The sequence below is a fragment of the Eschrichtius robustus genome, chromosome 20 (genome assembly GCF_028021215.1).
Source record: "Eschrichtius robustus isolate mEscRob2 chromosome 20, mEscRob2.pri, whole genome shotgun sequence".
In the NCBI taxonomy this organism is placed as follows: Eukaryota; Metazoa; Chordata; class Mammalia; order Artiodactyla; family Eschrichtiidae; genus Eschrichtius; species Eschrichtius robustus.
This window is the reverse complement of record NC_090843.1, coordinates 20,243,456-20,314,236: the sequence shown is the minus strand read 5'-3', so window position 1 is coordinate 20,314,236 and position 70,781 is coordinate 20,243,456. Positions and strand designations below refer to the sequence as shown.

The 70,781-nt window shown below is 49.6% G+C and overlaps 1 protein-coding gene and 1 pseudogene across 1 annotated transcript; both read left to right on the top strand.

Annotated features, from left to right (window-relative positions):
- The first annotated feature begins 21,959 nt into the window (after window positions 1-21,959).
- On the top strand, window positions 21,960-26,274 carry KRT14 (keratin 14). Its single transcript, XM_068529470.1, has 8 exons — window positions 21,960-22,525; window positions 23,778-23,860; window positions 24,459-24,615; window positions 24,772-24,933; window positions 25,017-25,142; window positions 25,240-25,460; window positions 25,555-25,601; window positions 26,148-26,274. Exons 1-8 carry the CDS (start codon window positions 22,001-22,003, stop codon window positions 26,243-26,245), a joined length of 1,419 nt encoding a protein of 472 aa, XP_068385571.1. The 5' UTR covers window positions 21,960-22,000; the 3' UTR covers window positions 26,246-26,274.
- Window positions 26,275-36,405: 10,131 nt separating this feature from the next.
- LOC137755535 (keratin, type I cytoskeletal 9-like) lies at window positions 36,406-60,656 on the top strand (annotated as a pseudogene).
- The last annotated feature ends 10,125 nt before the right edge of the window (window positions 60,657-70,781 follow it).

Below are 70,781 nucleotides of genomic sequence, written 5' to 3'. Positions count from 1 at the left end.
CTGCAATCAAATCTCGCTAGCCTTCAAAGTCTGATTCTCTAGGAATTCCTCCTCCTGTTGCCGGACCCCCAGGTTGGGAAGCCTGACACGGGGCTCAGAACCTTCACTCCAGTGGGCGGACTTCTGTGGTATAAGTGTTCTCCAGTTTGTGAGTCATGCACCCAGCAGTTATGGGATTTGATTTTATTGTGATTGTTCCCCTCCTACCGTCTCACTGTGGCTTCTCCTTTGTCTTTGGATGTGGGGTATCTTTTTTGGTGAGTTCCAGTGTCTTCCTGTCGATGACTGTTCAGCAGTTAGTTGTGATTCCAGTGCTCTCACAAGAGGGAGTGAGAGCACGTCCTTCTACTCTGCCATCTTGAACCAATTGATCTCCTTATTTCTAAATAACAGGCTATGCTATAATTTCTTGATTTTTTTTTCAGTTTTAGTTTGTTTTTTTAAAATTGAGATATAGTTGATTTACAATGTTAGTTTCTGGTGTACAGCAAAGTGATTCAGATATATGTATATATATATATATATATATATATACATATATACACACACACACACACACACACACATATATATATATGTATATATATATACTCTTTTTCATATTCTTTTCCATTATGGTTTATTATAAGATTTTGAATATAGTTCCCTGTGCTATACAGTAGGACCTGGTTGTTTATGTAGTTTATACATAGTAGTTTGTATCTGCTAATCCCAGACTCCTAATTTATCCCTTCCCACCTTTCCCCTTTGGTAACCATAAGTTTGTTTTCTATGTCTGTGAGCCTGTTTCTGTTTTGTAAATAAGTTCATTTGTATCATATTTTAGATTCCACATATAAGTGGTATCATATGATATTTGTCTTTCTCTGTCTGACTACTTCACTTAGTATGATAATCTTGAGGTCCATTCATCTTGCTGCAAATGGCACTATTTCATTCTTTTTTTATGGCTGAGTAGTATTCCATTGTATATATATGTATATATCACATCTTCTTTATCCATTCATCTGTTGATGGACACTTTGGTTGTTTCCATGTCTTGACTATTATAAATAGTGCTGCTATGAACATTGGGGTGCATGTATCTTTTCGAATTAGAGTTTTCATCATTTCTAGCTCTATGCCCAGGAGTAGGATTGTTGGGTCATGTGGTAACTCTGTTTTTAGTTTTTTAAGGAACATCCATACTGTTTTCCATAGTGGCTGTACCAAATTACATTCCCACCAACATTGTAGCAGGGTTCCCTTTTCTCCATACCTTCTCCAGCGTTTATTATTTGTAGACTTTTTGATGATGGCCATTCTGACTGTGTGAGGTGATACTTCACTGTAGTTTTGATTTGCATTTCTCTAGTAATTAGTGATGTTGAGCATCTTTTCATGTGCCTATTGACCATCTGTATGTCTTCTTTGGAGAAATGTCTGTGTAGGTTTTCTGCCCAGTTTTTGATTTTTGTTTTTATTATTGAGTTGTATGAGCTGTATGTATATTTTGGAAATTAAGCCCTTGTATGTCGCATCATTTGCAAATATTTTCTCCCATTCCATAGGTTGTCTTTTCGTTCTGTTTATAGTTTCCTTTGCTGTGCAAAAGCTTATAAGTTTGATTCGGTCCCATTTGTTTGTTTTTGCTTTTATTTCTATTGCCTTGGGAGACTGACCTAAGAAAACATTGCTACGATTTATGTCAGAGAATGTTTTGCCTATGTTCTCTTCTAGGAGTTTCATGGTGTCGTGTCTTATATTTAAATCTTTTTTTAAAAGTATTTATCGATTTATTTATTTTTGGCCACATCCTGTCTTAGTTGCGGCATGTGGGATCTTTCACTGTGATGCACGGGCTCTTTGTTGTGGCACACGGGCTTCTCAGGCTTCTCTCTAGTTGTGGTGTGGGGGCTCCAGAGTGCATGGGCTCTGTAGTTGTGGTGCGCAGGCTCCAGAGCAAGTGGGCTCTGTAGTTGTGGCATGTGGACTCTCTAGTTGTGGCCTGCGGGCTCAGTAGTTGCAGTGTGTGGGCTTAGTTGCCCTGCGGCATGTGGGATCTTAGTTTCCTGACCAGAGATTGAACCCGCATCCCCTGCATTGGAAGGTGGATTCTTAACCACTGGACAACCAGGGAAGTACTGTCTTTAAGTCTTTTTGAGTTTATTTTTGTGTATGGTGTGAGGGAGTGTTCTAACTTTATTGATTTAAAATGCAGCTGTCCAACTTTCCCAACACCACTTGCTGAAGAGACTGTCTTTTTCCAATTGTATATTCTTCCCTCCTTTGCTGAAGATTAATTGACTGTAGGTGTGCGGGTTTATTTCTGGACGCTCTATTCTGTTCCATTGATCCATATGTCTGTTTTTGTATCAATACCATGCTGTTTTGATTACTGTAGCTTTGTAGTATTGTCTGAAGTCTGGGAGGGTTATGCCTCCAGTTTTGTTCTTTTTCCTCAGGATTGCTTTGGAAATTCTGGGTCTCTCATGCCTCCATACAAATTTTAGGATTATTTGCTCCAGTTATGTGAAAAATGCTCTTTGGTAATTTGATAGGGGTCACATTAAATCTGTAGATTGCTTTGGGTAGTATGGCCATTTTTCAGGTTTAGTTTTTAATCACTGCTGTATAGGAAGAGAATTTAGCTCTCTATGCTCATTTTCCCTATCCACTTTTTCCTACCCTCTCAATAAATTTTCATTAGGTAAATGTTTAATGTTTACATTTTTATGACTATTTAAATATTATTCACAACCAAATCATGTTTTACACTATATTAAATTTCCTCAGAATAAATATCTGTTTTTCAGTTTGTGTAAGTTTTCTTTGTACCTATCACTAATTCATTGCCAGATGTATACATCTCCTCTTAATGTGTTAAACACTGCCTATTCCATCAATTTCATCTTCTTGAAGATGTCCTTCCTGGAGCCCTCTGTCCTCCTGCTCCAGTCTGTTCTGGGTGCTCTCTGGGCCTGCTGTCACCCAGGCATCTCCCTTCGCCATCGTCTTGGACATCTCTTCTCTCTCTGTTGCACCCCGTGTTTTCTGGATCCCATGTCTCCCTTTTTTCCCTCTCCCTCCCTTTATTTGAGTGAAACATACTCTTATGAAAAGTTTTATAGAGGTTAAATTTTTGAGACCTTTCATTTCTGAAAATATTGTTAGTCTCTTGACTGGTAGTTTGGCTGGGTATGGAATTCTAGGTTGGAAATAATTTTTCCTCAGCATTTTGGAGGTATTGTTTCTTCACTGTTTCCTGGCTTCTGGTATTACACTTGAGAAGTCTAATTCTATTTTGATTCTAGATCCTTCATACTATCCCATTCCCACGCTTCCCCCAGAAGGTTTTAGGTTCTTCTCTTTCTCTCCAGTGGCTGAAATATCACATATTCTGCCTTGATGTGGCTGTGTCTTCATCTGTTGGATTAGGCACTTAGCAGAATCTTTCAGTGTGGGAACTCATGTTCTTCACTGATAACATTTTGGTGAGTTTCTTTCATATATATATACATACACAAACATAACTACAATCACACCAAGTACAATTTAATGCTGTTTCCACTTTTTTTGGTTGCCATTTAAAATAATGCAACAATGGAACATCTTTCTGCATAAAGCTTTGCTTTCATATATTTTTTGCAGTATTTCTTTAGGCTAGATTCCCAGAAGTATAATTACTAGGTGAGAAGACAATGAATATTTTAAGGGTCTTAATTTGTATTGCCAAATTGATTTAAAGAGAAGTTGTACCAATTTACATATTTTTCCCTCAGGGAATGGGAGTGCCTATTTCAAAACATGCTCACCAACTTTGAGTATTATCTTTAAAAAATATCTTTTGTGAATTGATTCATCTGTCGCTTTTAAAGCTGATGTTATGCGAGAACTCTGACACAGACATATAGTCCTGGCCTGGGTTGTTAAAAACTCCTGAGCACATGCTCATGAGTTGTTCAGTAACGAGATGTCAGAACAGAGTGTGCAGAACACACTTTACCTGGGTGTGGGGAGCGATTTTAACAAAACTGTTTGTGCCTGTGTCTTCAGAATGAATACCACCCATCGGTGGACCCTCGGGAAGCTCCATGAGAAAGTCTTCGATTTGACAGATGGGGAAACTGAGATTTCAACTAATCAAGGAAAAAAAATTTTCTTTGGATCTCTCAGCTAGTTAGAAAAACGGCCTAAGAGCAGGAACCACGTGTCTCCTGTTCATTGCTGTGTCCAGTGTAAACAAAACATGAGCCCCTTTTATTTTTTAATATTTTTATTTTATTGAGGTATAGTGGATTTTCAACATTATATTAGTTTCAGGTGTACAACATGGTGGCTAAATATTTTTATAGCTTATACTCCATTTAAAGTTATTATAAAATATTGGCTATATTCCTTGTGCTGTACAATATGTCCTTGTAGCCTATTTATTTTATGCATAGTAGTTCGTACCTATTAATCCTCTACCCCTGTCTTGCCCCTCCTCCCTTCCCTCTCCCTGCTGGTAACCACTAGTTTGTGCTCTATATCTCTGAGTCTATTTCTGTTTTGTCATATTCATCATGAGTCCCCTTTACAGAAAGACATTATCAAAGCAGAAATGTAAATTTCACCTTCAGTAAAGGAAGCAGGTTTTCCACCTGGAAATGCTTGGATTTCTCAAGCTAAGATTCAAGTCCAAATCAAACTGCATTTTAAATTTTTTAAAATTTTACTGAAGTATAGTTGATTTACAATGTTGTGTTAATTTCTGTTGTACAGCAAAGCAACTCAGTTATGCATATATATATTCTTTTTCATATTCTTTTCCATTATGGTTTATCACATTGATATTGAACATAGTTCCCTGTGCTATATAGTCCTTATTGTTTATCCATCCTATATATACTAGTTTGCTTCTGCTAATCCCAAACTCCCAATCCATCCCTTCCCCATGTCCCCTCCCCCTTGGCAACCACAAGTCTGTTCTCTATGTCAAATCAGACTGCATTTTGCTCTTGGCTGGTCTTTCCTGCTTCCTAAGATCCTGGCACCTGAGATGAGGAGGTTGAGTGCTCTTGAATGTTCCTCGTAACTTGTCTATTTTGAACACACCCTCAGATTCTTAATGCTTGAGTTAAGTGTCAAAGTTGGTAAAATATTGTTTTAGATAATTGCATAAAGTGCTAAACAATGGCTGAAGTGAGAATTAATGATAGCCCATAAAGTGTATCTGCTGATGTCAATGGCTTAGTGGTAAGCTCCTAAAGGTTTTGCATTCTTTGGGCCCATTGTTTCCGAGAGCTATTAAAAGCACTGTGTCACTCCTGATATCTGAGATAAGTGATTTCTTCTGTTTGCCTTCCCATTGCTGTAGCTTGTAGTTTAAGATCTTCTGATGGCTTCCTGAAACATAACACACATGAAGCTTTTGGTTTTGCCTGTCCTCAACAAACTTAGACAGCACCTAGCATGTAAGGGATACTCAAGATTTGTGGATTAGAGCCATGGGTTTGGTGTAGAAGACTCTGCTCTCTCTGGTCTCCATGGAACGTTCTCAGGAGGAAGATTCTTGGGGACAGACTTCTCTAGATTCCACATGACTTTCATCACATTGCTCCAAGGTTGCCGCAGAAGAGAAAGCAAGTATATTTTTGAGCTATGGAGGGATGGAGTCGGGGCTGTGAGAGCTGAGGCAGTGAGCAAGTGCAGCTCTTTATCTGGCCTCCCTCGGATGTGCTGCCCCTTCCTCTGATGTGCTGTGTGGTCACTGCCATGGGCAGACATAGCTCTGTGTCCCTGCTTCCCCATCTGTCCAGGACGCCAGAAGGGCTTTGAGCAGATCAAGGGGTGTTAAAGCATAAAAGGTTATTTGGAAGGAGAGTCCATTTCTGGCTCGGTTCCCTGTTAACCCACTGATGGGGTCCAAATGTTCCTTCCTTTCCTACAATTATAGGATTATTACACCTAAAACAGATATGTTTTGTTCCTTCCAATTGTAACCAAGCAGGACCCTGTGGAGTCTTCCCGGGACAGACCCCTCCTTCATATCCTCTGTTGTAGCTCCTCTCTGAAGTACCCAGAAGTATCTCATGCGTACTTCCTGAGTTTTTCTTTAAAAATGCTTGGCTGAAACCCTTCGGAGAGTTTGGGGTTTTTTTTGGGCACGAGCCACCCATTCTGCCTGCATGACCCTGCAAAAATCTTTCTCTGCTCCAAAATCCGATGTTTTGGTTTGTTTGGCCTCACTGCGCATAGGGCACATGAACTTGCGTTCAGTAACACAGTTTTTATCTGCCATATGAATAGTGTGACAACATAAACAGAAAAATAAAAAACCAAAACATTCATCTATTGTTCTGTCCCCAAGATTTTTATTCTCCTAGGCTCCTTTCTGGCCTCCTTATATGTGAGTACATGGCAAAGGTGATTTTCAAATACTTAAAGGGCTTCATTATTAAATGAATAAGTTAATAGAAATAAAAGACCAGTATAAAAGGACATATGTACAAGGATATTTATTGCTGCATTATCTATAGTGGCTGAAAATGGAAAACCAAGTGACAACCGTTGGTAGTGTATAGTAAAGGGGATAGTGCCATAACCAAGCAGGACCCTATGGGGCCTTCCTGGGACAGACCCTTCCCCCATATCCTCTGCTTTAGCTCCTCTCTGAAGTACCTAGATAATAGTATCTGATGCACATTTCCTGAGTTGTTTTACAGATGCTAAAACCCCCACCAAATGGAAGAAATTAACTACTTGATGACCATGAGCATGTAGCCCCCAGACCTACTGGAGCCTAAGGACTGATAATTTTAACAGAGTGATACCACTCTGTTACCTCACCATCAACCAATCAGAGAATTGTGCATGAGCTGATCATATACCCTGGGACTCCCTTCCCTCACCTGGCCTTTAAAAATGTTTTGCTGATGATAGTCAACATTTATTGTTTGTAGACTTTTTGATGGTCATCATCAAAAAGTCTACAAACAATAAATGTTGGAGAGGGTGTGGAGAAAAGGGAACCCTCCTACACTGTTGGTGGGAATGTAAATTGGTACAGCCACTATGGAGAAAAGTATGGAGGTTCTTTAAAAAACTAAAAATAGAGCTACCATATAATCCAGCGATCCCACTCCTGGACATATATCCAGAGAAAACCATGGTTCGAGAGGATACGTGCACCCCAATGTTCATTGCACACTATTCACAATAGCCAAGACATGGAAGCAATTTGTAGCAACATGGATAGACCTGGAGGTTATCATACTAGGTAAAGTGAGTCAGACAGAGAAAGACAAATATCATATGATATTCTGCTTGTATGTGGAATCTAAAAAAAGTGATACAAATGAATTTATTTACAAAACAGAAACAGACTCACAGACTTAGGAAACAAACTTATGGTTACCAAAGGGGAAAGGTGGGGGGGGGGGTGAGGGATAAATTGGGAGTTTGGGATTGACATACACATACTACTATATTTAATATAGATAACCAGCAAGAACCTACTGTATAACGCAGGGAACTCTGCTCAATATTCTGTAATAACCTAAATGGGAAAAGAACTTGAAAAAGAATAGATACAAGGATATGTATAACTGAATCACTTTGCTGTACACCTGTAACTAACACAACATTGTTAATCAACTCTATACCCATATAAAATAAAAATTAAAAAAAAATGTTTTGCTGAAACCCATCGAGGAGTTCAGGCTTTTTGAGCATTAGCTGTCCCAGACTCCTTGTTTGGTGTCCTGCAATAAACGCTGCACTTTCCTTCACCACAACCCGGTGTCAGTAGATTGGCTTTACTGTGTGCAGGCAAGTGGACCCAGGTTTGGTTCAGTAACAGTGCCCCATTCATACTATGGAATATTCAACAGCTGTCATGATCAATAAATTGGAGCTATGTCAGATGGCAAGAGAGATTCCTTAAATGTAGAAAAGCACTTGTAGGATATTGATCTCACTTGTGTGAATAAATAAAAGCCAGTCCCCCATTTATATAAATGCATGTGTGTGTGTGTGTACAGTTATGAGCACCAAAAATATAAATGGGAACATATGCTGTGATTAGCACGGATTACCTTGGTGGTAGGGTGGGAGACTGATGTGGTGGAGGGGGAGAGTAGAAGAGAAAAGGGGATCCAAAAAAACAGGAAAGGAAAAAAAGTGCACACACTTTTATATATATACATAAAATTGTGTATGTGTGTCTATGAACAAAGAAAATAAACAAAAAAATTAAAAACCAAAGAATCAGTTCACTTAATTTGTTGAATACCACATCAAATTCCTAGTTAAAAACAGATTGCACACACTAATATCCTGGACTGTCAATTTTTTTTTTTTTTTAAGGTTTAAATCATTGTGTTTGTTTTTTTTTTTAACGTCTTTATTGGAGTATAATTGCTTTATAATGGCGTGTTAGTTTCTGCTTTATAACAAAGTGAATCAGCTATACATATACATATATCCCCATATCTCCTCCCTCTGCGTCTCCCTCCCATCCTCCCTATCCCACCCCTTTAGGTGGTCACAAAGCACAGAGCTGATCTCCCTGTGCTATGCGGTTGCTTCCCACTAGCTATCTATTTTACATTTGGCAGTGTATATATGTCCATGCCACTCTCTCACTTCGTCCCAGCTTACCCCTTCCCCCTCCCTGTTGGACTGTCAATTTTATATTGCTATATGAAAGTTTTTTTGTTATTTTATTGAAGTATAGTTGATTTACAATTTTAGGTTAATTTCTGCTGTACAGCAAAGTGATTCATTTATACATATATATAAGCATTCTTTTTCATATTCTTTCCCATTATGGTTTATGACAGGATATTGACTATATTTCCCTGTGCTATATAGTGGGACCTTGTTGTTTATCCATTCTATATATAACAGTTTGCATCTGCTAATCCCAAACTCCCAATCCATCCCTCTCCCTCACCCCCTCCACCTTGGCAACAGCAATCTGTTCTCTATATTTGTGAGTCTGTTTCTGTTTCATAGATAGGTTCATTTGTGTCATATTTTAGATTCCACACACAAGTGATATCATATGGTATTTGTCTTTCTCTTTCTGAATTACTTCACTTAGTATGATAATCTCTAGGTCCATCCATGTTCCTGCAAATGGCATTATTTCATTCTTTTTTATGGCTGAGTAGTATTCCATTGTATATATGTACCACATCTTCTTTATCCATTCATCTGTTGATGGACATTTAGGTTGTTTCCAAGTCTGTGCTATTGTGAATAGTGCTGCTATGAACATAGGGGTGCATGTAGCTGTATGATAGATTATTAAAACCATCTTAAAGTTTAAGTGTAGAGTTCAGTAGTGTGAAATATATTCACCTTGTTGTGCAAGAGATCTCTAGAACTTCATCTTGCAACGTTGAAACTCTATACCCACCCAAACACTAATTCTCTCCTCCCTCCTCCCAGCTCTTGGTAGCCAGCTTTCTACTTTCTGTTTCTATGATTCTGACTACTATAGGTACTTCCTACGAGTGGAATCACACAGTATTTGTCCTTTCTGTGTCTGGCTTATTTCGCTTAGTGTGATGTCCTCCAGGTTCATCCATGTTGTGGCATGTGACACCATATAATAGATTTTTAAATTCACTTTGTACTTAGATAATAATATGGCTATACAAATCAAAAGTGACAACCAAAAAGAAAAAATAAAACAAGCTTAAAGTAAGATCGTAGTCCCTTGCAGAAGGTAGTGTGGAATAGTGGAAGGAGGCAAGAGGACCACATGGGTTGAACTTGGAGCGTGACCTTGAGCTGATCTCTTCATCTCTCCGAGTCTCGGTTTCCTCTTCTGTAAATTTAGGGTGTTGGCATCTACCTGAAGGGGTTCATGAAAGAATGAAAGGAGACAAAAGGTGGACAAAGCACACAGTAGGCCCCCAATAAATGTTTGCTTGCTTCTTCCCTCTCTCTCGGACAGTTTTCAAAGCCGCCCGACCTGTTGTTACCTCCTTTGGTTCTTGCAGCAAGGCTGGGGGCAGGCTCTGTGTGCTGCCTGTTAAGGCTGTGCTGAAGCGAACGCCTCCTCCCTGCCCGCTCTCTGCCAGGACTCCTTGCTATCTCCCCGTACCGCACTTGTCCCATTTCACAGGTGAGGAAATTGAGGCTCAAGGAGGCTGAGCCACTTGCTGAAGGGCACGTGACTGGTAGGTGGGGTGTTAGAACGGTGTCCCCCCCACCCATCCCGCTTTAGGGTAGATCTTCCAGATGAGCAGACCGCTGGTCTCGTTTGACTTGATCAGGTTTGCAGAGAAGGCGAGTTCTCGCAGGAGTCCAGTGAACTCAGCCCATGTCCACTTAGAGGCTGCTCTGGGCCAGGTGTGCTGGGCTCAGGGTGGGCACAGAGTGGGGGCTATGGTGATCAATCAGGAGCAGCCCTGGCCTTAAAGGAGATGCTGATTTACGGCTACTACGCGGGGAAGGGCACTCTTTGCCTTTCTCCTAGAGGTGCCGCTGGTGTGTGCAGTGTGGTTCTGCAACCCGCCCCCCCCACCCCCGTGGCCAAGCGCCCCTGGGCAGCCCGGTCTTGGCTGCTGCCTCCCCTCCCCCTCCTCCTCCTCTAGGTAAGGCAGTGGGGCATTAACACCATGGAAATGGCCCATGCTACAAATCAGGGCTTGATCTGTTGTGTCTTAGTGATTGTCCAGACTTAAGAAAGTCTAGGCTTTAACATTTCAAGAAGAAAAATGTTAAAAAAATGCAGATTAATCTGAAAAGTGTGTCATGTCTGTAGCCATTGCCCTCTGAATAGCAAAAAATACAAAAAAATATCGTTTCAGTATTTGGAATCCGATATTTGACTTAGCAAAGAGTCACTTACATCATTGGTAAATGACTGAAGTTAGGGCCTAGGCCTTTGCTGTTTCAGTTTTATATTATCCCTTGATGTAAACACAAACTTTAGCCAGCATTCATGTCAGAACAACACTTTATTATCAGCGGCAACCAGAGATTGCAAGAGTTTGGCAAAATCAGTGAAAGCATCCTATGGGAATCATTTGACTCTATGGACCTACAATTAAAGAGTACGTCTTATTATTTGTAAATTGCTGCTAGACATCGCTTATATTAGTAAAATTTATAGATTATATATTTATATTTATAAAATTTATAAATATGATTATAAATATATCATTTATACATATACTAATTATAAATTTATAGAATTTATATTATATATAATATATTATTTATGACTATTACATATTTATAATATACAATTATATAATATCATGAATATATTAATATAATATGTAATTAATATAATAATAAATAATGATACATTAGAATATATGATATATAGCTATATAATATATTATGTGCAATATATAGTTATACATTATAAAATTACATATTTATTATAATTTGTAACATATTCTGTATTATTATATAATACATATACAGTATATTGTAAAATTAGATAATTATATATTAGTCTATATATGTACAATATACTATAAAATTATCTAATTATATATTAGTAAATTATATATTATATATTATTTGTGTATAATGTATATATTTCCCCTCTCCCTGGATATCTGGTGGGTGAACATTTACCAGCATACCACTGGCACATATAGTTAAAACCCAAAAGCTCAGGTGCCTCAGTTTGGGTTTTAGAAGCAGATCCTTAGACAAAAATTTCAAGTGCAAGAAGTGTTTTGGGTGATGTCTCATGAAACACCATTAGGAAGTGGGAAGTGAGACAGGGAGGGGAAGGAAGCTAATAAGGGCTGTGTTATCAAGCAAGTGAACACTGTGGACAACTGGAGCTTAATCCCACCAGGGAACTCCCACCTCAGCGTTCTTTCTAAAGGACGAGGGAGCTGGGGTATTTATCCTCCCATTCCATCAGTCTCAGGCAGGGGGAGTGGCATTAACCACCGCCCGCGCCCCCCCCCCCCAACCCCCCGAGCACTCTGGCCTGTCCTGTACATTGGCAGAATGGGCTTTTGTGGCCAGAGAAGGTCCTCAGGCAAAAGTCTCTGCTGCTGAAAAATCTGGCCAGTAAGCGCCTAGAAGAAGTGGCCAGAGCTCGGTGGTAACAGGAGGCTGTGATGCTGCCAGGGGTTGGCTTTATGGAGCATCCTGGCAGCTTTGGGACAGCTGCACATTCAGTGGCAGCTGGGAGGGGCTCAGCTCTTGGGGACTGAGGCCCAGGGAGCTTCCTTGCCTTTACCTCTCCAAGTCTATAACATGGACACTGTAACACCTTCCCCAAGAGGCTTAGGATTAAGTGAGAATATCGGTGGTAGTGCCTAGCCCAGGGCTCAGGAAATGAAAGCTCTAAGTGTCCTTCAGAGTCTATGAAGACAGATCCTTCTCAGACCTCAGACCTTAGAAGATATTTATCTCTCTTGACAGTCAGATGTGCCTCCTTTTCAGCTAGTGAGAGTTTTAGATTTCATCATGTTTCCTTTTTTGCCTTGGCTGCCGGGAAACCCAGAGCTAGATGTCAGGTCTAGCAGCCTCCTCCCTATAGTTACCACCACCTCCCTTTTGCAGCAGACACAAATTGGGGTGGCTGCTTAGATCATAGAGGTTGGCGCCAAATCTGTGCCCCTCGCTTTTTCTGATACTGGACCTTTACTCCTTGGTTGGGGCTTGGGGCTGTGGGGCAAGTATGCCTGCTGGGTTGGTCATATAGGATTCTGGCTACTGGCCACATCAGGCCACGCAGGTGGCCTTCCCTGGGTTTTTTTCAAATTCGAGTTGATCCTCTCTAGCCAAGAGGCTGAAGGATGAGTTTAGGACTGCCTTCAGCCATGGTTCCAGCCTTGTGTGTGTGTGTGTGTGTGTGTGCGCGCATTGGAGAGAGAGAGAGAGAGAGAGAGAGAGAGAGAGAGAATGATGAATCAATGAATTGCCTCTTTTTGAAACTAATTCAATTTGGGTTTCTGTCTTTTGCAACCAAAACATGTTCATCAATATACTCTATTATCTAATTCTTGATTTATTTTTCTTTAATGGATATTTTTAGTTTTATTATACATGAGGTAAGTTTTATGTTATAAATTTTTTCCTTTTTTTAAATTGAACTATAGTTGATTTACAATATTTACGTATACAGCAAAGTAGATTCAGTTATACATGTGTATATATATATATATATATATATATATATATATATATATATATATACACATATATTCTTTTTCAGCTTCTTTTCCATTATAGGATATTACAAGATATTGACTATAGTTCCCTGTGCTGTACAGTAAATCCTTGTTGCTTATCTATTTTATATATAGTAGTATATATCTGTTAATCTCATACTCCTAATTTATCCCTCCCCCTCCTCCTTCCCCTTTGGTAACCATAAGTTTGTTTTCTATGTCTGTGAGTCTGTTTCTGTTTTGTAAATAGGTTCATTTGTATCATATTTTAGATCCCACATATAAATGATATCATATAATATTTGTCTTTCTCTGCCTGACTTACTTCACTTAGTGTGATAATCTCTAGGTCCATCTATGTTGCTGCAAATGGCGTTACTTCATTCTTTTTATAGCTGAGTAATAGTCCATTGTATGTATACCACATCTTCTTTATCCATTCATCTGCTGATGGACACTTAGGTTGCTACCATGTCTTGGCTATTGTAAATACTGCTGCTATGAACATTGGGGTGCATGTATCCTTTCGAAACAGAGTTTTCATTTTTTCCAGATACATGCCCAGGAGTGGGATTGCTGGATCATATGGGTAACTCTATTTTTAGTTTTTTAAGGAACCTCCATACTGTTTTCCATAGTGGCTGCATCAATTTTCAATCCCACCAACGTTGTAGGAGGGTTCCCTTCCACACCCTCTCCAGCATTAATTATTTGTAGACTTTTTGATGATGCCCATTTTTTGATGGCGTTGTTTGATTTTTGATATTGAGCTGTATGAACTATCTGTATACTTTGGAAATTAACCCCTTGTCAGCTGCATCGTTTGCAAATGTTTTCTCCCAGCCTGTGTGCTTTTTCTTTTGTTTATGGTTTCCTTTGCTGTGCTGTACATGTGTCTTTTCTCATAAGCTGCCCAGTCCCCTCATTTGGAAGTGAGTGACATAGAAATGGGTATGTGTGTGTGTCTGAGGACAGATGTTGCCCCCGTTGCACCGACAGCCAGGGCTGCTTGGAGAACCAGGTAATGCCGAGTGACTGGTGGGACTTCCCTGGTCTCGGGGTCTCACTGGAATCCCTGAGCTGCTGCTTCCCCGCCTCCCTCACTCCCAGGCCTGGGGCGGTGGGGGGCGGGAGGTGCAGGGGGACGGTGCTGGACCTCCAACCTCAGGATGTGGGCCCCTGCCTCTTCCCCTCACACCCAAGCCGTCCTGCTGACTCTTCCTTGGCAGGGCTTCTGCATCTACCGGTTCCCAGAGACTCCGCCCTGGCCAGGCCCTCGCAGACTCACCAGTTCATCACCGTGGCCTGCTGGCCTCAGCAGCTCTCCCGAGGTCTCCCTCCTCCTGTCAAACCAATGCCCCAGCGCTCTCCTGGACTCCTCTTTGTTCTTTGCCTCTGCCTTTGCTTGAATTTTGATACCTGTTTTCCATTTGTGCTCACCCCCTGCCCGCCCTTGACCTCTAGGGCTTCGTTTAAGATAAGTTTTTAGCTAAAAATTTCCTCTGTGCCAAGCACCGTGCTGGCTACTTGCCGTGAATTGTCTACTCCTCTCAATAATCCTGCGAGGGAGGAACTATAATTTTGCCCATTTGATAGGAAACAGGCTCAGAGGGCTGCAGTGACTTGTCCAAAGTCACACAGCTGGTCAGTGGGGGAGCCCAGGCTGGAACCCCAAGTGTGACGGACCTGGGAGGCCCTGCTCCCTCCCCGGCTCCTCCGTGTCTCAGCCTGGGGGGAGGGGTGGGCTGCACGGCCTTGAACCTGGTCCCCCACCTTTGACTGGTGGAAACTGCTCCTTTCTTTCTACCCTTCAGGTTGGAACTGACTTTCCTTCCGGCTGGGAAGCCTTGCCTTTCTTGCGGGGTCTCCCGTACCCTCTCCCAGGGCCTGTCGCTCAAGGCTCCTGACACAGCTCCTGTGATTCCCAGGTGCTGACCTTGCTGGCGCTGGAGTTCTCACAGCCACGCCCCTGTCTGGGAATGCCGGCTCCCACTCCACCCATCCAGGAATCTTCCTTCTTTCAAACCTGAGTCAAACCTTTCCAAGAAGGCTTCCGTGTGCTACCCACCCCCGCCCCCGCGCCCCCCGCCGGCGGCTCCTCGGTTCTGGGCTCCACTCAGCCTACGGAGCAGAGAAGGCTCTAGGCTCATTTGCCCTCCCCCATTACACTGGGTCCCCCCAAGCATAAGGGCTGTGTCTCCCCTGTCAGGCCAGAGTAATTACAGTAAATTAACACCCTGAACACCTACTACATGAGACAGACACTTTGTGGCTGGCCCCCAAAGGCACAGTAGTAAACTATAATGGGGGGGGGGTGCACAGATCATAGAAGTACTGGGAGCGCTGAAAAAGGGGAGATCCAGGTGATCTGAGGTGAGGGGGTGGGACTCCCTGGGAGAGAAGTCCGCCAAACCCGTCCCTTATCTGGATAAGGGCAAGCGGCATCTTCCTTCCCGTTTTCCCTTCGCTTCCCCCTCTCCCAAAGTGTGTTCCACAGGGACGCCAGAGTAGCCCTTGTAAACGCACCTGACAGCGTCATTGCCCTTCTTAGGACCCTTCAGTGCCTCCAGAGTTGTCAGGATCAAGTCTGACCTCCTTAACACAGCCTTCGTCCCCCAGCCTCTGCTCTCAGTTCCATCGGGCAGATCCAGCCTTCAGCAGCGTGCTCCAGCAATGCTTAAGTGCTTGCGTTCTCCAACAGACCCATGTCTCACGCCTATGTGTCTTTGCTCAGGTGCTTCCCTGAGCAAATGGGATGTCCTTCCTCACTTCCCTAGCTTGCTTAACATCTATTCATCGTCAAGGTTCAGCGAAGTTAAAAACTCCTCTAGGATGCTTGCCCACCTTGGGATGGGTGGGATGACATCCGTTTCTCTGTGTTCCAACCATCCTTCACCCCCCTGCCCACCCGCCTACCCACCCACCATCCATCCACCTTCCATTTTTCTATTTATCCATCCATTATCCTTCCATCCATCCATCCATCTGCCCACTCACTTGCCAGTCCATCCATCCATCCATCCATCCATCCATCCATCCATCCATCCATCCATCCATCCATCCAACCATCCTTCCACATTTCTTTACCATCTTCCCTTTCCTCCCTTCCTCCCTTCCTTGCCCCTCTCTCTTTCTCTTCTGTCTGTCTTTCACTGAGCATCTACTTTATGCCACACAGTCTACAGAAATCATATATTAAATCTGTCTGTTGAACTGAGGCTTGGCCTCAAAGAGTGTGAGAGTTGGGCAGAAAGAGGAGACAGAGGAGGAAATTCAGGCAGAGGCTGGGAGATGAGTGGGGATGTTGGGGTTAGTGAGAAACCTGGGCTGCTGGGGTGGAGCTCAGTTTGCACTGGGCATCATGGGTTATTGGCTGGAGAACTTAAGCCTTATTTTACTTGAACAGGGAGCTAATAGAGGGTTAGTGAATCCATCTGTTGCTGGCCTTTGGTTACCCAACCGTTAATGTTCTTAACAACCCAAATGTGATTCTGGGGTGCAGGCACAGCTCTTTTCACCCTATCCATTCTCACCCTGCCTAGCTCAGATTCCTGGCTAACAATTGTTAAACACTTGGCACTTTCAAAGCAGGTTCTGGTGTGTGACTTTGAACATGACCGTTCCCCTCTCTGGACCTCGGTTTCCCCATCTGTAAAGTTAAGAGTCTTGTCTAGATGACCCCTGAGGCCCTTTCTGGCTCAGACTTTTGGGGACCCTCTGGCGGGAGGGGACCTGTCTTTGAAAAGTGAGGCTTACAGCCCAGGTAGAGCTGGGATTGAATCCTGGCTGAGAAGCTTCCTTGCTGTGGACACTTGAGGATTTCCTCAACCTCTGAAACTTCTGCATCTAAAACGTGGGATGGTCAGTCTCTGTTCTATCAGCTCTAGCAGCTGGCAGGCTCAGACGGGCCCATGGACACGGAAACACTTGAATCAGCCTATCTGTTGTGTCAGCGCAGGTTCTCACAGGACGCTTGGCCCAGACAGGCAGGCTGGCCTGGGAAACCAGCGGGTGGTAGAGCTTTCTAGGGGACAGGGCAGCCGGGTGTTCCAGGCACCTGATTGCCTCCTGGGCCTGCAATCCTACCTGCCAGCCTGCTCCTGGCCCCCGTGCTAGCCCTGCATTTCTGGCTACAGACACTCAGGTCCAGGTCAGTTCAGGTCCCAGCTTGTCATTCTTAGAAGTGACAGCCCTCAGCTCTAGGAGACTTAACCCTTGCTGTACACAGGTGGCTGGGACTTGGGGAGAGGGATGGGCAAAGTGAAGGGGTCTGGGCAGGGGAGAGTGTGGAGAGATGAGGAAGGAAGGGCAGGGGACATAAGACTCTGCCAGGAGGAGATGAGAAGCCCAGCCAGCAGACCCTGGAGAGGAAGGTGGTCTGAGAATCGCAAGGAGGGCTCCAACTGGTTACTTGACTGTGAACCTCTCTGGACCTCAGACTTCCTACCTGTGACATGGGGAGGACCTTGACTGTCCCTTCCTTTCCTCCATGGCTGGTGGGGGGCTAAGAAGAGACTCTAGACATCAGTGGTTAGAGAAACACTTGGTATCTCTTAAGGGAAGAGGCCTGGGAATACCTTAGGGTACAGAGATGGTTTGAGAGGGCCCAGGCTGGCTTTGGGGCTGGACAAGAGAGGAAGAAAGAGTTCTTTCCTGGGCCTGGACCACTCCCCCAATGTCTCCTAAAAGCCACAGTCCCTCAAGTCTGGATAAATGAGGCTCTAGAGCCAGTGGCCATCAAGAGCTCTTTCCCTCCACTGATGGATTCAAAAACCGGTGGGTGAAAGTTTAAAGAGAAACAGGATAAGTTGCATAGTCTCAAAGTATCTTCCTCAAAGTATTTATTAGTTTCAGCGAGAAAAATAATATTACAGTGGAGAAACCTAGCAAACCCCACCTTAGCCAGTGAACAAGGTTAATGTCACCAGCCCTAAGACACATCAACACACGGATGCCTGAGAGGATGCACTGAGAAGACCACAACGACACTTCTGTGCTTTTCTTGCCAAAATGCATGACCTCGATCTGATGTTGAGAAAATATCAGAAAAACCCCAACCGAGGGATATTTTACAAAATAACCGACCAGTACTCTTCAAAAGTGTCAAGGTCTTAAAAGACAAGGAAAGACGAGGAGGGGCTGTCACAGACTGCAGGAGACATGACCACAAGTGAGTGGAATCCCGGATTGGATCCTGCAACAAAAAGGGATCATTGGTGGAAATCCTGGTGAAATTCAAGTCTGTCGTTAATTAACAGCATTGGGTCAACGTTAATGTGTTGGTTTTGATCGTTGTATAATGTTTATGTGATCTGTTCATATTAGGGGAAGCTGGGTGAAGGGTACACATAGACTCTGTACAATTTTTGCAACTTTTTCTGAAAGTTTAAAATTATTTCAAAATAAAAAGTTAAAAAAAAAAGAGCTCTCTCCCAGAGCCATTGTCTATTTGTGAAGGAGTCAGAGAAACTGGGTGATGGGGAGTGTGGATCAGAGACCTGAGAATTCTGTGCTTCCCTGCTGCTCCCTCCCCGGCGCCTTTACATGTTGAGTTAGAGCTGCTCCCGGAAGCCGTCTGGACTGGCCCTGCAAACATCTTATCACAACCATCCCTCCAACAAGTTTTCACCACTGCCTCTGCAACACGGATAGTTACGGGTCTGTTACATGGTGTAGTGGGTTGAATAGTGTCCCGCTCAAATTCATGTGCACCCGGAACCTCAGACTGTGAACTGATTTGGAAATAGGGTCTTTGCAGATGTAAGTATTGAGAGAAGATCATACTGGATTAGGGTGGGCGCTAAATCCAATGAGTGTCCTTAGATAGAAAAGGACACATGGAGACACAGAGATGCTGGCCACGTAAAGACAGAGGCAGAGACTGGAGTTTTGTTGCCACAAACCAAGGAATGCATGGGGCCGCCAGAAGCTGGCAGAGGCAAGGAAGGATTCTCTCCCAGCACATCCATAGGGAGCGTGGCATCTTAATTTTAGACTTCACGCCTCCAGAACGGTGAGAGAAGATTTTCAGTTGTTTTTAACCACCAGGTTTGTGATAATTTACTTCTGCAGCCCCAGGAAATGAATACACACGAATTGCACTTTTCTTATGTTTGTTCATATCTTCAGTAATTCTGATGTGTAGCCTCTCTTTCCTTTCAGGCTGGGGGCTTCCAAAGAGACAGTCTCTTCCATTAGACCGGGCTCTGAGAGCAGGGGCTGTGCCTCCCTCCTCAGACTGGGCTGTCCCTAGGTCCCCTCCGTCCTTAGGATCCCATCCCCTGTGCCCAGCCGGGTCCTCAGCACACAGTGTGAGCTCTGTGGGGGCTGCCTCGCCCTGCCCCTTCACCAGTTTGGATTGGCATTGGTCCGCCCTACCACAGGCTGGTGCCGGGACACTCACCAACCACAAGAGGCACCGCCCCAGGCTCCTGACATGCCACACAAAGCCTGCCTGGGACTCCAGAGGTGGGGGGGTACTCCAGCTCCAACAGACAACCCCCCATCACATTAGCCACGGCTGCCCCCGAAAGCTGCCTCTCTTCAAAATGTCAGGAACACCGGGCTGGGCTACTTGCATCTAGATCCCTGTGTGCAGGGGGAAGGGGACTGGCCTTAGGATGTGAGCCAAGGTCTAGTCCTGGGTGAAGGAGGAGATCAGACTTGATTCCCATGCTGGGATTCCAGGGTCCATGGAGGTAGGGAGGGGGCTGGCAAAGGTCTCTTCCTAGATGTTGTGCGTGAATTTATATGTCATGGGTTCCCTACCCTCTTTGTCTTTTGGATTCCCCTTGGAGAGGGGCAAGGAGGGAGCCTCTTTTGGGTTCCACTGAATCAAGTGAGAGGGAAGAAGAGCTTTTCCTGTGTCCCGTGCTCCAGGGATTCTATCCGTGGTTCCCTGTGGTGGAGAGAGACAGGGTGGTGGGTGGCACAGAGGAAGTGGGTGCTGGGCTCTGCACCCACTGGTGCCCCCCGGCTCCCTCTGGATGCTGCATTCTTCTCTGGAGAGCACCGCCCCCCCCTCCACCCCACAGCCGACTGCAACATCTTCTAACAAAGACTTCCTCCTTCAGCCCAAATCCCTGCTGCCCCTCACTGAGGAAGAGGAAGGGCTGGGCCGGGCCTGGGGGACCATCCTCCGGAAGGAGATTAGGGGTCTCTGTCAGGGGTGGTCACTCACTTACTCACATACTCACATACTTGAGTGTCCTCAGCATGGCAGTTTTGGGGAGCCCACAGCCTCGAGTGTCTGTCTCAGCGTTGTCTTCTAAGCCCCAGAGGCAGGGGGCGGGGAGGGCGGCTCCCTGACTTCTGCTTTGGGTTAGGGTGGGGGGAGAGGGAGGCTCCGCTCCCCTTCAGGGAGCAGTTGATCCTAGGAGGAGTGTTGGAGCCTCCAGCAGGGGCTGTTAGGACCTGTCTGGGGAGATGTGACGCGTCAGGCAGCCCCAGACACGACCACATTCCTCCCAACATGCCTGCCGGGGTCCGTGGGGCTGAGGGACGGCAGGAGGGCGGGGTGAGGCCAAAGGGGGTGCCTTTGGAGGTTGTTTGGGAGACCTGGGATAGCTGAGGTCCCCATATACAAACCTCCGAGGCAGAACTTGATGGACCCCTGGACATGTCCCCTGACCCTCGGGGCCTCAGTAGTCCAGGACCCTTGAGTTCACTTTCAGGTGCCCGCGCTCCTCCCGCCACCGAAAACAAACAAACAAACCCCAAACATCCCTTGAGTCAGCTCTACAAGGGGCTCAAACAAGTGTGCCTGAGCCAGACCCTCCCACGAGGGGCTGCCCTGGGGGCCTGAGAAAACACCTGGGGCTGGAAGTAAAGAGGCCCCTCCAGTCCTGTTCCAGTAGTGTTGCTTCATCCGGTCTGGGGCCCAGACGGGGCCACAACAGTGCTACCCAGACTTTGTGCCACCCTCAGCTTACAAAACCCTTTCACATCCATTGCCACGTTGGATTCTCAGTGCTGACTCTGCAGTACTCCCACTTTACAGATGAGCAAACTGAGACTCCGAGGAGGGTCAGGGCCTGGGTCACACAGGAGTAAATAGCAGAGTCAGGACTCAGTCTGGCTCCACGCTCTTTCCCAGTGTCTCCTGTGACACCACCTGCCCTTGGCCAGACTGAGCAGCCAATGCCATGGGCCCATCCACAGATGTGTGGAGGATCTTAGGGTCTGTGCCTAGGGCTGGGGAGAGCTGCCTGGATTTCCCTTTACTGGGGGTGTCGGGATAGAAGCCTGAGCCACCTGACTACTGGCTGGGCATGTTTCGGGGATGTGACAGGCCCCATGGCACAGCCCAGCAGGTCAGAGTTGGGAGGGCCCCAAAACCTTGTTTCTTTTTATGGGTGATAATGCTGAGGGGGCATCTCTGTGCCCCATGTGACCTTGCCATGCCGGTGTTCCTCCTGGAACATGGAGTGCTGGGCTTCCTCTAGGTGGATGTCAGAGACCCACCTAGTTAATGGGGACTAACAGGTCACTAGGTTTATGGTGCAGAGACCCTCTCCCACCACCTGGCTGAGCCCAGCATATGCAGAGGGCTGTGCTCCCAGGGCCCAAAGGGAAAGTGTAGCCTGCAGGCCCATACGTCCTCCTGTGAATCACACCTGGTGGGACAAGAAACCCCAAACACCCCGAACAATGAGTTTCCAGTAAAATATGACAGACATGATGAGGCGGAGGAGAGGAGGGATGTGCCTGGGAGTTGGCACTGTCCCCTGGGTGATGAAAGCCAAGGGGAATGGAAAATGCCAGGCCCGCCCTTACCCAGGAGTATAAAGCCTTGCATCCTCTTCTCACTCACCTAAGCACCTTTCTCTCCTCTCTGCCTGCTCACTCGCTCACTCACCTCCGTCCTTGGCACCATGACTAGCCACCAGTTCACCTCCTCCAGCTCCATGAAGGGCACCAGTGGCTTCGGTGGTGTCTGCAGCCGCGGGCCTTCCACCCTGGTCGGAGGCTCCTGCCGGGCCCCCAGCGCCTACGGGGGCCAGTCCTCCTCCCGCTACAACGCTGGGTGTGCCTACGGGCTGGGGGGCAGCTATGGCGGCGGCTACAGCAGCAGCAGCAGCTTTGGTGGGGCCCTGGGTAGTGGCTTCAGTGGAGGATATGGCGGTGGCGTTGGCGCTGGCGCTGGCTACAGTGGTGGCTTCGGTGGAGGTTTGGGTGGTGGCTTTAGCTGTGGTGATGGGCTCCTGGTGGGCAGTGAGAAGGTGACCATGCAGAACCTCAACGACCGCCTGGCCTCCTACCTGGAGAAGGTGCGCGCCCTGGAGGAGGCCAACGCTGACCTGGAGGTGAAGATCCGCGACTGGTACCAGAAGCAACGACCCACTGAGATCAGGGACTACAGCCTCTACTTCAAGACCATCGAGGACCTGAGGAACAAGGTGCGTGGATCAGGCAGCAGGAGGTGCTATTCCAGCCAGCTCATTTAGGAGCAATGGATGCCTCAGGCCACTGGTTGCTTGGGATTCTTAGACAGGATAGCTGCCAGCTCCAGATCCCTTCTTTTGGCTCTGGATGCCCCCAACAGAGCTGGTCTATGAGAAGATGGTCTCCCTTCCCCTATCTTGCTCAGGCCTCTCTGAGCTCCAGATTCTCAGACCACAAGAGACCAGGGATTCCTACCCTTACATTTTACAGAGGAAGAAGCTGAGGCTTTGGGCTGTCTGCCCAAGGTCACACAGCAAATTAATGGCCGAGCCAAGGCTAAAGCCCTTGTGCCCCACCTGCCAGTACAGGAGGCAGCAACCCGTTCTCCAGCACCGGGGAGGAGCGAGGTTCTAACTGCACCAGGCTAGACATCCAAACCACTCATTAGCTCATTAGTCTGGGCTACCGCCCATGCGCCCTGGCACGGTGGCCCCTCCCCACAGCCAGGAGGGCATGGAAAACCCACAGAGACAATCAGCGGTGGCCCACTTTACGTGCCCCACATAGGAGAGGGCCTGGGGGGCTTGTGTCATCTGACTCCAGCCCCCGTTCCTTGCTCCCATGTCACCCCAGGAGTCTGCTGTTCCTGCTTCCCTTGGTGTCTGGCTCTGATGCTTTGAGTGGATTAGGGAAATTAGATGATGAGGGAGGGAACTCTAGCCAGTCCAGGGTTCAGTCTACCTTTTTTTTCTTTCCTTTTGCTTCTTCTTTTCGAAGCCCCTGTGCCAGATGGATCTCAACTTTCGGGAAAGCCCCACCTTGAGGTCCTGTGCTCTGAAGACTTGAAAAGGAGTGTATGTGCCTACAGAGGACTGACAGGGCTGGCTTGTGCAGATAGAGGAGAATTCAGATTAGGAAGGGGGTCTGGAGAGTCCGGTCACTCCCCTCCTCTGTGGGTAGGGCGCTCGAGGGCCTGAGACCCATCTCAGGTTTTGCAACAACTCAGTGGTAGATACAGGATCAGAACTCGAGGGCTTTTTATCTAAGGTCAGGGCTCTTTCTACCCATTCTGCTGACCACAGGTAGCCAAGTCCTGGGTCAAATCTGGACCACTGGGAGTTATCCTTTAGGCTGCCGTGGCAAAGGCTTGTGAGGAGTAGCAGGGACTCAGGCAGAAGCATGAAAGCAAAGTCCCGATGCAGGCTGCAGTCAGGTCTAGCTAGTGCTGTCCACTGGACCAATGACCTGTGCCCTTTCCACTTGCAGATCCTTGCAGCCACTGTGGACAATGCTAGTGTCGTGCTGCAGATTGACAATGCCCGTCTGGCCGCTGATGACTTCCGCACCAAGTGAGTTTGCAGTGGTGTTTCAGAGCATCCAGTCTCCCCTGGGTTGGGCATTTTTGGAGAAGTGTTCCCTGAACAGAGCTGGCTAGTGCCACAATGGCTGTGTTGAAAACCCCTTGGGGTGTTTGTAAAAATACAAGACCCTTGGGCCCCACCTTTGGAGTTCTGATTCAGTTATTATTATTATTTTTTGATTCAGTTATTTTTAATAGGCTACCTGGGTGATCCTGATCCACAGCCAGGTTAGGGAGCCACTGCTTTAGGGAGGGGCAGTCCCCACTTCCCCGCCTGCCCCTGAAGTGCAGGAGGTAGTCATATCTGGAGGCCTTGTGTGCTACTGGCTGGCTGAAGCCAGAAACATCGCCCCCTCCGTGAATTCTATAGCACGATCAACTGTCTTATTCTTGGCACTGTCCGCCTCCCCAGAATTTCAGATCTGAGGAATAATGGGCTCTGTGTCCATCCATGCCATCTTCAAGACTGGCTCACTAAACCGCCCACAGGACGCCAACTATGGGCAGAAGCTGCAGGGGGAACAGAACAGAGCCTTCAGTGTGACCAGGGAGGGTGTCTCATTCCTTTTTTTGCTGGGTCATTCCAGGTACGAGACGGAGCTGAACCTGCGCTTGAGCGTGGAGGCCGACATCAACGGCCTACGCAGGGTGCTGGATGAGCTGACCCTGGCCAGAGCCGACCTGGAGATGCAGATCGAGAGCCTGAAGGAGGAGCTGGCCTACCTCCGGAAGAACCACGAGGAGGTGAGAGCAAAATGGAAAAGCCAGCTTAGAGGGTTAGCTGGGAGGGAAGAGATGGTGGAGAGGAATGTTCAGAGACCAGGAACACCTCTGACTAGGGAGCCCTAATCGGTTGCCATAGTGAGGCCCCTGACTGTGGACCGTTCTTTGGTTGTGCAGGAAATGAATGCCCTGCGAGGCCAAGTGGGCGGGGATGTCAACGTGGAGATGGACGCCGCCCCCGGCGTGGACCTGAGCCGCATCCTGAACGAGATGCGCGACCAGTACGAGAAGATGGCAGAGAAGAACCGCAAGGACGCCGAGGACTGGTTCTTCAGCAAGGTGGGTGGCCTTCGGAGTGGAAGGGACCCAGGACGCCTGCCTCCCTGGAACTTCCAGCGCCAACGATGTTTTCTTTTCTGCAGACGGAGGAACTGAACCACGAGGTGGCCGCCAACAGCGAGCTGGTGCAGAGCAGCAAGACCGAGATCTCAGAGCTCCGGCGCACCCTGCAGAACCTGGAGATCGAGCTGCAGTCCCATTTCAGCATGGTAGGGGCGGCTGCCAGGCCTGGGGCGGTGTCCAGGGCCCTGGAGGGAGAGAATGACCACCCTCACTGATTCCTGATCTGCTCTCCTTCCCTCCCAGAAAGCATCCCTGGAGAACAGCCTGGAGGAGACCAAAAGCCGCTACTGCCTGCAGCTGGGCCAGATCCAGGAGCTGATCAGCAACATGGAGGAACAGCTGGCCCAGCTGCGCTGCGAGATGGAACAACAGAACCAGGAGTACAAGATCCTGCTGGACGTGAAGACGCGGCTGGAGCAGGAGATCAGCACCTACCGCCGCCTGCTGGAGGGCGAGGACACCCAGTGAGAAGGCCCCCCCCCACCCCAGTCCTGCCCCCCACTGTTCACTCACTGCCCCCTGTGTGTCTGATCATCTTGCCCCTTTCTGTCTTCACAGCCTCTCCACCTCCCAGTTCTCCACTGGCTCTCAGTCATCCAGAGATGGTAAGACTTTCCTCCTCATCAAGCCTGGACTCAAGACCACCCCCTGTCTCCCAGCATGTCTAGGATGTTAGATGGGGGCTTCTGGAGGGCTTGAGCTAGGGTTTTCTCACCCAGTATCCCTTAGGCACGTCTGTGGGTAGAAGAAGCCATTTTCTAAACCCTCCTTATGGCGAGGAGTTGGTGGCCCCCTATTTGTGGCAGATCCCATAGTTCTGGCGGTCAGCATCACGGGCAGAGCCCCACATGGGTCTTCCCACCAAGACCAGTCCATGTGGGCAGATCTGGATGGCACCATTTTGGGCTGAGTTATTAGGAAGCTCCAGTCTGAAGACACAGACTCTGCCCCTGACCTTAGGGAGCTCTAGTCTGAAAGAAATGCGCTGATGATATCAGTGCCGGGGCAAGAGCAGTGGGTGAAGTGGTAATCGGGGGAGAGGGCAGCAGGGAGACAGTTTGTGCCAGTGCCCTCGGCTCCTTGCCCTCGCCCTCCTGATTTCTCCATTGCCTATCCGCCGCTGATAACGCCCTCTCTCCCCTCTTCCCCAGTGACCTCCTCCAGTCGTCAGATTCGCACCAAAGTCTTGGATGTGCACGATGGCAAGGTGGTGTCCTCCCACGAGCAGGTCATTCGCACCAAGAACTAAAGCTGTTCTGCACTGTTCAGGCCTAGAAAGCTCCCCATGTGGACGCAGATTTCACTGGGGGAATCCCCTATCCTGTCCCCCACCCCCCCACCACAAGCACTTCACACCTGAGCCCCGTTTCACCCTTGCCCCTCCCAGCAATCAATAAAGCTTCATTATCTGAGTTGCACAACTCCCGTCTCTGCCTGGTCATTGTCAGGAGGGGTGGTGGGGAGAAAACGGAGGAAGCATCTCTTTGGAGCTCTCATAGCACCTGGCTATGGCGTCCGGGACTGGGAGAAAGGACCTGGGGGCAGATCAGGCTCAGGTCCCAAGATTGCTTTCGCCATCGCAGAAGATAGATGTGTGTACCAGGTCATCTGTGGTGTCTCCTGGGGCATGGAGGAACATGCATTCATTTACTCACTGATCCATTTACTTATTCATTCAACAGATATTATTGAGTGACTTTTGTAAGCCAGGCACTGTGCTAGGTGAGGGACTCTTCACATTTTGGTCTTTAGGGATTCCTCTGAGTATATATTGAAAACTGTAGATCTCTTCCCACCCCCAATAAGCATACACACGTTTGCGTATAATTCATGAGATTCACGGGTCCTCTAAAGCTCATCAGTTGAGGTCCATGAACCCAGTAAGAACTCATGTTTTACTGAGAGTTTTGTCTCCCTCCATTCCACCTGCCCTTGCCTCCACTGCTGGGCCTGAATCCTGCCTGCTCTTAGTTGACATAGAGCAAGTTGATTAGCATTGCCAAGCCTCAGTTTCCACATCTGTAAGGCGGGCACAATGACAGTACCTACCCCGGGAGTTTTTTGTGAGGATTTGCATGTCAGGCCTCTACCGCAGTGCCTGGCACAATGCAGGCTCAGGGCACGGCTGTGTGTGTGATACTGTGTGAGCTACCTATTGTCCATGGTGACTCTCGTCCATAATGAGAGCTGTTTTAGAGGCTTGGGAACAGACTGACTGGTTTCTAACCCTGGCTTTGTTCTTCTTTTAAATTTTTAAAATATCTTTGCTGGAGTATAATTGCTTTACAATGTTGTGTTAGTTTCTGCTGTACAACAAAGTGAATCAGCTATACGTGTACATATATCCCCATATCCCCTCCCTCTTGAGCCTCCCTCCCTCCCACCCTTCCTATCCCACCCCTCTAGGTGGTCACAAAACATCGAGCTGATCTCTCTGCGCTATGCGGCTGCTTCCCACTAGCTGTCTATTTTACATTTGGTAGTGTATATATGTCAATGCTACTCTCTCACTTCGTCCCAGCTTCCCCTCCCCCCCCCCCCCCCCCCCGCCCCGTATCTTCAAGTCTGCTCTCTACATCTGTGTCTTTATTCCTGCCCTGCCTGGCTCTGTTCTGAACCAGCTCCATGACCTTGGAGAGTCTCAGTTTCCCCATTTATTCAGTAAGCATGGTGAACTCCGCTTCTTGGAGTTCATATGGGAATCCAGTGAGTGAATGCACATCAAGAGCCAGGGCTGTAGGAGCCTCTTCTGGTGGGGAGTGTCTTTTCCTCTCTTTGGGGGGCTGGAAAAAGAGGAGGAAGGGGAGGACGTCGCCTGAGTGAGGTGGGGAGGGCTCACCGCCCCAAGCTAGGAAAGAGTTGACTAGTAACTGTGTCACTTTCTACAGCTCATTCATTTAACCACATGAATGAAGCTTTGAGGGGGAGTCAAGGGCGGGACTAGGGTTAAAGAAAAGACTTAGTCTTTGAAGGCAAGGGGACTAAAAGCCTGGGCTGGAATCAGACATCTTGAGTTGGAGTCACGGCTCCTACACTGACTAGCCTGGAAGAATCTGGGCAAGATCCTCTTTTGCAAAACAGGCAACGAAAACCCTCACTGCATAAGGCCATGGAGGATCAAATGATCTCATGTAGGAATGGGTTTAGCATTGTAGTTGGCACACAGCTGGTGCCCCGTAAATGGAAGTGTAAGAGTGTGAGTCATTAGGAAAAGGAATGAAGTAATGTTGGTTTCTTTGACCTCATTTTCACCTCAGGAAAGGAGGCCTGAAACTCTGGGATGTCTTTTTACCTGAGTTTTGGCTCTAAAAAGGGTTTATCTGGGGTGATCTCTGGGTGAGGGTGGGCCATTCTGGAGGTGAGTGACAGAGTTTTGGAGGAATGAGGGGACAGTTCAGGGAGGCGGGAGGTTTGAAAGATCTTCCTCGGAGACTGGGAAGGGATGGTTTTATGGCCCTAAAAGTGATGGGACCCTGGTGGGGAGGGGCTGCGTGATATTCCTAGGGATGCTGGACCCTGGGGACCAGTGTTCTCAGCTGGGCAATGAGCTCAAGTGGCATGGAGTCTGGGGAAGTGGTCCACATTCGGGAGGCCACATGGGCCCGGGCAGAGAGCAAAACGTATCCTTAGTCACCGATGAGGACTGCATTAAGAATCCCCAGACATCACTCTGCCTTGGAGGTGGTGCCGGGTTAAAGTTTCCACCCCCAAAGGAGATCTGCTTTAGAGGAGTACAGAAATGTGAGATTTCTTAGACCTGGCTGTGGTGGGGTGAGCTTCCCCTCCTTGTGAGTAGCTGCTTGACGGTGAAGGTGTAGCTGGGGGCCGCCTGGCAGGGGGCAGGCTCAGAAGTGGGAGGGGAGGAAGTCAAGTAGTGCGCTTTGAGGTGGTCCCACCCTGTATGCGGGGCCCTAGAGGGAGGGAGCAGACAGGCAAGTGTCTACGAGTCCCACACGGAGCCCATTGGCCCACCACCCTACCCCACAGGGGGAGTGAAGCCAACACTTTGTGTCCAGCTGCTGACCAGGGCTCTCGTCCACAGGCCCTGGCGCCACAAGCATCCACCCAAAAAAAGAAAGACCTGGGCCATTCCCTCTGACGAAGGCAAGACCGCCTACCCCCTTGCCACCCCAGATCTAGATGATAGCAAACTAGGAGAGTGACTTCTTAGCACAGTCTAGCGCAGGCGGCAGGAGCTGCCTCTCAAGAGTCCTGGGGCCGGTCACGGGGCCCCTCTGGCTCCACTTCCCCCGAAGCGATTAGGGAAGATGACCCTCTCTCCGCCCTCAGAACACAGCACAGAAGGGCAGTGCTGAGAGGGCTGCAGAGATGGCTCCGCCAACCTCCTCCTCTCCGGGGCCTGCTCCAGGTCATACAGATGGAAAGTGGCTAAGCCCAGCCCCGCTTCCTGGTCTGTTCTGTAGTCTCTCGGGATGAAGCTGAGAGCCCAACAGGACCGAGATGAATTTCTCCTAGCTGACTCCAAGGTTTTTGTTTCATGGGATCGTGTCCATTTTGATATTCTGGGGTCTCCTTTAGTTTTAGGGGGCTCCTTTTTATTGTGAAAAGACCTGAAACATGTCCAGGGGCTTTTACAGGCAACAAGTGGTCTATCTCCCTACGGTTCTCTGATCAGGTGAAGGGCATGTCCTCACGGCAGCAGGTGATCTGGTTTGGATAATGTAGACAGCTAGTCCCATGGGCTGGTGTTGGACGAGGCAGCCCCAAGGAGGCCTGAAGCCCAGGAGGATGGCGGTCCCGACGTCCTGACCTGACCCTCGCTGAGATCGGATGCTGCCATCTGATCTCAGCGTAAAGGGGACAAGGGGGCACTAGGGACTTCCAGGGCAACGCCTGGACTCAGGCTGACACAAGACAGGCACCAGCTCCGAGAGCTGCCCTTTGGCAGGCCAGCACTTTCCCGATGGGGTTCCCAGTGCAGTACTAGCAGCTGTAGGGCAGGCCTGGGCAAGAAAGTTTTTTTCCTTTTTCTGATGAACTTTGGGGTGACGGCATGGGAGAGAGGGTGAAAAGAGACACAGAGAGATGGAGAGAAATAGACGTGCATATAGACAGAGAGAGAGAAAGAGAGAGAGAGAGGAGTCAGAGAAAAAGAGACAGAAACAGAATCAGAGAAAGACAAGAGTGAAGGCCCTGGGCTAGGAAAAGGTAGTGAGGCTCATTCATTCATTCATCCATTCATTCATTCATTCATATGTATTTATTGAATCTTACTCTTCTAGGTGTGGAGAAACCTAAGGATGAATTGAGACAGACTGAACAAGGAAAGAGACAAAGTGAGGAGGCTGGTGGTGGAGAGAGGGAGCCCCGGGCCTTGTGCCCATCTTAGCTCCCACTCACTGCAGGACAAACCTGCTCCACTTCCTTGTTTAGCTCTGTGACTGTGGCCAAGATACCTACCCTCTCTGAGCCTCAGTTTGCTCACTTGTAAAACGATTGCAAAATTAGTAGCTACCTCATAAAATGACTCTGAAGATTAAATACGACAGGGCAGGCAAAGCAACAGGAGTCTCACCTGGAGGCCTGGAGGGTCTCTGATGGAAGAAACCATGATCCTCCAAGCTTTGTGTGCCCTTCTCAGCCCCACTTAGCACAGGTGAATGGGAGCTCAACAGACTAGGAGGATGGACTTATTATCGAGAGGGCTGAGAGCTGAAGTTGTCCATGGTCCAAGGGGAAGTTGGGGGCACACACTGCCATTGACAGTCAGAAAAATGTCTTGCTGTGTACCAAACCCACACCCACAGATTTACAATATTAGCTCTTTTGAGCCTCACAGCAACCTGGTGAGGTCAGAACTGTCTTTCACCACCCAAATCCTTTGCTTGACAACTCACTGCCCTTTGGCCATATTGGCCTTCTGTTCTGTGACCGTACTGCTCCTCCGCACCTCAGGACATTTGCACATGCTCTGTCTCACCACCCCCCCGCTGCACAGCCCAGGATGCTCTTCTACTGGCTCACTCGTACTCACCCTTCACTCAAGGGTCTCTTTCTCATGGCGACACTCCCTGATCTTCCTGACCGGGCCACACCCTCATTATGTGTATCCCATTCTCCTACGGACAGCAGCACTCAGCCCAGTTTTGAATTACATATTTATTCTTGAGAGTCTGTTTTATCCCATAGCTGCCCAGGAAGGCAGGGGCTCTGACTGACTTCATCACCTCGTCCTCGGCACATGGTAGGTGCTCAGTAAAGGATGAACCCAAACTTACAGTGAGGAAACTGAGGTCCGGAGAGGGGAAGCAACTTTCCCCAAGTAAGTGGAAGAACCTGGCTTTAGACTCAGACCTGTTCTGCTCCAAAGCCAGTGCCCCGAACTCCTCTGCTAGGCGAGTCCTCGCAGACACAAGGCTGGGGTGTTCCAGGCTCAGGGGAGAAGCCTTCTGAGGGCCTACCGCATCCCCCCTGCCCCTGCCCCTGCCCGTTGGTCTTGGAGGAGGGGAAGTCTGGCTGGGTGGGGTGGTGGCAGGCGCCTAACATGTGAATAAAGACTCAGCCTTGACAGAAGGTGCAGGCTCCTTGGCCCTGCTTAGGTGGCTAATGGAGGGGCAGGCCTACCCACCACGGCTGCCTTCCCTCCCCCAGCAGCCAGCTACATGATGACTCAGGGCCCTCCCTGGGCCCCTCCTGGGCTCAGTGACAGACAGCAAGTCGGGGGGAGCAAGTGGGAGGTGTGAGAAGCTGGCTACAGGCAAGCAGTGGGGTCCCTGTGGCCAGGGGAAGGCTGTCATTGTCCCCTAAGTCCCCATAGCCTCCGTCCTTTGGGGACACCTTGTAGGTGGAGCTGTGTGGTTCCCTCTCCGTCCTTTGTCTGCTGGAGTCCTTGAAGCCCCTTCTCTCTGTGTGCTGCTCTGCAATCCAAGGGCACGGCCGGCACGGCGGATGCTGGCTGCACCGGGGTGCCGGCTGCAGCCTTGCCCACGGGGCTGCAGAGGCAGCTGACTCTGCCTGGGTCTCAGGCGCCAGGGTGTCCCGAGCTGCGTGTGTGCCGTTCCTCACTCACGCCCTGGAGGTTTCCCATGGCGGGTGTTGGAGGTGGGCTCAGAGGGCAGCCCCTGAGCCCCGAGAGGGGAGAGGAGTCAGCCATATCACATGGCCTAGAAGAAATTGCTTGCTCAGGCCAGGGCTCTGCCAGCCTCCCTCATCCCTGACCCTACCTTGCCCAGTCTGGTTCCCTGGGCCAGACAGAGAGCTCGGGAGAAGGGAGAGGACGGCCCCCAGGTCTGACAGGAGTAGGACCTCATTTCTGCGCCATAGGAGCTGTGAGCACTGAAAGCTCCTTTTTGTATTGGAGGCAGGGCCAGATGTGGAGACGACAGATGTGGGGAGCAGGGTGGCACATGGGGAGTAGTGGGCACTCATTGAGAGGCCCCTCCAGGTAAGGCCTCACACGCACTGTCTTTATGTCCCCTGACAACTCTGCACAAAGCAGCTTCTCATGAGGCAGCTGAGGCCAAGGCCCCAGGGGTAGGGACAGTGGGGCTGGGAGGCGGCTCCTTCTCTCTCCAGCGCACTGCTCCCCCGAGCCCCAGTGGGGAGGCCCAGCTGGTGAGAGCAGAGGCAGCCTTGGGAAGAAGCAGCAGGCACTGGAGCAGATGTGCAGGGATGGCCAGAAGTGGGAGGAAGGCCCCGGCCCTCTTAGTTCTCAAAGAAGGGAGGGGAGCTGGCAGTGGTCAGGGTTCCCTCCATGCGGGCAGAGAATCGGCCAGAGAAGTCCAAAATTCAGGGGGCAGTCAGGTGTAACGAGCAACCCGGAGCAAATAAACTGCCAAGTCCTCATCTCGCTGGCCCTGGGAAGGGGGTGTGGGGAGAGGGCCGGCTGTGCAGTGGTTCCCACGGGCAGTCAGCCTTCCAGGGCAGCTGCGATGGAATTCTCAGGACTGGGGCCTGCTGCTCTGAGCTGAATGAGAGTTAGGGCAAGCCTGGAGGTGGGAAGTCGAGGAGGTGGCTGAAGGTAGGGATTGGTGGGCTTGGGACCAGGGCTGGAAGTAGGCCATTTCTCACGAGAGCCAGCAGGGAACCTCTGGTCAGTCAGGCGGGTCTTGACTACCCTGATATGGACAGGCCTGCATTCTTAGGGTCCCCCAACATGAATGCATTTGCAGGGAGTATACATGCAGGGTCCCAGAGGTGCTGTTTTTTTTTTTTTTAAATAAATTTATTTATTTTATTTATTTATTTTTGGCTGTGTTGGGTCTTCGTTGCTGCGCGCAGGCTTTCTCTAGTTGTGGCGAGCGGCGGCTACTCTTCGTGGCAGTGCACCGGCTTCTTATTGTGGTGGCTTCTCTCGTTGTGGAGTACGGGCTCTAGGCGCGCGGGCTTCAGTAGTTGTGGCACGTGGGCTCAGTAGTTGTGGCGCACGGGCTTAGTTGCTTCGCAGCATGTGGGATCTTCCCGGACTGGGGCTGGAACCCATGTCCCCTGCATTGGCAGGCGGATTCTCAACCACTGCGCCACCAGGGAAGCCCCCAGAAGCGCTGTTTTGTTGCTCCCCACCCCCCAGCTCAGCTGAACCTTTCCTCCATCTAGCTCAGGCATCCAGGACCTGGGGTTTCCAACCTAGTGTGGCAACATCAGCATGGGGATGGGGGCAAGAGATAGAAAGGACAATAGAAGTGGGCCCAGGTCTGGGATAGGGTCTCCAGTCACATTGTAGGTGGATGCTGGGCTCACCGGCAGAGCTTGGCGGAAGCCTGGGGAAAGGTTTACAACCAACGCTCTCGCCACCAACCTTGGTCTAAGAGTTTTCTAGGTGTTAGGCATTCACAAAATGCCTTCAATATCTTTTGTACTACCTGTTTAATTTTTTATTTAACATATTTAGTCCTAGCCATTTAATTATTTAGTGCATTTTGGTACACCAGCTCACCTTTCATTTCAACAAAGATGTATTATGAAGGCAATCCTATGTTACTATATTACTACCAAAAAGTGAAAATCAGAATCACTTGCCAGAAACAGAAGGGAATGATATAAATCAATACTTAACTTCTAACTAGATACTGTTGCCTCCTAAAGGTTCTGAGTCCAAGGCTGGCTTTGGTTTTGTTTTATGGGGTGATTGTCAAGTGTGGAAGGGTGTTGGAGAGGCCCTACGATCTGAGATTTTCTCCTTGACTGAGCAAAAGATTGAAAAATGGAGAAAGGAAATACTTTTTTCACCAAGTGATGTACTAATTTAACATAACCTCTGTGCATCACCTAAAAGCATCTCAGGAAACACTGGTCCTTTATGAAACCTCAACATCCTTTAGCGGCAGCCCAGAGGTCACTGCCTCTTCTAGAGGTCGTTGTTGACGACCCTAGCCTCTCTCTTCTTAACCCTTAACTAACTCTTTTATTTGGCTCTTAGCATCTCCTACCTGGAGCCATCAGTTATATTTCCTTCATCCAATTTGTTGGGATCCTATTTGGACCAGACACAGCGCTGGGCACAAGAACAAGTTCAAGATGAGCAGCGGAGGCATAGAGGAAACTTATCCTGTTGATGGGGGGTCGGGGGTTGGGGGTACGGCGATAAACCGTGGAAACTGTAACGGAGAGAAGCGCAAAGCCAGAGGGAGAGAACCAGGAAGGCTTCACAGAGGAGGGGGCACATAGATGGGTTGCCAAAGAAAAGTAGGAGTTTTCTGGGTAGAAGAGACAAGAGGAACTTTTTAAAAAAAATTTATCTATTTATTTTTGGCTGTGTTGGGTTTTTTTTTTGTTGCTGCGCGTGGGCTTTCTCTAGTTGCGGTGAGTGGGGGCTACTTTTCGTTGCGGTGCGCGGGTTTCTCATTGCGGTGACTTCTCTTGTTGCGGAGCACGGGCTCTAGGCGCGCGGGCTTCAGTAGTTGTGGCTTGTGGGCTCTAGAGCACAGGCTCAGTAGTTGTGGCGCACGGGCTTGCTCCGCGGCATGCGGGATCTTCCCGGACCAGGGCTCGAACCCGTGTCCCTTGCATTGGCAGGCGGGCTCCCAACCACTGCGCCACCAGGGAAGTCCTGAGAGGAACATTTTAAGTGGAGGGAACTGCAAGTGTGCACGTTCTCTGAGGTACACAGGGTGCGTGGGAGCATTGTATGGTTTAGTTAGGGGGTCTGGGGAATGGTGGGAGATGGGGCTGGAATGAAAGATCGGGATGGGCCTTGAATGCCAGGAATGTGGACCCTGTCTTGGGGGTGAAGGGAAGTCAGTGACGGTCAGATAGGAAAGTCTACTCCTCTTCTTGCGTGGAGAAGGAGTCAGAAGGCCTGAAAGAAGCAGGGAGAACAGCCAGGAGCTGGTGGCAAGGGTCTGGGTGAGGGCAGAGTGGAGAGGGACTCAGGGGGCTGAATGAGCAGAGGCCAGTCTAACATCTGTCGGGTGCTTCTCATGCGTCTCTTACTAGGAGAGGGGCTGACTACTAATATCATCATTTTATAGAAGAGGGAACAAAGGCATAGAGTAGTCGAGTAACTTACCAAAGTCAAACAGCTAGTTGAGCTTTGAGCTGGGATTGAGCTCACGTAGCCTGGCATCAGAGCCCGCTCTCTTCTTGCCTTGCCCACCAGAATATGCTCTGACTTTCTGCCAGGGGCAGCGGCTTGTAAGTTCCTGGAGGACAGGATAAGTCACACATCTCAGTATCTTTCCCAGGGCTCAGTATGGGCTAGACACCTGGGAAAGGTCAATTCCATACCCATTGCTGGGCCCTGCTGAAGGACCAGGACAGTCGAGCCACTTGCCTTCCTGCTCCAAGGTCAGCTAGCGTTAGCAGTGCTTTTATTCAGTCTACTCTCTCCCAATTCCTTCGTGTGAACTCTGCTTGCTGTTTTCAAGTATTGGGGGGCACGCTGCTTTGTAACTGTCTCAGCCTTTCTGCCATGCCACTCGTCTCTTCCATCAGACTGGAGACTCTGAGAGCAAGGAATGAGCTCCCCAGCAGATTGGGGCTCCATGAGGCCAAGGGCCGGGCTTTCTACCCACACAGGCAGCTCCCCCATCCTCTGTAACAACTCCTTGGTAGCCTGGTCCCAGCTCACTCACAATGGGCACCAAGTGGGAGCGGGGAGGGGTGCGGACAGCAATGGTCCTCAGTGGGGGAGGTGACTCTGTTCCCGGGAGTTTCTATCCCGGAGGGGCTAAGTCTCAGATCTGCCGTCGGGCCAGTGGAGACCAAACTCTAGGATCTAGGTCGCCCCCTTGGTGGCAGAGCTGCTTTATGGTGCCCCTGACAGCCTAATATCGTCACGTTACCCCACACAGTGGAGAGAGGCTGGGCCGCCTCCAGGCAGTCAGCAAAGGATGCAGAACCTGGGGCTGCTTGGGGCAGCCCGGCCACCTCCTGGATCTCAGACCTCCTTTGGAGTCTGTCTGGGGGAGACGGGGGCAGACAGCGGGCACACCCAGGCGTGCCACCATCATGGAGGATATAAGTAGGCAGCCTTGGGAACTGCTCTGCATCCTGGCTCCAGAGCTGGCGGCACTCCTGCAACTGCTTTCAGCCACAAGCTGCGGGCAGTGTCGTGAGTTGCAGACAGCTCTCATCGTCCTGCTGGAGCCGGGTCGGGGAGGCACGAGGTCCTCCTTTAGCCGCTTCAGCTCCTCTGGGGCTGGTGGAGGAGGGGGCCGATTCAGCTCTACCAGTAGCTATGGTGTGGGGAGCTCTGGGGCCCGTGGGAGGGGAGGTGGCGGCAGTTCTGGCTCCGGTTATGGCAGAGGATCTGGGCGTGGTTTTAGTGTTGGGAGTTTTGGTGGAGGTTCCAGGGGCTGCGGCGGGGAGGCTTTAGCGGTGGTGCTGAAGGCGGAGATGGGGGCATGAACTTAATAGCTGGCTGGCCTCCTACTTGGATAAGGTGCAGACACTAGAGGAGGCCAATGCCGACCTTTAGAGTAAGATCTGGGACTGGTACAAAAGGCAGGGGCCCAGGACCGTCCAAAAGGATTACTCTTGTTATCATGACCCCATCCGGGATCTCAAGAACCACGTAGGCCCGGGTAACTCGGATCTCTGTCTCCCCGTCTCTCTCTCTCACACACGTGTACACACACGCTCACACACTCACTCACATGCTTTATCTCCTTCCAAAAGGCAAGATGCTGGACTCTAAGCTTAGACAGTAGCTGGAGAATCCAACTCTTGGAAACTTTAACTTAAAAAAAATTTTTCTTTTAAATTGAAGTATAGTTCTTCACAGTGTTGTGTTAATTACTGCTGTAAAGCAAAGTGATTTAGTTATACATACATATGTACATTCTTTTTAAAAATATTCTTTTCCATTATGGTTTATCACAGGATATTGAATATAGTTTGTGCTCTACAGTAGGACCTTGTTGTTTATCCAGTCTATATATAAAAGCTGACATCTGCTCACCCCAGCCTCCCACTCCATCCCTCCCCCAACCCCCTTCCCCTTGGCAACCACCAGTCTGTTTTCCACGTCCGTGAGTCTGTTTCTGTTTCATAGATAGGGTCATTTGTGTCATATTTTAGATTCCACGGAAACTTTAACTTTTATCAGAAACAACTCTTGGCCTGGCCTAGGTGGGGAATGCAGAGGCAGCGTGGAGGGAACATAGCAATGGGGCAACCCGGTCCTGAGTCTGACACCAATGCACTATGTGATGTTGGGAAGCCCGATGCCCTGTCTGGGCCTATTCTCCTATCCTTTTAATGCAGAGGCTGGGCAGACTAGATTTCAGGTCCCTGTTGGTTTAAAATTTCTGTTATGTTATGAAAAAAAAAACCCAGAGTGCTGTGGTCCAAAACAGGTGGATCGTGTGCCTTAGGAGAGGGGAGCATCTGTGCCTGTCTCTCCTCTTAACCCCTAAGAGTTCAAAGCTTTCTAGTTAGGAAAATTAGAAATCCTATCTCTCACTTCCTACTTCTCCTGGGCTCCTATAAGGACCTGTCTTGATTTTTCCAGTTTGGCTGGATCCAGATACACATGGTAGCTGTTCAAGTGATGGAGAGGATCGAGAACTCTGGGGGTAGACATCATCTATCCACCCATCCATCCATTCAGCCATCCATCCATCCACATGTCCATCTATCCACTCAACTTAGAGACTGAGTACCCTCAGTGTTGCTCTGGGCAGACATAGTGATGTCCCAGACTTGGTCTCTGCCCTTGAGGAGCTCATAGTCTAGCTAAGTCACAGTTTCCACCTGTTTCCCTTGCCTTCACAGCTTCTGATGAACAGCCTCTGGATATCTTGTTTCTTCTACCCCAAACCTCTTCCATCTGTTTATTCATGTGTGGCCGTAGCCATCTTTCAGGGACCAATTCAATTGCCACCTCCTCCCTGAAGTCTTTCTTGATTTCCTGTAGCCATAAGTCAACTCTCCTTTCCTTGAACTCTTCTAGGATATTCTGGACTCTGTAGTCGACTGTGGCCTCCTTGAGGGGCAGTATCTCATTGATCTCTGAACACCACAGTGTGCTTTGTAGTAGATCTTCAAATATTTGTTGAATGAATGAATGAAGGCCACACTGAACATCCCTGCTGGAGCCTGAGGGATCTGTGCCATGTACCAGCTGTTGGAAGCTCCTCTTGCCTCGTGGGCATTTTCCTGGATGGGATCCTCACCTCCTATGGCTCTGCCCGGCCTCTTGCTCTCCCAGAAGTGGGTCATAGCAGGGGTGCATGGGTTCCATGCCATCCCCTCTTTTTTAGATTGTGTACATCACAGTGGACAACAAGAAGATACTCCTGGACCTCGACAACAGTCGCATGACCCTGAATGACTTCAGGATGAAGTGAGTCCTGCTCCCTCTCCTGTCATCCATCCTTCCTCCAGCCCCTAGTGCTCTGGAGGTCCCTGTAGGGGCTGGTACCCCCTTGCTCATGCCCTACCCCTGGTTGGTCTGCAGGTTTGAGATGGAGCAGAGCCTGCGGCAAGCGGTGGAGGCTGACATAAATGGCCTGCGGAAGGTGCTGGATGATCTGACCGTACAGAAGTCTGACCTGGAGATGCAGTATGAGTCTCTGTGGGAGGAGCTGGTGGCCCTCAAGAAGAATCATGAGGATGTAGGGTCCTGGCTACTTACCACTCACTGGGGAGAGGGAGGAAGAGAAGTGCAGGGACAACTGGGGGTTGGGGGGAGCTCTGGACCATTGCCTGGGAGACACCCTCTCCCTCACACTCGAGGAGGACACGCCCAGCCTACGGTGGTGGTCGGGCTTTGACTTCACAACTGTGTCCCATCCCATTTTTGCACCCCAGGGGGAGGAGAGGGAGAGGGCTGAAAGGTGATGGAGAGGATCCCAGCCCCCTGACTTCATATCCCCTTCTTCCCTGGCAGGTGATGCACCCGCTGTGTGGGCAGGGCACCGGGGATGTCAGTGTGGAGATGAACGCTACTCCTGGCAGAGATCTCGCCGAGATCCTCAATGACATGTGCAGGAGTATGAGCAGCTCAGTGCTAAGACCTGAAGGGACATTGAACAGCAATACGAGACTCAGGTAAGCAGCCTGGGACACCAATTCAACCTTTTCTCCCTCTGTCCACGTATCCTTCTCTTCCTCCACCCGCCCCTCCATCTCTGAGCCCAGCTGGGCTTCTCAGTCATCCTTCTGCAAATGAATTCACTGCCCACAGGTGTAATTATCGAGTAGCTTCCCAGTGCCAGGTTTCATGTGGAGTGCTGATGTCTCAGAGACGAGCCGCACAAGATCGCTGCCCTCGAGAAGCTGCTCAGTGTTTATTGAATGTGTGAACAAAGGCAGAGGATGAACAGCTTACGTTAGGCTGTGTGCTGTCAGACTCTAGTAGAGGTACCCAGGTGCCCCTCACACTGCACTGAGCTCCTTGATGACTCCCTTCCTGCTGGATCTCCAGCACCTGGCGTAGAGGTGGGCACGGGAGGGCATGATCTGTAGTGTGCATGCGTGCGTGTGTGTGTGCGTGCATGTGTTTGGGCGGCACTTTGAAATAAGGTTAAAAAGTGGTTTAGGGACAAAGTATGAAGAGCCTTGAAGCCTTGCTGAGAGGGAATGTTGAGTTGAGAGAAATTGACAACCCTGCCTGGCTGGAGGGACCCAGAACTCAAGACGACTTGTCTTCGGCTTTGACTCAGTCTTGGTCCTGGAGGCGAAGGTGCTAACGAGTGGGGAAGAACCTTCTTCATTCAATGAGCTGCCCAATGAGCTTTTGTTGTTTGCAGATGAGCCAGATTGAGCAGGGGGTGACACGTTGTGGCCAGGAGGTGACAAGTTGTGGCCAGGAGGTGACAGAGTCCAACAAAAAGGAGGTGACCAAGCTTCGACACAGTGTCCAGGAGTTGGAGTTTGAGCTGCAGTCTCAGCTCAGCATGGGTGGTGGCCCTGCTCTGGACCCTCTGCCCGGGTGGGGCACAGGAGGCTGGGCACGATCCCCAGGGGCAGGAAGGGGAGCAGCTATGAGGTAGCAGCCCTCTCAGTGCCTCCTCCTGCTGCCTAGAAATTGGCCCTGGAGAAATCCTTGGGAGACACAAAGAACCGCTACTGTGGCCAGCTGCAGCAGATCCAGGAGCAGATCAGCTGGAGGCCCAGCTTGCTGAGATCTGGGCAGAGACTGAGTGTCAGAATCAGGAATACATCAGTACCAAGATGTGGCTGGAGCAGGAAACCAAGTTCTACCGCAGCCTCCTTGAGGGTGGCCAGGAGGACTTGTAGGTGCCCCAGGGCTCTGTGGAACCCCTAAGAAGTCCTAGGCCCCTGATGCTACTTCTGTTCTTCTAGATAGAGGCGGCTGGGAAAGTTCCTGTAACACAAGAGTCTGATGGATCGAGGATTTCTTCATCCCATGGGGGGAACCTCGGGGCCTTTGGGCTTTGAAGAAGGGCTTCCTGTTCCAGGGAGGGGAAAGCTCTCCCCTCCCAGCTGTGGTGCTAGCCCAGCCTCTGCCTTCTGCCTTGAGGAAAGGAAGACTTAGGAGGACTCACATTTGGGTCTTCTCTCCAGGTTCATCCTTGTATACATATGTGGAGGTCACTCGTTTTATCTCTGTGTTTTCTTTTTTTTTTTTTTAAAGAGCTCCTGACTTATTTATTTATTTATTTATTTTTAATTTTTTTTGGCTGTGTTGGGTCTTCGTTTCTGTGCGAGGGCTTTCTCCAGTTGCGGCGAGCGGGGGCCACTCTTCATCGCGGCGCGTGGGCCTCTCACTGTCGCGGCCCCTCTTGTTGCGGGGCACAGGCTCCAGACGCACAGGCTCAGTAGCTGTGGCTCACGGGCCTAGTTGCTCCGCGGCATGTGGGATCTTCCCAGACCAGGGCTCGAACCCGTGTCCCCTGCATTGGCAGGCAGACTCTCAACCACTGCGCCACCAGGGAAGCCCCCATCTGTGTTTTCTTTACTTCTCAGTGAATCTCATGGAGCTGGACAAATTGGCTTTGGAGGTGGCAAAAGAAGTGGATCTCAAGGTGGAGGTGGAGGCAGTTACGGAAGAGGAGCCAGGGTGGAAGAGGAGGCAGCTGTGGAGGAGGAAGAGGATCCAGGGGTGGAAGTGGAGGCAGCTGTGGTGGAGGAAGTAGCTCTGGAGGAGGACGTGGAAGGACATCCCAGCCCCCGTCCTATTCCTCAATACTGGTGGCTGTGATACACAAGGTAAGGGACAACTCTAGGTTGTGGGGTGGGGGAGGAACAGGGGTTACCTGTCAAGGTACCACCCCTCTGTGAATATCCTTGAGCCTCTCTAGACAGAGAAAAGATATTCTAAACAGAGCTAGATTTTAGGGAGGTCTCTGGTGAGTGCCATAGACTTGTCCTTGTTTCTGAATTGATCATTATTTTTGACAGAGCCTTAGGTAAGGCTAAGACACACGTGGCTTAAGTCTCAAAAGCATAGGAGATGAGTTGGAAATGGTGTATTAGCTTGTCTATTTCTCCCCACACCCTACGAGGTGGGTATTGTTATTATCCCCATTTTAGAGATAAGGAAAAAGAGGTTCAGAGAAGATAAGTAACTGACTTGAGGTCATACAAATCATAAATGAGAGATCAGCTCTGTGCGGCCCCATAGCCAGTACTTTTAATCATCATGAGGATGGGGACACCTGGGTCAGCCACGGTTCAGGTAGAAAAGAGGCTCAGGGGTTGTAGTCAGTGGTTGGCTTGGGCAAGCCAGTTTTACGATGAAACTGCCAAAAGGAGCATATATTAAAAATAAAGTCTAAATGCAAGAAAGAGTCACACAGGTGAAGTGGTCTCTAGGTCAGAGAAAGTTTTCCTTGTGCGTGTTGAATCTTGTAAAATAAAAATTTACTATGAAGTTGTAGCGAAAGGCTGGGTAACATGATTGAGAAGGTTTGGCTCAGAGAAGCCTTGAGGTGCCTGGGAGCTGGTCTTCTCTAGAGAGTCTGGTGTGGTTTTGTGTGTCGGGCGGCACTGCAGAGCCATAGATGTGCATCTATGGGCAGAGGCTGAGGCCATCTTTGCCTCAACATGCAAGGGATTTACTAACAAAAACTGCTGCATGGAGGAGGGAGCTGCCTCATGAGCCTCCATCCTCACATATGGGAGAGCATCTGCCAGCTGCTGCAGGAGATCTTCAGGAATTGGATGGGGGCCACTAGGACCCGAGGGTCCTTCCATCTCAGGATTCTCCAGCTCTTTGAGCTCTAGCCTCCTTGCTCCCAGTTGCCCATCTTCCTCCAAGTCCTGGTCTCTCTGTCTCTTGCTCTAAGTCCTCTCTTTTCACTCTCACCTCCCTTCTGTCTCTCCATAGGCTACCAGCTGCGATACGAGAGCCCCTGTAAACTTTCCCAGCCCCGCCCCAGCTGGGAAAGCATCCCCCAGACAGGCAGACCCTGCTCATTGCATTGTGACACTGGGAATAGCTAGCAACAAGCCTCCAGGCCCATTTGGAACTGGGCTGACTGGGCATGTCGTTCCTCTGGCTGCCCATTGGCTCCCTCCTCTGGGAGGGTTGGGGAGACCTCTCTCCCTCTGTCTGGTCTGGGGGTGACCCACTCCCTGTCTTATCTCGACCTCCCAATAAAGCTTTCTTACTGCAAATCAAACTTGGACTTTGACCCATTTGTTCTTTGGGATTGAGAAGGGGCAGAAAGGAGGTGAAGGGAAAATCAAGTGAATCCACTCTAAGAGTGTTGGTTAGCTTTTCTATCAGTTAACTTTTGCTTGTAACAAAGCAACCCACAATTTAGTGGCTTAAAATCACAACCATTTATCTAGCTTGTGCTTTTGCAGTTGACAGTTTGGACTGGGCAGTTCTGTTTTCCTTTAAGCATCTGTGGTCAGCTCCAAGTCAGCTGCGTAGCTCTGCATCAGGGGCTTGGCTGCATACTGGTTAGGGGTGAAAGGGCCACATGACTCTCATCCTCCAGCCAGCTGGCTCAAGCAAGTCTGGATAATGAACCGAAGTGTGTAAGGTCTCTTACCTACAGAGGGAAACAAGGCAAAAATGATGTGGGTTTTGCCTTGTAAGATTTCACAGATGGTGAAACGTATAGGCACAAATAAAGTGCTCCAAGGCAAAGTGAGGAACATTCTCACAAGACAGCAGCTGACAATGTTCTCCAAGGATTCTGACTAGAGACAGATTCAGACAGAGCCCTCAGCCTATGTTCCAGATGCTACAGCTGTGTATCAAACCTCCCCAAAGCTTAGAGGCTTAAAAGAACAATGTTGATTTGGGGGCTTGGTGGGAACAGCCCACTTCTGCTCCACTTGGTGTCACCGTGGCTCATAGGCTGGGGGCTGGAGTCATCTGAAGCCTTGCTTGCTCACATGTTTGGCCCCTGGGTTGGAAACACTCCAACCTGGGGGTGGCCCTGCAGGGGCTCCTTGGCGTCTCTGTATGAAGACTCTCAGTGTGATCCCTCCAGCAGGGCAGCCTCAGGGTAGCCAGACTTCTTACATGCTGACTCAGGGCTCCCAAGACATATGTTCTAAGCAAGAAAGAACCAGGAAGAAGCTGTTTTTCTTCATTGCCTAGATTTGGAAGTCATGCAGTGTCCCTTCTGCTGTACTCACAGGCTTGCCTAGATTCAAGGGGAGGAAGCGTAGACCTTGCAGTAGGCAGAGTTCTAAGATAATCCCAGTTATTCAATCAAAGACAGACTTAGGTGCCGCTGTGAAGGGATTTTGGAGAATTAATTAAGGTCTCTACTGTGTTGGCCTTAAGATAGGGAGGTTATCCGGTGGGCCTGACAATAATCACGCAAGCTCTTTAAAAGCAGATAGCTGGGCTTCCCTGGTGGCGCAGTGGTTGAGCGTCAGCTTGCCAATGCAGGGGACTGGGGTTCGAGCCCTGCTCTGGGAAGATCCCACATGCCGCGGAGCAACTGGGCCCGTGAGCCACAACTACTGAGCTCTGCGCGTCTGGAGCCTGTGCTCTGCAACAACAGAGGCCGCGACAGTGAGAGGCCCGCGCACCACGATGAAGAGTGGCCCCCGCTTGCCGCAACTAGAGAAAGCCCTTGCACAGAAACGAAGACCCAACACAGCTAAAAATAAATAAATAATAAAAATAAAGGAATTCCTTAAAAAAAAAAAAAAGCAGATAGCTTCCTCTGGTTGGTTGCAGAAGAGGAAGTCAGAGATTTGAAGCATAAAAAGATTTCAATATTCCATTGCTGGCTTGAAGATGGAAGGGGACATGAGGCAAGGAATGTGGCTGGCCTCTAAGAGCTGAGAGCCACCAAGGAAACGGGGACCTCAGCCCTTCAGCTGCAAAGAACTGAGTTTTTCCAAGGATGAGAAAGAGTTTGGAAGTAGATTTTCTCCCAGAGTCTCCAGATGAGAACTCGACCTGGCCAACACCTTGGTTTCAGCCTTGTGATACCCTGCAAAGAGAATCCGGTCACACTTGCACAACTGCGAGCTAATAAATGGGTGCTCTTTGAAGCTGTTACATTTACAGTAATTTGCTTGGCAGAAATAGAAAACAAAGACCCCATCTCAAGATGGAGGAGTGGCAATGTCACGTTGAAGGACAGCATGTGGAATGAGATATATTGATCTTTGGAAAACATAATTTGCCACAGACTCTCTGAATCATTGGGGGAGGGATTATGTAAGGGTAAACTTAGGACATTAAGCAAACACGGAAGGAAGCTCAGGAAAACCCAAGATCCTGGGATTTATGGAGGTGGAAGCTGTATGGTGTCTCTGGGTCCAAGATGGCTCTAGCAAGATGCCTGAGCATCGAGAGTTTGTGATCCATTCTCTAGTGCTTTGCCCTTAATGTGCAACTGGTGACAGTCTTCTCTGGTTCTCTTCCTGCTACCAGCTCTCTTCCTCTCCTATCTTCTCTCTATCTCTCTTTGGGGAATGCTCCATCTTGAGTCTGAGACTCCCCAAGAACTGGTTTTCCCAACTTCCCTTGCTGCTAGGGCATGGCCATGTGGCATAGCTCTGCCAATCAGGTGCTCCTACACAAGACTTTGATTTGTATGTGAAGGAAGCGCTGAGTGGAATCTAATATGGCAGGAACAGGGCTGGGGCAGAGACAGGGAGTTTATTAAGGTTACAGCAGCAGTGGTTCTGCAGGGATATGCAGTGCCCAACATCAATGGTTCGAGCTGCAATGTCTGTGGCCAGCAGTGACAGCAGTGGTGTCTTCCTGGAGCAATCATTTAGTGTGATTTGGGCAATGGCTTCTGTTTGCATAACCCCCAAGTCTGATTCTCTGAAAATGCTGGAAAAGATGTACTGCTTTCTCTGTAGGTGAAAGCAAAAATATTCTGGTATTCTTTGCTTATTGGGATAGAGAAAAAAGAGGTTTCCATATCAGGTGCCAAGGATTATTGTGATCCAATGTGGATCAATGATTGCTATTAGAATAGACATGTAGTAAGTTGTAAAATAATCCTTCCCTAACGTCTGCCCATATTCTGCATGGAGAAAACGACAAGTTAATTGGAAAGTGATCAGAGTCATCAACCCTGAATTTATCAGATCTTTCATATGGCACTAATCTCTCTCATTCCCTTAGAGATATAGTGTTGTTGACTCTTCTCACCACAATAATCCTTACTCCATGGATCAGGGAGCCATTTACTATCTTCTTCTATTCCATTTCAGAGACTGGGAAGAAAAACACAGGCTGGGTCCAGGGTACTATTGGGCTCAGGAGAGGCAGACTTAGGTCAAAACTCCATTTGCCATATGATCCTCTGTAATGGTCAGATTCTCAGCTGCAACCAACAGAAGCTACTCTGGCTGTGTTAACAAGTAAGGGATTTATAGTTGCTCTAGATAAATCAAAGAATCATTAGGAGGGTTAGAGAAATAGGACTTACGCTGAATTTCTAACATCTCCCAAAATGACACAGCAGAATGGGTCTGCCAAGGGAGCTGTTGCCTCTGCCAAGACTAGGAAGTTTTCAAGTCAGGATGCAGCCTTCTGAATCAACAGCCTCCCCAGCTTGGGCTTCAGGACAACACTGTCTCTGCCATCCATGCCAGCAAACTAGATGCCCCAAGTGGAGCCCATACTTCACATACCTCCCTTCTAAGTCTCACATGGTGCACCTGATTGGTAGAACCTAAATCACCTGGCTTATCTTAGTGACAAAGGAAGCTGGGAAATGTAGTTTTTGGATTTACCTGGGAAAGAATAGTGATCGAAATGACAGATATAACCTACCCCCACATAAGCTTTCAGTCTAACTGGTGAACCACAGTGTTGTTCTGCATTTTCAGAGATTAGAGTTAGTTTGGAGCCAGAGTCCAATAATCCCCAAGGGTCTGGATATTTTCCTTCCCCCAGTACACAGCTACTCTTGTAAATGCTCACGGGCTCCTATGTGGAAGGTTAAGAGGTAGGTGTACAGTACTTGCTTGTGATGTTATTGCAGAGCCCTTCCTCAAGGGTACCTGGACTTCCCCTTATTCAAAGTCCTCCAGGTCTAGGAGCTGATTCTGGTCTTGGAACTGGATAAGAGTCTGTCATTCTCTAACACAAGGCTTAAGACAAGCTTCTTCCTGGCCTAAAGTTTTCTTTTTGGGGGGTGGGGTAGGAAACTATGGCAGATATGACAGACTGATTTGCTCATATCAGTTCCCACATCCTTTTAGTGAACTTGCCTATTCTCTAGAGGCAGATAATCTTTAACCCTACTTTTTCTAGACTCCCTTACAGTTACAGATCTAGGTGTAATTTGGGTTTTTCCAATCAGATGCACTTCTGTGGGACATGAGTTGAGTGGAAAGAGATCCGGAGGAAGGAAGTGTTTTTTGTTGGAATAGATCTACCAGTTACTATATGGTCCTTGGGCCACTTATTGTGTCAGACCAGGAGTTCCTTTGGGGGGTGGTTCTGTGGTGTTAATCTGGGAGCCCTTCCTAGAGGCTCAATCTAGAGTCTGCTCCTCCAGCCTTCTAATGATTTTGTAAGCAGCCAGTGCTCTGTATTAAATTCCTTCCTGTTAAGAAAGCGAGATTTGTTTCTGTTACTTTAAACTGAATGCTCACTGAAGCAGGATTTTGGTGGTCTGCCCTCGTCTTTTGGTCATAGAGATCCAGGATGAACTAATCATCATATGGATCCCTACAGGTCTTGTCATTCTGCTTACTATTCCAGCCCTCCAGCATTGAAGGGTCCCTACTTGTCCTCTGCCACCTGGGACCCCATTTCTATAGAAATCAGGGAGGCTAATTCAACTGTAGCATCTCCCATCCACAACCCCAAAGAACAACTGCTACCATGCTTTTCAAAGACACTGTGTTCCCTCTTGTCTAGGTATTTCTTAATTGCCAGAGTCTAGACAGTGTCTTCTGGGCTCTCATAGTTGGGAACTGGTTGAATGGGTTCTACATGATAACTCCACCCCAACATTTCTGTTTCCCTGGCTGGTTGCATTTCTTCTTCTTTATTCCTCTTCCTTTATTATTATTCCTTCCTTCTCTGCAACAAGGATTTTATGGAAACTCAAGTTTATTTTGTATAGGCCACTATTGAGTTCAGTTTCTGCCACCCAACTGAACGAATATTTAGACCCACTCCTAGACACCCAAGCTAGCAGCTGAATTGTGAATCTATGGTTAATGCCTCTATATTGATTAATTCAGCCTGATCAAAAATTAGGGTCCATGCCCAAACCCAGTATTCACATTTCTGCTGATACAGATTAGTAACATCTTGAAATTCTCTTGGCGAGTAAGCCTTTTTCTCTCAGCTTTGGCTTTATAATGGACCTCTTCCCTTGGGGGTCTGATTTATAATTTTGGAGACGATAAAGGATGGTAGGGTGGAGGGTGAGGATAATTTGGAGTTTGGGGGTACTATAAGTCAATTAAATTGACTCGTCTATTTCTCTTCCAGTTCTGTGGGTGCCCCTCTTTCCTGATCGATGGTCTAAATTTTACATAAGAGACTTGGCAACATTATGATTTCAGCTGATGCTGTGGTTTGGCAACTTGGAGAAGTCAACTTTCAGATGAACTATTAGCTACTTCAGCCTTGTAAGTACAAGAAATAAGAGACCTTTTCTGTATTATCATGGAAAGTCCCCAGTCCTGTGACCATCCATAGAGTCCAGACCTTAGGAATTTGAGTATGTTACTCTTTCTGGAAATTCTCCAGTGCAACTAAAAGAAACTAGACAACCCCTCTTTTATCACTGCATGCATGGGCTTCTAGAGTCCCATATTTTAATAATAGCTGGATTTTCACTGCCTTCAGGCCCATCTAAGCCGGATAGCCATTCTGATTCTCATGTCATTCATGCAACAAACTTTACTGGATAAATATACATTAAATTCCTTCTATGCAAGACACTGTTCAATGGACAAAAGAGACAAAGATTCCTGCCTACGTGGAGCTTACAATATAGGTGGGGGGAGGGGAAAACACTAAGTGTCATAAATAAATTATTATATTTTAAGGTGATAAATGCAAAGAGAAGAAGGGAGTGGTGGGGGGATTGGAGGGTTGTGGTGGGGTGGGGAGGGTTGCAACCTTAAATAGGGTGGCCAAGGTCAGGGCCATTGAGAAGGTGAAATGTAAGCAATGACTTGACAGAGTGAGGGAGGCAGTCAGGTGGGTATACGGTGGGAGAGCAATCTAGGCACAGGGCTTGGGTGTGTAAAGGCCCTAAGGTGGGAACGTATTTCATATGTTCAGAGATGAGTAGGGAGGCCAGCGTAGTTGGAGCAGAGAAAGTGAGGAAATAAGTGATGGAAGACGAGGTCAGAGAGATGAGTGGTTACCTCACTTAGGGCTTTGTGGGACCCTTTAAGGAACTTGGCTTTTATGCCCAGTGAAACGGGGAGCCACCGAAGGCACAGGTGAAAGTGAAGGACTCCAAGATGGCAGATGGCAGAGGATAGTAGAAGCCTGAATTCCTGAGTTCACTGCTTGGAGGGGAGATAGGAACAATTACACAGTCCTTACGTGAGCAAGTGACAAATGTTCGTCACGTTAAGCCCGTGGCGTTTTTGAGGTTGTTACAGCAACCAGCACTGCCAAGCATGACTAGCACACAGGGCTTCGGGTGGAGAAGTAGCCCCATCTAAGTTACGTCTTAAGAGGATCTCTTTGGCTATTGTTTGGTAAGAGGCCGAGGGATCAGGGGTAGAAGCAGAGAGATCGGTTGGGATGGAGGTAATCTTAGTGAGAGACAATGGCACTTGCTGTGGAGATGGTCAGAGGCAGCTGGTTCTGGACGTAATTTGAAGGTGGAGCCATCAGGATTCTTGAAGAAAGGAAGGAGTCAAGGATGTCTCCGAGTCTGTTGTCTGAGGAACTGGATGAGAGGGATTGCCACCCACCGAGATGGGAAGGCTGTGAGTGGAGGCGGTGGGGGTGAAAGGTGAGTCCGTTTTGGACATGCTAGATTTACAAGGTCTGTTAGACAATGTTATGGGCTGAATTGTGTCCCCCCAAGTTCATATGTTGAAGCCTTAACCCCTGGTACCTCAGAATGTGACTGTATTTGGAGATAGGGCCTTTAAAAAAGGAGATTAAGTCAAAGTGGGACTATTGGGGTGGCCCTAATCCAATCAGTCTTATAAGGATTGGTGTCCTTATAAGAAGAGGAAATTTGGACGCACAGAGAGACATCAGGGTTGTGCTTCCTCAGAGAAAGACCGTGTGAGGACACAGCAAGAAGGCGGCCATCTGTAAGCCAAGGAGAGAGGCCTCAGACGAAACCAAACCTGCAACAGCCTGATTTTGGACTTCTTCCACCCCCCAGAACTGTGAGAAAATACATTCCTGTTGTGTAGGCCACCTAGTCTGTGGCATTTTGTGGCAGTCCAAGCAGACTAAGACAGGCCCCCAAGTAGAGATTTCTTAGGCGTCTCTTGCCTGCAATCACCCCTTTTACTAAATTCTGTATCAATCAGTGTTTTTACCTGCAAAGATCAGAACCCTCACTTCGAAGCCAGTTTGTTAAGGGATGTGAGGTAAGTCCTAGAATCTTCAGGAAGAACTTCCAGAGAACGAGGCTTGAAGACTGCACAGCTAGAGGAATCCCACTCGTGCCACCATCTGTGGGCACAGACATGGCGGCACGTTCCACTCGTGGCTACTGCTACATCTCTGGCATTGCTGCTTCTGGAAGCTGGATGTCTCTGTGGCCACTCCTGCCAGACGGATTCCATGGAGCCCCTCCTTCTTAGGACATTAGCTGCCACCTGCAGGCTTTTGTGATGTGTTTGTTTGGGGGATCCTGATCATGTCACGTGTCTGTGCTCCAGAGGCAAGGGAGGCTGGAAGGCTAATTTCTGGCTTCTACAATGGGGAGCATAGCCACCAGATGGAGAATTACTTTTCAAAGGAGTTGGGTGACCAAGAGGAAGAACAACTGTCCACAAAAGGAATGGGCAGGGTCAAGCATTCGCTGAATGCTTACTGCGTGCCAGGCACTGTGGTAAACCCCTTATATATATTACCTTATTCAATCCTCACAGCAACCTCACGCTGCTGCTTATATTCTCACTTTACACATGAGTACACTTGCTGAGAGGGATTAAATGACTTGCCCAAAAGATCACACAGCTTCTAAGTGGCGGAGCCAGGCTTTGAATATGGGAAGTCTGATCCAACAAAGCAGGGGTTATTATGCCCATTTTACAGATGAAGAAACTCTAGCTCAGAAAGGTTAAGTAATGTGTCTGAGGCGACACAGCTTATCAGTGACTGAGTAAAGACTGAAATCCAGTTTGGCCTGGCTTCAAAGCAGGTATGCTTTTTCCTGCCCTCTCTGTCCTCAAACAATTATTGAGCCCCCACTGAATACAGAGACAAACAACTCCCATAGGCAGAAGCTTGTCAGAAGTGCCCTGTGTGGGAGGCAATGACTCTGCAAAGGGCTGGGAAGAAGATGGGTGACGGACTTCCCTGGTGGCGCAGTGGTTAAGAATCCGCCTGCCAATGCAGGGGACATGGGTTCGAGCCCTGGCCCGGGAAGATCCCACAGGCCGTGGAGCAACTAAGCCCACAAGCCACAACTATTGAGCCTGCATGCCACAACTACTGAAGCCTGCGCGCTTAGAGCCCGTGCTCCGCAGCAAGAGAAGCCACTGCAATGAGAAGCCCGCGCACCGCAATGAAGAGTAGCCCCTGCTCTCTGCAACTAGAGAAAGTTCATGAGCAACAACAATGGCCCAACCCAGCCATAAATAAATAGATAAATAAATAAATAAATAAATTTATACAAAAAAAAAAAAAAGAAGATGGGTGACTTCCCACACGTGGATTCTTTCCCAGGACCTGATTCCCCGCCTAAGGCCCTGGCTCAGTGCTGAACAATGGGAGGTGCGGGTAACTGAGCGGATAGTGGAGGAATGAGGGTGACAGCTGGATGGTCTCCAAGAATCCTCTTGGCTCCAGCATCTATTACTCCAACACTCATAAACCCCGAGTGCCTTGATCTCCCTGCGTTTCCCTCCCCTTCGAGTCTCTGCTACATGTCGAGGCTGCTGCCGGCCCTCTTGGCCTCGGGGCCCTGAGGCTCTCTCTCTATCTCAGGCCCAAACAGGAACATAATCAGTTCCCTTCTCTGTAACTCTTACTAGACTGAGATCACTGGGATTATCGGAGGGGGTTCCTGTGAAACTGAAAATAAAGTTCAAGGGGACGAGCCACCACCATCAGCAACAAATAAAACCCAGCAGCGACAGTACAGTGTGAGGTTAAAAGATGGTGAGGAAAGGTGGGTGTGGGGACTGTGCTTCTGTGAACATCTCTAGCTGCAGTCTCTATTTTAATTGCTTCTTCAGATCATTCATTCATCTGTTGATTCATGCGACGAATATTTATTGGTGCCTTTTCTGGGTCAGGGGGTGGAAATCAATAAAACTGTGAACAAAACAGATGAGGTCTGTTTCCCCATGGGGCTCGCAGTCTAGTGCTGGGGGCAGATAAGCAGCCTGGTCATTGCTGGACAATGTGGTGTGTGCAGTTGGTGATGGGAGGGAACAGGGGCTGGGACAGCACACAGGCCCGCTGACCTGACCATGGCGGCAGGGGACGCTTCCTATGACAGGTGTGGTACAGGGATGTTCCGTAACATCTCATTATTTCTCACAACACCCGTGAGAGGTAGCTACTGTTGTTTCCATTTACAGATGAGGAAACCAGGGCTCAGAGAGGGAAGTAAGTTGCCCAAGTCACACACACCTAGGTTGTCCTGGCTCCAGATGCTGCCATCCTAGTACTGCCTATGTGGCCTCTAACAATTTCTAGCACTTTTTTTTTTAACTTATTTTATTGAAGTATAGTTGATTTATAATGTTAATTTCTGCTGTAGAGCAAAGCGATGCAGTTATACATATATATATTCTTTTTCATTTTCTTTTCCATTATGGTTTATTCTAGCACTTTCTAAGGTCAGAGATGGGCTTCTGAAGAGCAGAGGAGAGCTGTTTTGAGACAATTGTGCAAATAATTAGGCAAGCTCTGCGACGTCTGGCCTCAGTTTCCCCCATGAAGGCACTTTGTCTGAGCTTGTTGAGGGAATGAATGAATGAATGACACTAAGGAAGAATGAGGGTTTTGGACCAGATGGTCCCTAAGGACTCCTCTGCCCCAACACTGTCTGGTTCTGACACTCATACATCTTCAGATGGCTTTGATCTTCCTGAACTTTGGCGAGTCTCTAGTCCTGGAGACTCTCGATCCATCTTTGCTGCCACCAGCACCCTCAGTCGCAGGGACTTGCCATTCTCACCTTAACTCAGGCCCGACCCAGCCAACTGTCATCTCTCTCATCTGTTCCCCTCGGCATGACTGAGACACGTGGGCCATTATCAGAAGTACTTTCGTCAAGGGAGAGGGAAACCTCAGGAAAGTGAATCAAGAAAACACAAAACCTGTAAAAAAGAGTCAAGTCTGAGATCCCAAGGTGGGGTAGGGGTGGGGGGGAAGCTGGCTCCTCCGATCCTCCTTCTCATGGGGGTCCCCAGTGGAGCCTCTGTCTACCTTTACCAAGTCATTGACCCCTTCATTCACAACACGCACTTATCCAGGGTCTGCTCTGTGCACGCTGCTGGTTACCGGGGCTACGACAGGGACCCAGGCGGACACGGGCTCTGCCCCGGAGTCTTACGGGGGGAGACCAACGAGTAGCAGAAGCACAACCCAGGGTGCTGAGCTCCGCTCTGGGAAGCCCGGGGGCTCTGGGGCACACAGCACGAGTCCTAACCCAGCCTTGGGAGTCAGGGAACATTCCATGGAGCCAGGGCTGGGCCGAGACCTGAAGGACTGGTTGGATTTATCCAGGTGAAAATCGATGGGGGTGTGGTGTTTGTGTGCATGTGTGTGTTGCGGAGAGGCCATTGCTCTGGGCAGGGGCAGCTGTCAAGGCCTGGAGGTGACACTGAGTGTGGCCTAATGGAGGAACTGGAACCCGCTTTCTGGGGCTGGTGAGAGGGCAGGTTGGGTTGGCAGGGGCTGGGGATGGGACAAGGGGAGGACTTGTTCGGTGAAGGGGAGGAGACTGAACTGGATCCCGAGGGCCCCAGGTAAGCCCGTGCCCTCTCTACACTCACCTTTTCCCAGCCTGTGTGGGGGACAAAGCCCCATTGGCCAAAAAGCGCCACCATCTTTGGTCCGGATGCAATCCTCCTAGTAGAGAACGAGTCTGGCAAGAAGATAGATACATGGTCTCCAATCTGGTCGGAAGCTGCACTAGAGTTGGGAAGCATCATTTATCAAACTCCCAGCACCTGCTTTCTCTGAGTAAACACCATGGCTGAGTTGTATCCACGGCTTCAGTAGCTCCCTGCATGCGCCCATGACACCCATCACTGGTGAGGACCCCACCCCCCAGCTTACAACGGTGCCTGAGTTGGGTCCCTTCCTTTCTCCAAAGTTATGCTCCATTGGTAACAACTATAAGTCTCCTTGTCGTTTTTGTCCTCCGCCTCCACCCCATCCTCATCATGATTGCAGCTGCACCTCTTTTATGCTGGCCCCGTGGCAGGCCTTTACGTAAGTCATCTACTTGATTGCCCACAACCAACCAACTTCAAAGATGGGAAACTGAGGCTCAGACAGATGACATAACTCAGCTGACAAAAGATCTGGGTTGGTCTGACTCACAGGCCCACCCTCATCATCTCCTGCCATCTAAAATAATCCCTGGGCACCTACTGAGTGCAGAGATGAACACCTCCCATGAGCAGGAAAGCTTTGGAAATTCTCTTCTTAGGAAGCAAGTAGCCACAAATGAACAATGAGTCCCTGTCTCAGCTATTTCTTGTCTCTGGACCTCAGTTTCCCCACTAGAGGTCTTCAGTGTGTGGAACAAATGGATTGACACTGAAGGGATGAGGGCACTGGGGTGGGTGGTCTCCACGGACTTCCTGAGCCAGGGAAATCCATCATTCATAATCTCTCTGAATGTTCTCTGCCCCTGGGGTCTTATATCCATCTGTCCTGTTGCTACCCCCTCAACCTCAGGGCCACACCATCTTCTTTCTCTCAGGCCCAAACATGAACCAAACCAAATCCCTTCTCTCTGTTCTCTTCAACATGACATGCTGGGATTTTCCAAGGGAACTTCTGTCAGCCCTGGCAGATATCTCAGATAAATAAAAAGGAAACAAAATTCAAAATCCACTGCAAATAGTTTTGTTTGAGGTGCAAAAAGTATGTATGTGTGTTGGGGTGGGCTTGCTCAAAGCATCCTCTTCATAATAGTTCCTAACAGAAGTCCCTTCCTAGATTCTTTGAGGCTCTCAATTTTCCAATGTATTTTCCCGGGGGTGCCAATAAAAATAACCCCCCCCACAACCAAAACTCTTGAGATCAAATCCAGTGGGAAACATGGAAGTAAACAAGTCAAAACAGTTTTCTGTATTTGCAGGACTTTTTAAAGCCTTTGTTTTCTTAAAGTGCTTTGTGAGTTTCCAAGAGGAGGTAACAGTATCCAGAATTCCCTCATCAATTTGCTGAAGAGCTGGTGCTCTCTGAAGGATGCTGATGGGGTGGTTGGGGTCCCCCAACCCACCTTCCTCAGCTGGGCAGAGAACTTCTAGAAGGGGCCCCCACTGAAGATGGACACAGGTCATCTCAGAGTTTCTGAGAAACTCCAGCCCCACGGCACATGGGACAAGGGAAAAGAGAGTTGTGGCTCTACCTCAGTGTGTAGAAGCAGAGCGTGGGGAATGGTAGAAGCATTCCTTGCCTCCACCACCACCTCCCAGCCTATCTCTCCTCCCAGCAACTATCAAGGCAGAGCCTTGCCATTGTCCCAACGGACGTCTGTGTCAGTTCATCACGCGTTGTTTTCACCATCACGCGTATTAAGCCCCTGAGCTGGCGACCTTCTCTCTTGCAACGTGTGCACAAGAACCATATTACAACTACTACTACTAATTAAAAAAAAAAAACAAAGTAAATGACGCCCATTGGTCGAGTTTCAGCTAGGTCCCAGCCCTGTCCCAGGCAGGTTAGATATGCTGTTTCATGAATTCTCACAACCACGATTTGAGGAAGGTCTTGCTGTCTCAAGAGCCTGAGTCTTAGAGGTTCACCAACACACCCAAGGTCACTTAACATATAAGTGACCAGGTTTGGCCTGGCTCCAAAGTGGCAGAGAAGACTTCCCATCAATTCTCCGATGACAGGGGTTCAGATAGGTGAGAACCCAAGCTGTGCTGGCTTCTAAACCAACCCCTTCTCCTCTGCGGAGGGGCTGAGGTCTATGCTTGTTGAACACATGTTGAAGTGTAACTGATGAAAGAACAGCGGCCAGGGCTGGGGACCCTCTGGCTCTACTGATTTATGATTCCGAAACTCATCAATCTCAAAGAAAATCTGCATTTTCCTCAAGCTTTCGCCTCCCTGCAGGGCCTCTCATCTCTCTCTCCAATGTCATGGCTCCCCTCAGCCGCAGGGGAAAGTTGCTCTAGTTTTTTCTTAGGCCCAAACACACAAAAAAATCCTCTTTTCTCTTCTCTTGGTTTTCTTCCTTTCCCTTCTCTTCTTGGTTCTGTCTGAGATGCTTTGGAATTTTCAGAGGAAATGTCTGGGAAGCACAGGGAGAACTTTATGGGAATGAACAAGGAGTATTCAGAGCCTCTAAGACCCTGTGAGATGGAGTGAAGCTTGTGGGATTAAGGGTAAAGGAAAACAAGAGAGGCTGTGTCCAAAGCTGCTCCTGCCGTTAAATCTGGGTCCTCAGTCCCCTTCCCAGGTCATCCGTGCAGTTGGCAAATCTTCCATGAGCACATAGCCCCTTGTTCCCATGGACCTCACCACCCACCAGGGACACACAGGTAAACATGGGGAGGAATACAGGCTGGGGAGCTCGGTGCAGGGACTCCCAATCTAGACTAGGGAGAGGATTAAGGAGACACAGGTGGGAGAGGACAAAGTGGAGGTGCTGCTGGTGGTGGAATGGGTAATAAGGAGGGCATATGCAGAAGCCTGGAGGGAAAGGCCAGCCTGGCACATTTGAGAAGCCAGGGGCTTCCCTGGTGGCGCAGTGGTTAAGAATCCGCCTGCCAATGCAGGGGACACAGGTTCAAGCCCTGGTCCAGGAAGATCCCACACGCTGCGGAGCAACGAAGCCTGTGCGCCACAACTACTGAGCCCACGAGCCACAACTACTGAAGCCCGCGTGCCTAGCGCCTGTGCTCCACAACAAGAGGAGCCACCGCAATGAGAAGCCCGTGCACCACATTGAAGAGTAGCCCCCGCTTGCTGCAACTAGAGAAAGCCCGTGCACAGCAACGAAGACGCAACGCAGCCAAAAAAAAAATATAAATAAATAAAATAAATAAATTAAAAAAAGAGAAAGAAACCAGAAGAAGTTTGGAATGGTGGGAGGGGGAGAGTGATGAGGGTTGGAGGTGGAGAAGTAGGCTGGGCTGGATCACAAAGGATTTTAAAAGCCATGCTGGAGAGGGGTACCCATGTAGAGTCCTGTGTTCAGGCTGTGGATCCTTCTTTTTTTAAAAAAATTCTTTTCCATTATGGTTAATTACAGGATATTGAATATAGTTCCCTGCACTATACAATAGGACCTTGTTGTGTATCCATTCTATATATAATAGTTTGCATCTGCTAATCCCAAACTCTCAATCCAACCCTCCCCCGCCCCCTCCCCTTTGGCAACCACAAGTCTGTTCTCTATGTCTGTGAGCCTGTTTCTGTTTCATAGATAAGTTCATTTGTGTCATATTTTACATTCAACATATAAGTGATATCATATGGTATTTGTCTTTGTCTGACTTCCTTCACTTAGTATAATAATCTCTAGGTCCATCCATGTTGCTACAAATGGCATTATTTCATTCTTTTTATGGCTGGGTAGTATTCCATTGTATATATGTACCACATCTTCTTTATCCATTCATCTGTTGATGGACATTTAGGTTGCTTCCGTGTCTTGGCTATTGTGAATAGTGCTGTTATGAACATAGGGATGTGTGTATCTTTTCAAATTACAGTTTTGTCTGGATATATGCCCAGGAGTGGAATTTTATGGATCATATGGCAACTCTATTTTTAGTTTTTTGAGGAATCCCCATACTGTTCTCCATAGTGGCCGCACCAATTTACATTCCCTACAGCAGTGTAGGAGGGTTAGGCTGAGGAATCTTCTAATGTCACATCTCTAGAGTGATCTCAAGGGTTGCTCTGAGGCTGCTATGAGCCCCTTGCCTATGCCCACATTTCCTATCTGTGCAGGGCAACTGCTGGGGATGGGGAGGAACTTGGGGGTGGGTCCCCCAGTTCAAATACTGACCCCACCTGCAGAGGGTTTCCTCCTACCAGGTGGTTCTGGGAAGAAATCAAAGTTCAGAGAGGTTCATTGACTTGTCTAAGGACCAACAGCAAGTTGGGGACTCCTTACCCTCCTGGATTTGAGCCCACGCACATGGGATTCCATGGCTGACCGGATTTCCTTTTGGCATCTTGTCTTAGCCCCTTGCAAGGGATTTAGGGGTGTTTCTAGGTCTCACTGGATATATGCTCCTAGTTTGCCCAGCTTTCTGTAGCTCCATCTCCTAATGGTCCCACTAAGCTCCACCCCCAATAGAACTATGAATTGAGGGGACTGTCCTATTCTGGGAAGGTTGTAAACATTTGGGTTACATTATGATTCCAGCAGGGATGGTACTGGGATGAGGGAGGCTGGGCTGACTGCCCGCGGGGTCGTGCCGGGGCTGTGGCGCGGCCAGGTAGTTCAGCTGGGAAGGTGTGGCCAGTTTCTATGAGCGCCAGCTTCTTTCATAGCTGTGTCTGCAGCGCCCCCTTGTGGCCATTTTTCAGGGAGGCAACTAAGTGTCAGACAAACTACAAGTTTAGAATTGGGAGGGGAGGTACGTTTCCTTAGATGGCCTCCTCCACTCCTCTGTTGCCCAGAGAGGGAAAGACACACGCCCAGGGTCCCACAGGTAGAATCTGGGTCTTTGGACTTCCAGCCCTTCTGGGGCTCTTTCTTTTGTACCACTCTCAGCTCAGTGCCCGTTTGCTCTCCATAGGGAGGCCAAGGAGTACACTGGAGTGTAGGGCCTGCCCTTGCCCAGACAGACCTCTCTGACCCTTCCTCTCTTCTCAGAACTGAGCAGTCAGAGATGCAGAAAGGGGAGGGCCGCATCCCGTGGCAGGGCGACGAGTCCCCATGCGGCCTCCAGGGGGCGCTGTGGCACCGAGTTGGCCTGGTCCTGGGCGCCCGCCGCACAGGCGTAATGAGCTCAGCACAGTGAGGACAAAGGGAGCTGCAGGCGGCCGGGGAGCTTGTAAAGTCAGCCCGGTGGCCCGCAGCCTGCCCGCAGCCTGCTCTTTCCGAAGCCGTGGCTGGCTGCGGGGCGGACACCACCGCCTCCTTCCGTGGCTCAGATGCCAGCCTCTGATCCGCCTTGCAATTCCCTCTTCTCTCAGACAGAGCCCAGACTCCATCCAGTGCTTTGGACTCGACACCCAGCGCCCTTTCCTCCATACTGTGACTTCCCTGAGTTTGGCTCAGGGTAAACAGGAAAGCTGCCGTGGCTGGAGGCAGAGGGCTTTGGCGTTCGCTCCACTGCCACCTGCCCCTGTAGCTTTCAGCAAGTCACTTACCTCTCTGTGCCTCAGTGTCATCATCTGTGAAATGGGTGCTGGTGATCTCCCTTGGAAAGTTGTACAAAATGGATGCAATGCGTTACGTCCGGGCGCCTGGTCTAGGGTAGCTAGTGTTGGAAATGTGGGGTGCGCCGGGTCTGGGCTGGGACATCAGAGGCCTGCTGTATCTCCGTGAGGCAGGGGCGAGCTTCCCTGGATTCTGGGGGTGCAGAGCGTGGGGCAGCATTGCTCAGGCTGTTGGAACCAGTCAGGGGCAGGGTCAGGGTGTGAGGGATGTGGGGTGAGTCACTTAGCAGCCCAGACCCTGGGGAGTGAAGGGGAAGGAGTACGGCAGCTGGCCAGGCCTGGTGGCACCAGGCACCAGACACCAGGCACCGAGGCAGCCCTGCAGAAGGAGGCGAGGGCGTGGCACCGTGCCAGCCCCACCCCACCAGCTCCTGCCCTGCCCACGTGCCCCAGGAGCAGGGGTGGAGCCAGAGGAGAAATGTGGCTGGGATCTCTCCAGGTGTGGGCAGTGGGGTCCAGAGAACCTGATGGGGGTGAGGGCCAGGCTGCTTTGCTCCACCTGCTGCCCACTCCCTCCTGCTCTCCCCCCTTGCTAAGGCTTTTCTTCCTGCCTGCATGGCTGGGGGTGGAGGGGAATGCTCCGTGGGCCTCTCCCAGCCCTGGTGGAGTCACCATCTAAGACAGAACAGACCGAGGCGGTGTCCACATGGGCAGCAGGCCCATTGCAGCTGACTGCCACACCTGCACGGGTCAGGGTGCCCGCAGAATACAATGACTCTCGGGGTCAGCTGAAAGGACTTTAGAGAAAGAACTATTTTTGGAGGTCTGGACAGGAGCAGGGATGGAGTAGCAACCGGGGTGGGGGGGAGCATGGGAGCTGAAGGGACAGTGGAGGGGGGAGCAGAGTGATGGGAGCTGGTGGGGGCTGAGGCCAGGAGGGCTGCTCTGCCGAAGCAGCGACCACAGCTGCCCTTGGGGGGAGTATATGCCCAGCCCCTTTCTTCCCTCCTGTCCATCTCCTGCAGCTGCCCCCCACTGGCTGATCCAACGGGGCAGCCAGAGATTAGCCGTCGGGGCACAGAGCAGGGCCAAGAAGGGTCGAAAATACATCTGGAAGGATGCAGAAGAATTATCAGGGCGGTGGGGACACAAACGTAAAGAGCCAGACCTTGCCCTCAAGGAGCTCACCGTCTAGTAGAGGAGATAAGAGCCAACTAACTCTCACCAGGTGGGGAGAGGAGAGCCCCAGGAGAGGGTCAGATAAAGCACCAGATGGGCTAGAGGAGGGAAGGAGTTGGGGTGGAGAGGGTGCCAGGGTCACAGAGGCTTGAAGGAGGAAGTGGTGTATTGGTTTCCTATTTCTGCTCGAAAAAGCTACCTCAAACTTAGTGTCTTAAAACAACACAGTCTTAGTATCTTATAGTTCTAACGGTCCGAAGTCTGAAATGGGTCTTATGGGCTAAAATCAAGGTGTCAGCAGAACGGTGTTCCTTCTGGAGGTTTTAGGAGAGAATCTGTTTCCTTGCCTTTTCCAGCTTTTAGAGGCCATTTGCGTTCCTTGGCTTGTGGCCCCTTCCTTCTTCAGTGTGCATCACTCCAACCTCTGTTTCTGTGGTCACATCTCCTGTCTCTGATTTTGACCATCTTGCTTCCCTCTTATAAGGACCCTTGTGATTGCACTGAGCCCATTTAGATGATCCAGGATAATGTCTCCATCTCAAGGTCTTTAACTTAATCACATTCGCAGACTCCCTTTTTGCCATGTGAGATACATAGTCGCGGGTCCCGGAGATTAGGATTTGTACATCTCTGGAGGGTCACTATCTGCCTATCACATCGGGCACTGGAGAAGGGGTAGGGTTCGAGCTCTGATGGCTGAGGGCAAGGACACCGCAGGTGGAGGGGATGGCGGAGCAGAGGCAGGAGCCTGAGGACATAAGCAGCTCCTGCCAGCACCTGGCGTCTGGTTGCAGGAAGGTGTGGTTTTGGGGAATAGGCCTGGAAAAGCTGAAACGCCAGTGCCTGCTCCATTTCCAAATCCACATAGTTGGCCTCTGAGATGAGGGGGCAAACATTGCCCCAGAGGGATGGTGGGGCTGGGGCGGGCCCTGTGGGTACCGGTTCGCGTTTAGCTTTCATTCCCCTGCTTTATTGAGGTACCAGTCATGGCCAGTTTGGCCTTTGTAATTGTCCCTCAGTGACTGTTCTCCATTTAGCCTGCTCCCCTCCCACCCATGTGACCCCCGCAGCTGACGGCTTTAGAATCAGTACCACTCTCTCCCCCGTGGAAGTGTGGGTCTGGACTTTGCTCCCCTCCATGACCTTCCCCAGCCTCCACGCCTCCAACTTTACTCCGTAGCCACACTGAACCGCTCCCAGCTCCTGAATGCCCTGCATTCACTGACAAAAATCAGCACCTGCTGAGCGGCCGTCCACACAGGGATGGTGGCCATGTCACATCCAATCCTCCTATTGGTGTTACAAGCTATCGGCTGTTGAAGGCTCTCCCTATGCCAGGCACTGTTCATTACGTATGATTTTTATTTATCTTGCACAAGCCCTCTGAGGTTGGTGCCGTTAGCCCCATTTCAGAGACGGGGAAACTGAGGTTCTGAGACGTTAAGTAACTGGTCTTGGATGACATGGCCTTAAAATAAATAGTGGATCCATGAATCAAACCCAGGCCACATTTTATAAGGGAGGAAACTGAAGCTCGGGGCGGTGAAACAACTGGACCAGGCTAATGAGTAGTTCATAAACTGAGGTGTGGCTCGTTTCAAAGCCCAGCTTGTCACTGGCCTACTACACAGTCACTCATTAATCTTAACTGCTGCACTAAACTGCTTAGCCTCTGCCCCGTAGTTATTTGTACAGATATTCTTTGCTTCGCCTCCGCCTTGCCCACTCTACAGGGAGCTGGCCAGCGGCTGGGCCTGGGTCTCTTTCATCTCGCTCTGTATTCTGCACCTGGCGCAGGGCCTGGCTCAGAGCACATGCGTGGCAGACAAATGAGTGAGGCAGTGAATGATACTTTCTGGGCGTGGCTCTGGACACAGGTCAGGGAGGCCACCTGCAGCCACGGAGATCCAGAGTGGCTGAAGTCTTGAGGCCCTACTGGGCCCAGGCTTGGGGTCCCAGGCCATCCAAATTTCTTGGCGGGTCTGAAAGCCCAAGTTTGTTTTTTTTTCACAAATGTATTTTATATGTAGCTTTTGGAAGAGGTGCTACATGCACAATATAGTACAAAATTTAAAAGTACGAAGGACAGACAACAAAATGTTAGTCTTCCTGCATCCTTTGAATCCAATCTCCTAGCTCCCCTCCCAGGAAGCATTCCTTGCCATCACTTTCTTGTGTATTTTTCTAGAGCTATCCTGTGCATATACAAATATACGTGTGTTCAAGTTCTTCCCTGGAGCACACATACAAAGGGTAGCAAACGATATTCTTTGCTCTGCAATCTTATTTTTCATCTAAGTATTTGGAAAATCTTTCCTATCAGTCCCATATAGAGCTGCCTCATTCTTTTTGATGGTTGCACAGTATTGTATTGTATAGAGGTATCATATAATGGATATTTAGATGTTTCCACCTTTTGCTATTATAAATAACACTGCAATGAACATCCTAGTACATCATGTCATTTTGCATGTGTGCAAAAATACACCCAAAAGATAAATACCTGTAAGAGAAATTGATGGGTCAAAGAATTATATTTAAAATTTTGATGGAAGTTGGAAATCACTGTTCATAGATTTTATACTGATTTTCCTGCTACCAACAATGGGTGGATTTTTCAGTTCCCCATATGCCCAACAAATAGTAAGTTATCAACCCTTTTCATCTTTACCAATCTGACATGTAAAAAATGAGAAATCATGATAGTCTAAATTTGCATTTCTCTTATTGTGAGTGAGGTTGAACATTTTTATATGTCTAAATGCAATTTGTATATCCTGAGATATATTATATATATATATATATTCTGGGAACTCTTTGCTCACATGCTTGGCTCTTTTATCCTCCTGGGTTGTTGATCTCTTACTTGGTTATTTGTAGGAACTCTAAATGTCTTAAGGCTATTGGCCGTGGGTTCATGATATAGCTTGCCAATATTTCTCCTTGGTTGTTCCCACAAATTCTGTAGTGAAAGGCTACTCATTAGCCTGGTCCAGTTGCTTCACCGCCCCGAGCTTCAGTTTCCTCCCCTATAAAATGTGGCCTGGGTTTGATTCATGGATCCACTATTTATTTTAAGGCCATGTCATCCAAGGCCAGTTACTTAACCTCCCAGAACCTCAGTTTCCTCATCTCTGAAATGGGGCTAACAGCACCAACCTCAGAGGGTTTGTGTGAGATAAATAGAAATCATATGTAATGAACAGTGCCTGGCACAGGGAGAGCCTTCAATAGCTGATAGCTTGTAACACCAATAGGAGGATTGGATGTGATATGTCCACCATCCCTGCGTGGGCCCTCAGTTTCCTAGTTGGTAAAATGGGGATATTGCTGTTTGCAACAGTATCTACAGCACAGGGGAGCTTTTATGATTTAAACAAGTCAGTTTTTGCTACATACTTGAACAGAGCCAGGCATGTAGTAAGGATTCAATACATTTGGGCTGTTTTTACAGCATCCTTTCTGGAACTTTCCACCCATCTGCCACCTTGGTGTCCTCACTCTGCTCACCCTGGGCTCTGCTCACTCCGCCTCCTCCAGGGGTGCCTCCCTGCTCACCCCAGGCCTCACACAGCGGCTTTCCTTCCCTGAGGTCCCGCAGTCCTCTGTACGTGTCCCTCCTCTGCCCCTGGCCTGTCATCTGCTCTTGTCAGGCGCCTGCAGTGTTAACCTCTTTCTCTTCCGTGAGCTCAGATCTTCCCCTGGGGGCAGACAGCTTGGTTCCAGGGCACCTGCCTGCTGGTCTCAGTTCGGCTGTGGGAAACCAGCTGTGTGACCTCAGGGAAGCCAAGTCTCTCTCCTGTCTCTGTCTCCTGACCTACAAACTGATGGAGTTGGGTGAAAGTGCCAGTCGTTGAGCTTTAGAAGAGGGACAATCCTCTGCTCAAGCAAAACCTTACAGGAAGCTGGCTGTGCGAAACCAGTGAGAGCAGAGCTGCTTTGGATGGAGGAATGTGAGTGTGTAAGTGTGTGTGTGTATGTGTGAGCATGTGAGTGCGTGACTATATGAGTGTGGGGAGTGTGTGCACGTGTGTGAGTGAATGAGCGTGTATGCATGTGACAGTGAGCATGTGAGTGTGTGTAAGTGTGTGAGTGTATGTGTGAGCACGCAATTGAGTGTGGAGGGTGTGAGAGCGTGTGCACGTGTGCATATGTACAGGTGTGTGAGTGAGCGAGTGTGTGCACACCTGTGTGAGAGTGAGTGAATGAGTGTGTATGTATGAGTGTGAGTGTGGGTGTGTGAGTGTGTGTGAGTGTGTGTGAGTGTGTGGGGTCAGCAGAGGTCTGCTCAGTTGGCATCTCTGCGGAGGGCTCCTCAGGCCAGACGTGAAAACCTTGGGGTGCGGAAGTTTCCGCCCTCCCGTCCTACAGGTGTAGGAGTTTCATCTGAGTCCTCTTGCTTGGCCTGCAGCGGAGGTTTACCGTATTTCTTAGTGGTCAAGATGCCGGTGAGGACAAGGTAAAGTGGGCCCGGCAGGAACGGCAAGTTCCGGGTTCCGGGGCCTCCCTTCCCCCTCCCGGGCTCAAACCCTTCCTTCTGAAACCCCAGATACGGATCTCTGCCTGAAGGTGTTGGTTGGGTTTCTGCCCGCCGGGGACCTCTCTGTGTGTTTACTGAGCTGGGACTGATGTCTTCGCTGCATGTTCTGGTCTCCTCAGGCCCCTGCCCTAATCCCAGACCAGGCCTGCAAAGGAAGTCCCCGCCCCCCCTCAACCCCAGCACATTCCACTGGAGAGGGCTGGGGCTCAGGCCGGGGTGGCTGGAAGGCTTCCTGGCCCTGTGGCTCCAGAGCTGATTCCCCGAGCTTCCCTGGTGGCGGCTGGGAGGCCTCAGGCCTGGTGCTCGGGTGCCCCGGTGAGGGCTGGCGCTGGCATCCCATAGGTCCTGCCTGGAATGGCAGTGACGCACCCAAGGGAGCCAGTGAGGTTTCGTCCTCCATTAATGGTGTGTGTGTGTGTTTGTCTGGGGCGGGGCGCATTTTCCCTCCCAATCGACTGTAGGTTGACCAAAACGCCCCTTGGATACCAGGCCCCTGGCAGACGACGGGGCCTCAGTCGTTCTTTCTCTGAGCAAAGGGCTTCTCCCCCAGCACACCCCAGACCTGGGGCCCTCCTTTGTTCCCAGCTTCTGGCAGCCTGCCTTGTTCTGGGATTCTTTTCGGTTTCTGCTTAATGAATGTTTATCCTGCAGCCGGCTGGAGCCAGGAGGGGCCAGGAAGAGCCGAGAGGAGCCAGGAAGGGCCAGGAGGGTCAAGGCTCAGCATTCTGTCTCCAGAGGGCTCTGAATTCCGGCTGCTCTCAAGAATGTACCCCACCCCTCGTCCCCCAACACACACCTTTCCATCTGCCCTCCTCCCTGGGGAGGTAGCTGTTTTTCCAGGAGCTTGGCCAACCTGATCACCCCTCTCCCAGTCTGCTGGGCCGCACTTGCCAGATTGAGGCCACTGAAGCCTAGGGCAAGTCAGAATTGAAAATACGTAAACACCTTCCGTCCCAGATTATAGAGGTGATACATGTTCACTGTTGCTCTGTTGAGATTTTGGAAAACGCAGGTTCTGGTCAGAAGTCACCTCCGTACTCCTGGCCCTGACTGTGGGCTCCGTGTGGGCAGGGCCTGTGTGGACACAGCCTTTGTCTTTCCCCCTCCCTCAGTGGGCATCAGTGCTGGCAGACGTGCGCACAGGGAGTGCTTGGTGAGTAGAACCCAGTTAGAACCTATTTCTGGACTTCATCCAAAGCAGATCCAGGGACGACCCTGGGGGGTGACCACTGACCTTCTGGGGGGCGGAATCGGATAAGCCACGGCTCCAGACCAGTCCTCTGACTGCAGTGCACATGCCAGGCTCAGGCCCCAGGCTAGGAGCCATTCTAGATTGCTCTCCTTCCCTCGTGCTCCTCGTGACTCCATCAGCTCCATCCGTAGGCTCTGCGTCAGGATACGCCCCACGTCAGGCCACTTCTCACCAACCTCTCACATCTCCTTGGATCCAGCCCCCAGCTTCTCTCGCCTGGACTTTTGTCAGAGTCTCTTATCAGATCTCCAGCTTCCTCCGTTGGCTCCTGGTCTGTGATCTGGAGAGCGGCCACAGGGATCCCAGGGCTCCTCGGATCAAAGCCCCTTTACTCTCAGAATAAAGCGCAGCTCCCTAGTAAGACTGCCGACCTGTGTGCCTGGCCTCCTCCAGGACTCGCCTCCTGCACACCCGCCCCTGGCACATGCCTCTCAGCTCCGGGCATTCTTCCTCAGGGAGTCTGCCTCTGCTGTGCCCTCAGCCCGGCCCCCAGGGATCTGGAGGCTCCTTTGCCTCCCTCAGGTCTCTGTCCATGTGCCACCTCCTCAGGGTCCTCTCTTCCACACCCCCCCAACGCCCTTCACTCCTTCCCTTCTTTGCTTCTCCCCCTGTGCCCCTCACTCCTAGAATCACACTGTCTGCCAGTGTGAAAGCTGGCAGAAACCCAGCATGAAAGCTCAGGAGGGCAGGGAGATTTTGACTGTTTTGTTCTAGAAGCCCAGAGTCTAGAAGGTGACTGGCACATAGAGGGTGATCTGTAATTATGGGTCGAATGAAAACAAAAAAGGTCTTCTCCCTTTTTCTTCAGCTTCTCCAGCAAATAATTATTAAGCATTTACTCGTGTGCTGGTGTTGGCCTGGGGCTAGATGCGGAGGGGAAGCTCTGTCTAGCTGGGGAGACAGAGCCAGGGCATGTGATGGGGCGAATCCGGGGGCTGGGGCCGGGGAGGCTGGGAAAAACTGGCCCAGCCTGAGTGGCTCAGGCGGACGTCCCAGAGGAGGTGATGGCCAAGCTGGGCGCTGAAAGAGGGACTAGAGTTACTGGCATCCAGGTAAAGGAGGCAGGTGAGAAGGGACGATGTGCCAGGTCTGAGGAAGGACCTGCTCCCCTCCTGGAGGGCAGGGATGTGGCCCTCACGGCCTCGGGTCACCTCTGGTGCACAGCAGGTGTTTGGTGAAAATGCTGAGATAGCTTGAGTCCAGGAACCACACCTGATTTTCAGGAAGACAGTTTCAGTTCCCGGACAGGAACCTGGCTGTGGGGAGGTCAGCAAGGGCTCTGTAGGGTTCAGAGGATCAGATCAGTTTTGAAATGGAAAGGATCCCACATCCTAGAGCCTCTGCCCCTGAGGGAGGAAGCGCCGGTTCCCTTGAGGATGCTGGTGGGAGGGAAGTTAGCAGAAGACCACTCAGGGGACCGCGGTGGGCTCTAGGAAATCAGGGCAGACACGGGACATTTTTCTTTCTCTCTGTCCTGTGCCTGGCCCTCCCCATGCCCCAGCTCACACGGTATGGGCCGAGGTTTGGCGCAGGACTCTAAATGGGGCCCAAGTAGCCCAGAATCAGGGCAGAGGCAGAGAGAGGTACCCCTGGCTGAGAGGCCGGCCAGGGCCCTGCTTGTATGGAGAGGAGCTGAACCTGGTCACGTACACTCAGCCCCGCGGGAGGGACAGGGCAGGGAGAGGCCAGTCCTGTCTCCCTGGGGCGTGGAATGTGGCACTTGGGGGGGAGGCTGACCCTCTCCCTCCCGCCCTGGTCTGGACCTGGGGCAGTTCCCCAGGACTCAGCGCTCCCTCCCTTCCCCCATGCTTGGTCCCGGTTCCCGTCAGGCTGGTTTTTCCTCCCCTGGGGACTCTAAGGGAACACCTGGGGTCATCCTGGGCCAGCCTGCTGTGTCCCACCTTCCCTGGGTCCCCACTTGTGGGAAGTGACAGCGATGAGTTGCCGCAGAGGGAGCCGGACTTGGGTCGGGCGGAGCTCCCACCCCACCGCCGGCCTCGGTCCCCGTGACACCACCCACCTGGCCTGAGCAAGCCACTCCATAGCATGGCCAGCCATTTCTTGTCTCCATCCTTTACTCTACATCATCAGTCCTAGGACTCAGTCCAGGCCCTCTTTATCCCCAACGGGGACTATCTCAACAGACCTAACCTGGTCTCCCCACCCCTGGCCATGCCTCGCTCATCCGACCAACCCATTCAACACGTGGAACCCACGGCAATTTCTAAAATATGAAATTGACCACATCACATCCCTGGTTGAAATGACTTTCCACTGTCTTCAGGATAAATCAACTCCTTGGCTGAGATTTACAGCCCCTGTGACTTCTTCCCTGGCTTCGCCCCTCCCCCACATGCCCCCAACTGAACTGAATGTCCAATGGCCCCCGAGTTGGCCCCAGTGATCCCACTCTCCCAGGACCTCCTGCCTGATAAACACCAAAAGGTCTTTCAGCCTCTTGCTCGAGGGTGGTGCCTCTGTGAAACATCTCGCTCCCAGGCAGAAATGAGGGCTCCCTCCCTTTGCCCCCCTCCCCGCCTGCCCGCTCTTGCGTGGGAATTCCCGGCACCCACACACCCGATTATACTGATTTCTTTGAGGTCCACATGCCTACTGGCTCAATAGTTTTATATATATATATATATTTTTTTTTTTTTAAAATAAATTTATTTTTATTTTTTGTTTATGATTTTTTTTTGGCTATGTTGGGTCTTTGTTGCTGCATGGGGGCTTTCTCTAGTTGCGGGGAGTGGGGGCTACCCTTCGTTGCGGTGCGTGGGCTTCTCATTGCGGTGGCTTCTCTTGTTGCGGAGCACGGGCTCTAGAGCACACCGGTTTCAGTAGATGCGGCACGTGGGCTCAGTAGTTGTGGCTCGCGGGCTCTAGAGCGCAGGCTCAGTAGTTGTGGCGCACGGGCTTAGTTGCTCCGCGGCATGTGGGATCTTCCCGGACCAGAGCTCGAACCTGTGTCCCCTGCATTGGCAGGCCGATTCTTAACCACTGCGCCACCAGGGAAGCCTGACTCAACAGCTTCAGAACGGTGGCCCATGGAGTGGCTACTCCCTCCAGCACCCCTAGAAACTCCCCCACAAACGTCTCCCATGTGCTCTCAAGGTGGCTGTTGGTGGCAGGCTCAGGCGGGGGTCACTCCAGCTCCAGCTCACCCGTCCACGTGCACTACCTGGGGAGGCTGGCTGCCCGTCGTGGGAACCCCCAGGTCCCCGCCAGAGGGTGACCCCGGGTATTCCTAAGGTTTCCAATCCTTGGGGAACCAGAACAGAAGGCACCTCCTTCCCAACCCCCGGGTCCAAGTCATCCAAGCTGAAGGAGCCCTCCTGCACCCAGACTCTTTCCAAGTCCCTCTTGAAATGTTCTGTCATGGGATTTCCTGGTGGTCCAGTGGATAAGACTCCGTGCTTCCACTGCAGGGGGCATGGGTTCGATCCCTGGTAGGGGAACTAAGATGCTGCATGCCACGTGGTGTGGCCAAAAAAAAAAAAAAGAAAAAAGAAAAGAAAAGTTCTGTCGCCTTCTCTTCTTTTCCCTTCTCACCCTCTTGCTTCATAAAGAGGGAAAATCAGAGCAAAGGACCCAGGGGTAGGGGCAGGAGCCTAGAAACCTTTTGTGGGGGGCTCTTTTCTCCCCACATCTACCGTTCCTCTTTCCAAAACTTCCTCTCTCCTTTCCTAACCCAAGACTAGAATGTCAGAGTGTATGAGTGGGGACACAGAGGTCGGTGTTGTGGGTACGGGGAGGGGAAGAGGGATTTACTGTATTAAATATGGCCAGTTCTAAATGTCCATCATATAGTGTTTCCTAAGAAATTATTTTTAATTGGCAATTAATCATTTTTAATTAACTAGTAATACGTAAATACATTCTTGTTGTAAAAATTAGAATAGCAGAGACAAGCCTGGGTTCCCCTGACTACTATCCTTCAATCAGCTTCTCTCCAAGGAAATCTCTGTTGTCAGTCTGGTGTGTTTCCTTCCTTATCTATGTGCTTATGTGCATATTCATATGTACTTGTAGAAATATCATCTTTTAAGTGTATGCCAGCATTAATTATGTTATATGTATTGCTCTCCCGCTGCTTTTATTTTACCCAGCAACTGGTTCTTTAAGATTCTTCACGTCACTAAATATTGACATGACTCATTCTGTTTAATTCTTCTCACATCATGTGAACGTTACATAGTTTACTCAACTGTCCCCCTACCTGTTGTTGTTTCCGTCTTTCCTTTATTACAAACAACGCTTCAGAGAGTATCTTTTTATATGCCTCCCTGAATATATGAACAAGGGTTCTTTGGGGTAAATGCAGAAGAGTGGAACTGGGGCTTGCAGGG

Excerpts from the sequence above, each read along its gene's own strand:
- KRT14 (XM_068529470.1), top strand. The coding sequence starts at position 22,001 with ATGACTAGCCACCAGTTCACCTCCTCCAGCTCCATGAAGGGCACCAGT. Across the intron at positions 23,861-24,458 it reads GCTGATGACTTCCGCACCAA|GTACGAGACGGAGCTGAACC; the intron begins GTGAGTTTGCAG and ends GGGTCATTCCAG. Across the intron at positions 25,143-25,239 it reads TGCAGTCCCATTTCAGCATG|AAAGCATCCCTGGAGAACAG; the intron begins GTAGGGGCGGCT and ends CTTCCCTCCCAG.